The 72089-nt window shown below is 39.3% G+C and overlaps 1 protein-coding gene across 2 annotated transcripts; it reads left to right on the forward strand.

The window, feature by feature from the left end:
- Positions 1 to 1767: 1767 nt before the first annotated feature.
- On the forward strand, positions 1768 to 30964 carry GXYLT1 (glucoside xylosyltransferase 1). Of its 2 annotated transcripts, XM_066549947.1 has the most exons (8): positions 1768 to 1970; positions 9686 to 9778; positions 18377 to 18551; positions 19496 to 19621; positions 20429 to 20680; positions 25991 to 26114; positions 26432 to 26604; positions 29071 to 30964. In XM_066549947.1, exons 1-8 carry the CDS (start codon positions 1768 to 1770, stop codon positions 29230 to 29232), a joined length of 1308 nt encoding a protein of 435 aa, XP_066406044.1. In that variant the 3' UTR covers positions 29233 to 30964. The 2 variants fall into 2 exon arrangements, with proteins under 2 accessions (XP_066406044.1, XP_066406043.1); XM_066549946.1 differs by lacking the exon at positions 9686 to 9778.
- Positions 30965 to 72089: the final 41125 nt, after the last annotated feature.

A 72089-nucleotide genomic window follows, 5' to 3' on the forward strand; every position in this document is an offset into this window, starting at 1 on the left:
AGGTGATGAACAATTTTGGCATTACTTCTCTTCCAACTATCAGAGTTGCCAGCTGGCATCCTGCTTTCCCCTTCTTTCAAGCACAGCCAAGAACAGCAGTAAGCTATGGCTCAGGTTTTATGGGCATTGACATACAACATTCATCCTTAGACCACAAAAGCTATAACAGAACTGTTTTTAATAGTTTATTGGAGGACATGTTGGCGTTTTTCTTAAAATGCAGGGTCTTGAATGGGGATATTATCACTTGCTTTAAAAAAGGATGTTTCTAGTCCATAGGAAAAATGAGAGCCAATGCACTGTAAGGACAAAGAAGTAAACAGAATTATTCCAAATTTGTATTTTTTTAGTCAGTTCCAGAAGCTGAGGGAGCAGCACTGAATAATGACTTTAAAATACCTTGGCAATAGTATAGGTTAGTCAAACTGTTAGGCCTTTGCTCAGTGGTCTGGGCTAGACAGAGGATGCACTACTGTGTTGGATTCAGCTGAAACCCAACCATTACTCCCCCATCTAGCAAGATGTACAGCTATTATTTCTTCTGCCACTTCCCAGACCTACATTTTGTTGTCCAGAAGCATGACTTGGTGCGTTAAAATACCCCTATCTTTGCTAGTGACTGCAAACAAATCCTTCAGGCTCAGTTCTCCAAGCTTCTCTGGCTCAGCATCTCCCTTGCCCAGCAGCACCCATCTGTTCCTCTGGCCAGGGTGCCACGCAGCCACCTGTGGGCCAAGGCCAGAGCAGGGAAGGGGCCTGCATCCAAAGTGATTTGCATTCTCAGACTGTGTCTGTATGAGGAGAAAGGACATCTGTGTAACTTCAGCTGCCTAAGGAATGAGGGGGCATATCACAAAATGGGTAAATGTTGAAAGGGACCACAGTGGGTCATCTGGTCCAGCCTGCCTGGACCAGAGGGTCCTCCTAGAACACATTGCACAGGATTGTGTTCATATGGTTCTGGAATATCTCCAGTGAGGGAGACTCCACAACCTCTCTGGAAATCTGTTCCAGTGCTCAGTCACCTGCAGGTAAAGTAGTTCTTCTTCATATTCAGGTGGAACTTCCTGTGTACCAGTTTCTCCCATTGCCTCTTGTTCTACTGCTTGGCATCACCAAGAAGAGTTTGTCTCCTTCTTGGCACCCTCCCTTTAGATATTTATATGTACAGAATATTCTTGTGCAGAGGCAGCTGTGAAGTTTTCACACAGGAAAAGTTAGTGCAACAGAAACATTAAGGGCAAGAAAAGAGTGTCATTTTGAGGGAGCTTTGGCCCTTAATGAACACTCACACCCTCTAGCAGCTTTACGTTCTTCTTATATTGAGGCTCTCAAAACCGCACACGGGATTTCTGTCAGCAGAAATTTTAGTGGGGGCACTGTGAGGTCGCACCAGAGCTGAGCAGACCGGGACTGCCACTGTCTCTACTTTGGATACTTCGTCGCTCGACTTCTCCCAGGGACCAAGGCCAGAATGGGGCCGAGACCAGGTTAAGCACAGGGCCGCGATGAACACAAGGGTGCAGCGGGAAAAAGGAGGCGCGCCTTTTTTCACTTTTGGGGCAAATAAACAGTGGGCGTCGCTCCGGCCCCGCCCTGCGGCCCGCCCGGCCCCGCTCCGGGCCCGGTCCCGCCCCTGGCCGCCCCGCCCCGCCCCTCGCACGCCGGGGCCGCGCTGGGATCGCGCCGCTGCCGCTCCCGTCGTGCTCCCGCTGCCGCCGGAGCCGCGGGCCCGCCCGGCAGTGCCGCGCCGCGCCGGGCGGGAGGATGCGGCGCTTGGCGCGGGTGGCGCTGCTGTGCCTGGGCTGCGCCGTCTGCTCGCTGCTCTACGGCCTCAGCCAGCTGGCCCTGTCCCTGGAGCAGGAGCCCGGCGGCGGCGGCGGCCGCGAGAGGCAGGCCCGAGAGCCCGCCACGCCCGGTGCCTGGCGGCAGGCGGGGAGCGCGGGCCGAGGCGCGGCGGGGAGCGGCAGGTACGCGGGGCCGGGGCCGGGCGCAGGCGGCGGTTCCCGGCGCATTCCTGCGGGGAGGGCCGGGAGGGCGGGAGCGGCGCGCCGCTCTCCGTGCCGGCCGCGGGCGGAGCGGGGCCGGGCGGGCGGCGGCGCCGAGGCCTGGCCGCGCTTTCGGGGCAGCGGGCGGTGGTGTCTGTGCGCTCCCTCCCGGCCTCCCGCGGGCCGGGTCCTGGCGGATGGGGAAGCCTTAAACAAGCAAGGAAAAGTTTCAGCAGTGGCGCTGCCGGCGACCGAGGCCGTCCCCGTGCGCGTCCCCGCGGCGCTGAGCCCGTCCCTGGCTGCTGCTTGGTGGGACAGGGCGAGTGAAGGGCTGCGTTTCCTTCTTCCAAAAGGATAAAATTTCACGGTGCTCGTTCAGGTCTGAAACTTAGTAACTGTATGACTATCGAACATAACTTCAGTGAACCAAAACTGTTTGTTATGAGATACCTTAATAGAGCCAGTCTCACAGAAAGCAGTGAGTTCAGTTCTGTAATTAAAGGAGTGCATATCCGAGCATCTCACACTCTGCAAAGTTCTGTTGCCCTCTGTCAGCAGAAATTTTAGTGTGGCCAAGTGGTGATTGAGACTATGGAATGGAAATTACTAGTTTTCCTTTAGAGTATAGTTTCATAATCCTGTTCACCTGTGGCTACCGGAACCCTAAAGCCAGGAAAAGGGGAGTGATGAGAAATCTGTTACTGAAAATGGAGAAAAATGGAGGACCAGACCATTCTGGGCCAGTCTAGCTCTACCTCTGCTCAGATTCCACAGCAGTTTAAAGCAAAGTGAGTTTGTAGGTTTGGCGATGGTCGCTGCTTCCCGGTGCTGTACAAGCTCTGGCGCCCCCCAGTCCTTGTACTGCTTGTGCTCCTCTGAGCATACGAGTGAGTTGATCTGGTGTGGTGACCTGCTTGAAAACTACCTCGTTTTTGGCCAACTCAGCGCTCATCATGCATTGCCTCATCATGTAATTATAAAATTGTCGATGCTGTTGTAAAGGACCTACAGAGGATGGCAGGATGACAAACTCTGACTTAATAATCTTGGAATACCATGAAACAGCCTTCTGAGTCACTAGGGGTGGAGTCAGCTGAAATGTGAAACCCAGCTATCGACTGGTGTAGCTACTTAAAAGAATTTTTCCCCCGTGTTTTTGCATTAGTTCAAGTTAATTCAGATTTTAACATGAAAAAGATGTAAGGATAATCGTGCCTCACTTCTAGTTTGTGAAGAACCACTCACTTCTTGTGAGTGGTTGAAATCTACTAGTTCTAAATAAAAATACGATAAAAAAACATGTATGATATTTGTTTTACTAAAGAAAACATGCAGTTTAAATGAAGCAAACTTTTGTTGGGTAGAAGATAATGTAAATAAACGATTTATACTATTGAACACTGAAATGACTTTCAGCTGCATCATACTGCTAGTAAGCAAAAAATGAACCAAGTTTATTTTAAAAGCTGTACTGTTCTAGTATTCATACTAAAAGTGTAGTTTTTAAATTAAATATATGAGTGGAGAAGATCCTCAGCAAGGTGCAAGAAGCTTCTTGCTGCAGTTAGATGAGATATAAATCTCCCCAAATGTGTCATCAAATAGAAAAGTTTTACAAACTGACAAAGCTCTTTTCTAAAGGTCTCAAATGCCACAAAACATTCCACTGTATACAGTTTTTTGGGGGTACATCTCCTTGCAAAACCAGTGTGCGTTGTCACCTGTGTGGGAGCTCTTTACTTATAAACTGCTGTCAAGCTGAAGGCTCAGGATAAACGTCCCCTGTTGTAAGTTATTGAAACATGCTGTTTGTGCAAAGAGTGCATGTGTAAAACTTATTTGTGAGTCAGACTCTTAGAAAAGAGAAAAGGCTTTTAGGGAAAAGCTCTGTCCTGTGGCAGTTAAGAATGTCCCACTGAATGTTCCTTTAGATGCATTTGTAAATTATTCTTGAGTGTTAAACTGCATTACATTCACTATTGTGACACACACATCTTGCTGAATGTATCGGTGTTTTTCAGTTTTTATACATCAGCTACTTCTCCAGCAGAGACTGACTGAGCACTATGGCCACATATCATATGGCCACTTATGACTGTCTGGTGACCATGTAATATCCTGAAGGGTGCATAACCTTACAGAGTAAATTGCATTTAGATCACCTTCTAGTCCTTGAAGTTTAACATTTTGTATGCATTAATGGTAACTTTCATAAGTGAGTTGCTTCAGCTGTGTTCACTGATAGCTTTAAAATACAGTTCAGCAAAGTGAATCTATCATCTGAAGGCATTCATGCACTCAGCAGTGTTTTTCTGTTTTCTTTAGCCAAGAAGTGTTTTCTTTGCCTGAATAGTCCAGTTTGGTATATTCCACAAGGGCAGAAAGAGCTTGATCATGCTCTGGGATAGGGAAGGGAGACATTGAATTTTCTGTTGGTTTTTGGAAACATGCAAACATGGAAACTTCAAGCATTGAATAAGGCTTTGAAATACTACACCTGGAAGAACTTAGCAATGGTGGTGACATGTTTAAGAAGAAAATAACTTAAAAGGAAGTACCATATTGAAGCTAGAATTACGGGTTGAGGCAGGGTCCTCCAATAAACATAATAATTCACAGGAATTTATTGGATAATCAGTTTAGTAAGGAGTTGTTTGTTTCAAATACTACTTTCGCCTGAGGAACAAGAGGACTGGAGAGTGAAGGCTTGTATCTTGAGACTTGATAGAAGCAGTTGAAGAACACTTTAAGAATTTAATAGCTAAACATCTTCATAAATGCCTTGGATGCAGGACTGGAAGGAATACTAAGCAAATTTGCAGATGATACAAAACTGGGAGGAGCTGTTGACTCCCTCAAAGGCAATATTATGTCAGTATTGCCACTTCAGTTAGGCAGATAATGTTCATCTTTCAATTCAGGTCCAAAAAAGTGCTATTCTAATAATAGCAATTTTGAGATATACAGAAGGAATCAGTCTGTTGTCAGTTCTGTGAAGTTAGTGAGGTCAGTGAATTTGACCCTATTAAGATGGAACGTGTTTCCCTTACACTGTAGTTTAGCATTTTTGTGCTGCCAGCCATACCGTTCTATGTGTGGCACTGATGTTTGATTGTATCTGTCTCTTGCTCTCTAACTGTTCTGGCAGAGGGAGAGTTAAGTGGATTATAGTGCATGGAAAAGGGCAGAAAGTATATCCACAGGCTTAGCAGAGGAAGGTGGTTATAACAGGTAGCTGGATCTTTCCTTGGCCTGTACACAGCTGTTTTCATTGGTATTAGAGCTTAACCAGCAGTTTTACCAGTTTGCTTTTCAGCTATTCTTATTTTAAGAAATTGGTCCAGAACCTGTCAAAGCACTTCAAAATATGAAGTAAACTTAAAAGGATTAAACGTTCAATGATTTGAAGTTGCAACTTCATTTAAAAACTGCTGAATTTGGCAAGCATTTGACCAGCAAATATTATTTGCATAGGAATGTTGTGAAGCAATGAAACTTTATCAAGATTTTTCCAGTTTAAAAGTTGAGGTATCAGACATCTAGCATTGCATCGACTATCTCCTATCTAATAAAGCCATTGCTTCTATGACTAAATATGTCATAACAAATTTCTGCTCTTGCTGGAAAGGTTCAGAAAAGCTGTTGAGGAGAATTAGAAATTCTTAGCGCGTTTCAGAGTTGAATTAAGCATTTATCATCCCAGTTTTTTACTCCTGTGTGATTATGAGCAGGAAGGAAATGCATCCTTCCTGTTTTGCTGCACTTGTGGGCTGTGCTGTAGGAGAGACATGAGTCTGTCTATTGGTTGTTTCATGCAGTTGATAAAACTTAGGTTGTTAATGAAAGGAATTTTGACAGGAACGTAGTCATCAGGGCTGCATCCCTCACCATTTGGACCTTCTGCTAAGTTGCTGTGGAGTTACAGTAGTACAAATATGCCACATGGATTGAAAAGGGTTTCTAACAACGATGATCTCCATTAACAAAAGGAGGTTGCCACTGATTGTTGAGGGGCTTCTCATGGTTAAAACTTGACTTGCCTGAGCACGGGGCCTCAGTCTTCGTGACTGCAATTTATTCACTGCTATGTATTTCACAAACTAATTTGAAATTGTCCTTTCTTTTAAAAAGTTTTCAGGTCACAATATAGACACCTTTTCGATGTCTGCAATACTAAAATTTCTGCTACTCAGGGATGTTGAAGCTAGATTAACTGATAAAGGTGGTTAAGAAGTGGCTGGTTGCTTAAGGAAAAGATGCTTTGAATTGGCAAACAGATCATTGAGAATGCTTCTCTATGACACCAATGAATTTTGAAACTTCATATTTCTTCTTTTTTATATTTTTGACAGTGATATGTGTTAGGAATTGTCCAGCCCAGTAGTGTGATGCAGGCAAGGCTGCTGCATTTCCATGTTCCTGAGTATCTAGGCAGTAGCAAAGTGGGGCGTTTATTCCAGTGGGATTATAGGCTCTTAATGCAAACACACATGGCTGGCCGCAGAGATCAGCACACAGGAAACAGTGCTTGCACAACCACAAACAAGCGTCCTGATCCTGTTCCCTTCTCTGACTGATCAGGGTGAAAGGTTTTAATGAAAAATACATCAATGTATGTAAGGTGGATTCCTCCAGTAACTGGCCTTAGACACCTGGTCCATCCAGGAACAGGCTCCTGATCCTCTGGTCTCCACTGCTGCTGACCTGAGTATGTGGATCCTTGAGGCTTGCAGACCCAATTCAGTTTCTGCTACTCACACCCTCTTGGATGTGCAGACACCTGTACAGGTGAATGTGCTGGACCTTTCCAGTTCCTAGCCTTAGCCTTGTGGCAGCTGCCCACAGGATTGCCTCATGAAAGGGAGTCTTATGGATAGCTGCTCCTGACCACATTAGCCACTTCTCAAACACCAGGTGGCCAGCTCAGACTTGCTGGTGCTTCCAGTTGCCATGCCTCAGACCCTAATCTCTTGTGGCTATGAGAGAGGTTCTTTCAGTAGCTCAGACTCGCTGTTCCCTGCAGTCTGGCCAGTCTTAGGGCCTGTCTGACACCTGGCTCCCAGCCCTTGCCCTGCTTGCAGGCTGGTCTGGTGGCTGTGGCCATCTTCTCACCTGCAGCCACTCTGACCTCTGCGTGTGCAGATGGGATGGAGCCATTCCCACACCCAGGAAAACAGAACTCTTCACATGTGACTGGAAGCTCTTATCATCTCTCTGTTTTTTGCATTCTCCTTCCTCCCCAGCCCACCTTTGATCCCACAATGAGTCCTACACCCTTTCAGGCAGTAATCCCATTAGGCAGTTGGTAAACTGGTCTGGAGAGTCTCTCCTGTTACCTTGCCTAGGCTGGTGCATGGATCATCTGCCTGGTTCATGGGCTCTCTCTGCCCTTGTGAATTGGGGCTGTGTTGGGATGCTCCGTGTGCCTTGTTTAGTTTGTTTCACCTTACATAATTTTCTGCTTTCTATTTGTGGGGACTGGCCTTTAATCACATAACAATAATAGATGTGAGCAAAATATCCCTCCATGGTACTGAAGGTGACTATTCCTGTCTGACTAGTAACCTCTCTGAGGTAACAATGACTGTACCTGTTTGTGAACAGGTATTATGCAACTCCCTAGCTGTACAAAGCAATTGTTTGTAGTCCAAGCTTTCATCAGGTTTCATTTCAAGTAAAAAAATACTTTAATGAGTGGCATTTTAAATGATCTTAATGTGAATGACAAGAAGAAAATGTTGTCCAATTATTCCAGTATCTTAATCCTTTAAATGAAAAACCTTTGGGGAGTATGGTAGCATGTGGCCAAACTGAGGGAGATTGCTGTTGACAGGAGAATGTCTTGAGCTAACATTAGGTAAACTGCATACCTATGTATTCTAGTAACACTTTTGTTTTAAATATGCAGTTTATGAATCAAACCCAAGGCTGATAATCTTGGGCTAAATGGAATGTTTGAAAGGCCTAATGTGTCAGAGAAGTGACACAGCCATTACTTCAGATTTGCCTCTTGCCTTGGTAGTTTGGGTAGGATAATGCTCAAGACAGCTAAGAAAGCTCTTATTGACAAATGAAAGAGGAATCCCCTGTAATAATAGCGTAATAGTCTTCCAAACCACAACTCTTTTGGAGAGATTGTCTATTAATTTATCTTAAAAGTAGTGAGAAACAGTTCCTTCAAAAAGCTAGTAGTACAGATCATAAAGATTGTTCTTCACATAAGTGGAAGACCTTATGTGCCTTGGAGTTTTTATAAAACTTCCAAAGCCACAAAGAGTAATACAAAAAAGAATCTGGCAGAGAGAACTCGTGGTTTTATACTTTGGTAAGGAGCAGTGCAGATATCCCTGAAATAGAGTTGCAGTCTATATTTTTTTTTGTTTTTTTGTACCTGGGTATTTATTTGTGGAGAGCATTCTTAAGTCATGAAATAATATGAAATTGAAAATTCTTGTGAACACATTTATCTACAGAATACAAGGATTTCCTGTGATCTAGCAAAGAACTGCACCATCCCCCACAGCACTTAAATGAGGCTTTGTCAAACGCTGTGTTTAACAGGTCGTTTTTCTCAAGTGTTACAAAAAGCAGAAATTACTGATCTTGACATTCTTTGATGCTACATTCAGCTATTATTGTCTGGTATTTGCAAAACATTGGCCTTCACAGGTTTCAGATTATGCTACCAAGATGGTACTGATTAATTTCAAACTTGCAAAGCCAACTTTCAGTAGAGTTCTGAGCCATAGTCCTTAAATACTCCTGATGAAACTCAGCAGCTTTTGTGTCGGTTTTCTTGCACATGTCTTTCATTCACAGATACTAACTTTCAAAGGAGAATAAACACTACTGGCTTTGTATCACCAGGGCAGGGAGCAGAGAAGGTCACTCAAGAGAGTGCCTCTTGCTTTACAATATTCTGCTTACTCATTTCAGATCATAATTCTTGATGTTGATTTTCTTACCAGAGCCTTTGAAATACACACTTTTGTTTCTATCTAAAAATATTTCCTATATTGCTGTTGCATAAAATGTAATGATGAACTAGTAAACCCTGCTTTTTTTTAGCTGGTAATGTAGTACAAATCAATAAATTATTAGTCTTGCTTTTAGTATGTAGAAAGAAAACTTGTGAAATGTGATTATTTTTGTATTGCATTAACCATCTGTTACAAAACAATGGAATTCCTTGGTGCTGCTAAGTCCTGCTTTTTATTAAAAATCCGATTTGCACGTTTGCACTAACTAGAGTAATGGGTGAATAGGGATTGTGTTAAACGGACAATGTAACCTCAAAAATGAAAAGTTACAGTTGCTCCTCTAATTTAAGTAAACAAAGATATTGAAAAGATAAAGTTCTTTGTAGCAATAAGTGTTGCCATGCACTCCTTTGTCGTTACCTATGGGTTTAATTTAAGCCTAGAACATAGCAGGAGCCTCAAAAATCTCAGCCCCTCTGTTTTTTCTCATTCTGAAAATATATGAAGAGGAAAGGCTAAAGAATGGGACCATTCTACCTTTCAAAAATTCTGATTGGCTTCTAATACCTTCTCCTTTGTATTCAAGTTGCATTACATGGCCAGTTTTCTGCCAGCTAATTAACTGTTCAAGTTATGCTTGAGCTAGGAGACTATCCATTTAACTTTGCCATAAAATCAGTAACATTCATATAGGTTATTTTTGTCTTATTCTGTTAGGTGTAAGAATTTGTCTGTATCTTTCTGGAATTCCTATTGGATGCTGCCCTCTGATGTTTGTGGAATGAACTGCTTTTGGGAAGCTGCTTTTAGGTAGGATGTTGTTAAATAGTACTTTTTTCTTCGATTGCAGACAGATGTAGCTGATGTTTTTTGGCTCTTTAGCAAGGTGGCAAAACAAAATATCTTGATTACTTCACATGCATTTCACCTGCTTATATTGTGGTTACCTTTATCTGGGGTTTTTCATGTTACATTATGTTCTGGAATTGTAGACTCAAGTGTTACTACCAAGAGTAGATTTTTTTCAGTTATATTGCTTCGTTAAATAGAAACTTGCTAACATCTGTTAAAAGCCTGTCTGAGTGTAGTCTGAAAAGTTAATGATAAATTATTTTCCTAAAATAAAATTTGCTGCTCATGAATACCCATGATATAACTTGCAATAAAATGATATGCTTAGTAGGTACATGTGGATTTTTTTAAATTCAAGTTAAATGTTATATAGAATTTAAGGAGGGTACTTCATTGAAAAGCATTGAAGAGACAGTTTTGAATGTTCTTTAACAAAGTATGTTAAAGAATAGACTGTCTGCCTTAATGCTGCATCTTTAACAATAAGTTTAAATGTTTTGATGTGGTGGCTCAGATGTTTTAGGCTGTCACATTACACAGGTTTCTTGAAAAGAAGTAAGCTACTTGTCAGGTAGTTCTCTGGGACGGTGTTCACAGGGGTCTCAGGTTGAGGGAAGAGACGAGGATCTGATTCCATGTTTCAGAAGGCTTGATTTATTATTTTATGATATATATTATATGAAAACTATACTAAAAGAACGGAAGAAAGGATTTCATCACAAGGCTAGCTAAGAATAGAATAAGAAAGAATGATAACAAAGGCTTGTGGCTCAGACTCTCTGTCCGAGCCATCTCACTGTGATTGGCCATTAATTAGAAACAACCAACATGGGCCAATCAAATTTCCACCTGTTGCATTCCACAGCAGCAAATAACCATTGTTTAAATTTTGTTCCTGAGGCCTCTCAGCTTCTCAGGAGGAAAAATCCTAAGGAAAGGATTTTTCATAAAAGATGTCTGCGACAGTTCTCTAACCTTCATAGTTCTCATCAGTACATAACTGAAGTTGTAAGTCAATTTTTCTTACATTTAAAATTTTGCTGATTGTCCTTTGATATCTTTTATCTTGATATCTTTTCTTGTTAGCATGAAGCTTGAATATTTCTGGGAAAGCAAAGGGGAAGAAAAGCTTAGCTTCACAAGACTTACTGTTTTTTTTTGAAAATTGTGGGAAAGGCTTTAGATCCCTTGTCCCTCTCTGCTTGTGTATTGTCAGTGCTTTTTAAGCTCATTGGTTGTCAAGAAATTCCTTAAAGAAGTTACTTAGATTGATTTTTATTCTGTTAGTGAACTTCATCAGCAATTTGGAGCTGCTGAGTTTTTCTCGTAGCCATTGGTAGCAATCCACACTGTCTCTCAATCCATAGGGATGCACATGACTTTGTTAGGCAGATGTAGCTATCGGAATAGACAGAAATAACTTTCTTTTCCATATAGGTTATGTTTTGGGTATTTAGCTCTATGAAGTTTAGTGCAGTGGGATAAATGAAATGCTGTTGTGATTGAGGGTGAAGGGGCTTAGCTTATGCTAGGTGGAGGGACAGGATATGATTGTAAGCTTCATTTAATCCTTGGACATCTGGGCCAGTCTAACACTTGTAGTGTTGAGACCAGGGAGGTTCTTGCTGTCTTCTGACCCCACTAAGCCTGAAGAAGTCCATGGATACAAAGTAATGCACAAAAATAGCAGAAAACGTCCTTTCCGGATATTCTGTCAGGCTTGAGGCAAGTGGAACCTTGGAAGCAGAAATGGACAAATCCCATGCAGTTTATTTGCACATACCTTAAGCTATAACTTGTATTAATCTATTAACAATTCCATATGTGGCTATGAAGACAATTCTGTTGAAGTATGCATAGATTATGACTTCACTGGGTGAGTCCACTTTCATGATGGAACATGGTGAGCTCTAAGGTTTGCAGAATTTCATGTTTATATATTTTGAAATTGAAAGAAAAAAAGCTGCTTAAATGAGTAAAGGGTGTGTGGTATTCAGATTAAACATTTTACATTAAGCTGGATTGTTTTATCAATATCTTACTATTAAATTAATCCCCATATGCTGTGCTGACTTCAGTGCTTGTTGAAGTCCTCAGTGAGATGCTCTAATTTATCCCAGAGTTAAAATGTCTCTTTTCCATTTTCCACTAAGTTTTTAAAACATTGGGAGCTTTTGGATTTTTAAGTATTTTTGTTGAAAAAAAGCTTGTTATCTCTCTGTTTCTAACCTGTAATTCCATTTAGTTTTTTTCCTGGATATCAGGAAAATTATATTTTATATATATTACATGTTTACTCTTGAGAGAACTTGGCACAGACATTTTTGAAATGCAGCTTTCTACGTTATTTCCTTTAAGTAGCTCTAAGTGTATTAAGTGAAGACTAATGTGTAGATTTTTAAGATTCAAGTATATGTGATAGAAATGTTGGAGACATATAGAAGAATCTGGAAAATTTTTAAGAGAGAGATGTGTGTATATAGACCTCAGTATGAGTGATGCAATAGTTGAAGAGCATTTGAAATTGATGACCTCTGAACAGGTGCTGATTCTAATAAGGAATAATAAGCATCTTCAGGCTAGTCAGTGTAAGATCAATTGCTTTTGCTATATGTGGGAAGGATTTTGTAGCTATTTTGCACCCACATTTTTTCACCACCATTCTGGTTATTAACTTTATTCTGGCACAGAGTATTTGTTAGTTTTCACCTTGACAGAGGAAGCATGAGATTGCTTTTGCGTACAGTGGTGTAGATATTATCAAAATTTTTAAAATGCTGATAAAGATAACATGAGGCTCAGATTTTGCATGGTCTAGATGATGCTTTTCTTTTCTAGTACACCTTTGAAGGTGCTCAGTACTGTCTAGCTGGTATGGCTGCTTATTTCCTAATAGGACTGACTAGGAAGAAGTTCTTAGGGGTCATTACTATGGCAATCTGACCAGGCTGATTTCAGTTGTTGGATGTTGCAACTAAGTGGGTTTTAACTTGTGTTGCTTGCTAAAGTAGAAAGTTTCACTAAGTTTGTGGGTATATTGAGCTTTGTGTGGCGTGGTTATATTGAAATTAATTCTGATAGTCCTGCAAAAAGGAATTTCTCTAAATTAGCAGGCTCATTGGGACTTCTATTTTTATAGTCAGTTTAAAATTACTCGTATATTGTAACTTCAGACCTAATCTACTAATTGAGTTGGCATTGAGTAGATTACATTTGGACATCATATGCAGTGGTATCATTAGTGTACTTTTACAAAATAAGCTCTTGATTATGACATGTTTTACATGCAGTGCTGTAGTAGACCGTTAAGCTAAGTAAAAACTAGAATTTTCATCACTTTCAAATCCAGATAATGTCTGTAGTTACCTTGATCCTATTTGTAATAAGTGTGGGAGTGATTTAACAGCTGGATTTGAATCAGTGTAGCTTTGCTGCCTTCTTACTCTGCCTATTTGCTTTGTTTTTCTGGTGACTAAAGGCTGCTGGGTTAGGCTTCTTAGTGGTTGATTGATTTAGATCAAACAGGGCATTAAAAGGAAAAAGGATGCAATAAACCATCTGTATTGTACTTACATATCTACCATTTGATTCTCTGAGGTATATTGTAGTGTCAGCTTTGAAATAATACAGTTTGATTATGTGAAAATACTTTCCCTGCCCAATTTAATGAATATAATTAGTGGTTTTTATGCTAATGATGAAAACCACTTCTATTACACGAAATTAGATGGAACTATATACAGGATATTCCTGTGGTTTTGGTACCCTCTCACCTGTGCTTTCCATGTATTATGTGAGAGTAGGAGAACTTTACCTTATACAAATAAAGACGACCTCTACTGCAATTCCTTGTGTCAAGTCTAAAGGACAGAGCTAAGCTTTTTGTGGAGCTGGTGGATATTTTAGTGCCAATAAAATTTGTATTGTTTTTTTTTTCCCCAGGAAATGCAGCTGGGATGCCATGAAGGTTCTAGAAAAGTATAACTTGTCAAAACATACCTCTGTAGCCTACTATGAAATTACAGCTTAGTAGCTGTAATTGACCTAGAAATGCTAATTTAATATACAATGTGTCATGGTAAACATCTTTAAATATAAGGCAGTGTCTTGACAGACAGGCTCTGGAAAACCTTGTTACAGCAGATTCACTGAGGATATCCTATGTTCTTCTCTCAGAGGTTATTAACAGAAGAATTAATCAGCACAGAACAAAGGGCTGCACTTGGCACAGAAATACTTCAGGACAAGGCTTGTACCTGGCTTTTTGCTGCTGCTAAGTAGCATGTTTTAACATACATGTTTTTACTCACATTGGCAAAAGTGGATTGTTTTATATGTGTTTCCTAAACTCATGGAAGTATGTGTGGAGGTTTGTCTCTAGGCTTTTGTTTATTTTTACTGTCCCTACCCCTCATGTGTAATTAGTATCCTCACAAAATTTAAATTCTCTTATTTCTTCCTGAAGACTCAAATCCTGTCATGGCATCCTACGCAGTATCTTTTACTACATTACAGGTACCTTCTTTCTCTTCTATTTTAATTACCTGAGGTTTTTTTTCCCCTGCAGGAGCAAGGACTGCCACAGTATTGGATTTTTTTTTTTAGAAATTAGGTCTGTGAGGTTTTCTTTGTTAGGCTATCCAACATCCTTACTAAAATACAGTTTGTATTTCACTCGCTCTATTGTTGCTTTTTTCCAGCTTTTCCACTACGTTCTCCCACACCAAAAGATGGAGCTATTATTAATTAGAAATGTGCATATTAAAAAAATCTTTTTTTTTGTTTTTTTGCTTCTCAAGAAGTTTTTTGAAAGTATCTCCTCACTTTTGAAAGCATCTTAACCCTTTCAGAACCTGTATTTGACTTTCACTAAAGGTTCATACCAGAGCTGTGATTCCTGATACCAAACCTGTTTAGCTTCAGACAAGTTACTATTCATGTAGAATAAATTTTATTTTGCTCATTGTCAATTCAGCAACTGAACTGCTAAAAAAAAAATTGTATTGCCAAAAAATCTTGTGTCACTTGGTCATAACAGATACCAGACCAGTTATCTAAATGAGCACGGTTTTCCTTTCCCTGGCTTCTGGGGAGGGAGCTGCATGCCTAACTGCAGTGGAACAAAGATGGGGAGAAGGGTTACAGAGGTGGGAAAAGAAGGGAGCAGTTGAAGGCAGAAAATTTGGGAAAAAATCAGTGGAAAAACTGAAGCCATGTAGATATACTATTGAAGAAGGAAGTGAAAAAAAATAATGAAAAACATAATTGGCTTTGTTGGTGGAGCACATTCACATTGAAGGTGAGGCTGCAAAGCTCAAGCTGGTAAGTTCTGCTGAACAATTTGCCTCTCATGTCAGGAAGAGGAAAGAAATGAAAGGTGCTGGCAGCTGAGGGTTTCAGTAAATAGTGTTCCTGGATGAAGGTGGGGATAGGGCTTCTCTCTGGGAGTGGACAGAGGTGTGTGTATGAAGGGGAGAGGAGTAGCACTGAGGCCTGCTTGCTAAAAGGGAGGCTGTGGTTCCCCGTGGTCTGTATGCAGGGAAGTCAAATGCAGCTTATAATCACTAAAAGGGTGTTTTTTCATGGAGTCTGGAGTAAGGACCACAGTTCCAAAGTCTCTTACCTTCTGCCTTAATACAATTCTGATATCTAATGTATCTCATTCCCTTTGTAGTGGGTAGTCCACAGAGGGAATGATGGCCTGTTCTTTCCAATGGCTTCTTGCTCCATTTGCTTCAAGGATAAAACTTTTTGTTATGAATTTATGGATCTGAGTCCAGCTGTTTCCCATTTGGTATGAGCTGAAATTCAGTTTTTGCTAGCTCTTTCTAATTTTCTTTTTTGCATTTAAAGAAATAATTTTTAAGCACAGATTTAAAAACATCGAACTCAGTAAGTCTGAAAGTTACAGAAGAGATTGTGTGAGCAGAGTAACAGCATTATAACATAATCAGTTTTTTGTTGTGTGGCTTAAAAGTGTTCTTTTATTCACAGAGGTCACTAGATGTAGAAATAATAAACTACAGTCTTTGAATCTTAGTGCATTTTAGTGTTTCGTGAGCATAATTTTTGTCATACTTTATTCATGGCAAGCTGTGTGTTACATGTAGTTCAGGATTGGCTTTCAGCTATGCAGTTTGTGTAGGTTTTGCCCTTATTTATCACATGACCTTGTAATATCACTGTAGGCTCTCATGACTTCAGGGCTTAATTATTGTAATTCCCTTTTCAGTGGATTAGTGATGAGGCTAATCTGCTGCTTGCAGCTTGTTCACACTGTGGCAGTGTACTTATTTCTAGGTTTCAACTACCCTCATCATATTCAGCTTGCATTGTGTGTTTTACATTACTACCTACTACATGGTGTAATGCTTAAATTAGCTCTATGTATAAAGGTCTGAATAGGCATGTCTTGATTATATTTCAAGATTCTTTTTTTTTGTGTGTGTTAACCTGAACTAATTTTCAGATTTTGCTTCAAGATCTATAAAAGGTTTCAATCTGCAGATTAAATAATCTGAATATAGATGTCTGCATATTGGTGTCTATGTCACTTAGGTCTTAAACAGTGACTAAAATTGAAAGGGCATAGAGGATGATCCAGGTGACCAGCCACTTAGCTGCTGAGATGTGAGTGGTTGGTGTTAATCAGGAAGCACTTGGATATCCTAGACATCTTTTTAGGAGTAGTAGACACAAAATGATCTTTGAAATATTCAGTCTTTTTGGCATCTGGAGATCAAGTGGGATATTTTAGAATTTACTAAATGGCACTATACCTATGTTGAAAGTTGATTCAAGCATTAGGTGTTTACTTTGAAATAAGGTGGATTACTCTCTATACTCCATAACCTGCTCATCTCTGTTGGCTTTAATGAGACTTCAGACACAGTTGAGGTTACATCCTCATTTAGGTGCCCTCTTTTGGATCTAAATCTGACCTATGAGGTCTTTTATCCATGTGATTTTTAATAATGCTCCAGACCTTGACTAAGACTGGCTGCATAATCTAATTAAAATTTTTTTGAAAAAAAAAAGTTGTTTTATTTCTAGGGCATTAAATTCTTTCAAAACTTACAATGTTTTTTAAATGCAGTAATTATTCATGGCATTCAAATTCAGTAGTTTTACAGTGATAACTTTGCTTATATTTTGCCCTGTGGAAGTAAAAATAATGTGTGTAGCTCTTCTGTGCCTTAAAGAAAAGAGGCATATTTGAATATTATCTATTGTAAATTTAAAGGAAAACTTGTATGTATTTACTTGGTTGCATAAATTGAGCGGAGATTATGCACTAAGAATCACATCTGGTAATTTCTGTTTTGAAGTGTCTCCAACAAGTTTCTAAGAATGGGTGATTTGTCAAGCATTTCTCTATTGTTAGTAGTTTAGTCTTTTCTAACTTCAGAATTGGTTTTGTGTTCATAATTTGACATTAAACTTGTAATTTAAACCTTCAGATACTTTTGGTTCTGTTAGCACCCCCCCACCATGGTCTGTGCAAACAGCTCAAGTGCATAATATTGTTTTCCACATGGGCTTTGAATTAATGTGTGTTTAAAAGCTTTGAAAGCTTTTCTGAAAGCTTTTCTTTCTAAATCTGTGAAATCCAGGAGATTTTTGGTATACCCACTTTGTTTGCCACCAAGCTAATGGTATTTGCCCGATGACAGTTTTAGTCTATTGTACTGAAGTATTGAAATAACTTTAGAATGTGCCTGTATAATACACTCCAGGCACATGTCACGATAACTGTTGCACAGGTGTCTTCAGGAATAAAGGATTTCCCTGTCCCCACTCCTTGCAATGATTTAGCCTCAAGGCCATGGGCAGTGTGTGTGGTCAGTGTACCTGAGGGGTTTCCAGAAGCACTGGGAGCACCAGGGCATCCACAAGGCCATCTGATTAGTTTCCCCCTCATCCAGCCCACGTTGAACTCCTGCAAGATGAAAGGACAGGAGAAAGCTTTCTGTGTGTCAGTGCTTGGGTGAAGTGCTGAAGGGTGTGTTTGTCAAAAAAGGACTTACTGGAGCAGAAAATGGACAAAACCTAGATCAGTCAAAAATGTTCTTAACAGAATTTCTTGGAAGTAGATGTTATCTCACTTTTGTTGTTGAGTTCAACTCTGCTGTAATTGTCATTATTTTCCTATGTCTGTATTTAGTCCAGGGAGGGGGGGAAAAAACCCAAGTATAGACTTAATCTACTGTCAGCCTTTGACATTTTAATGTAACTTCATGTAGTCTTTCTTTTAGCATAGCTCTCTTAATGAATTTCCTTGCTAGTAATGAATTGTAAGATTGTAAACAATAAATGTTTGTATATAGATCTTCTGGACCTTTTTTTATCCCTTGTAGGCTGGGGTGGTGGGAGTGATTATGAGAATGGTTCAGGTTAAAGGTAAGCATACATATGAGCATATTCTGTAGAGTTATACTTTGCTGGTTTAAGTATGGTAAAGGGTGTTTTGTTAATTACTTACTGCAGTAAATAGTAGAGTTTTTCTTTAAGCCTGTGCTAGAAATAATGTCAAATGAAAAAATATTTTTGTATCAGATATGATTATATGAAAACACATCCTTCTGAGAAAATGCATCTAGCAGTGGTGGCCTGTGGTGAAAGACTGGAGGAGACTGTTACTATGTTGAGATCAGCCATTATTTTCAGCATCAAACCTCTCCATTTTCATATTTTTGCTGAGGACCAGTTGCATGAGAGTTTCAAAGACATAGTAAGTATTCAAAAATGTATTCAATCAAATTGTAGCACAATTTGTGGCACAATATACAGCAATTCTACATGTTTGATAGAGTGGCAGAAATGCAGGAGTCTAAGGTAATAAGGCATTTGTAGTGTTGAATGGGGATCTTTGAAATTTTTTCATGTGTAAGAATGCCGACCGCTGATACCAGAGTTTCTCCTAGAGACAGACCAAAACTTTCTGATCTGTCATCTTGAATCTGTTAAATACAAGCCTGATGTTCTGATCACAAACCAGTTACCTTGTATGAGCTTATTTAGAGTTGGCTTTACAAGAAAAAATTATAGATCTGTCCTTTTTTTTGTCTCTGTGCTTACAGCATGAGTCAGTCTTATATTGTTTAGAGAAATGGAAACACCTGTTTTTGAATGTGGTCGATACGGTTATGTGTAATTTTAGTAAATTTCAGTTAATTAAAATTACATTATGACTGGAGTAGCAGTTGTAGAAGCTGATGAAGCTATAACTGTGGAGGGTTTTACTATTTTTGTGCTTCAAATGTCATATCAGCTGTGACTTTAGTATGTTACACATGCTAATTTATATACACTGTTATGCAAACAGTAGCTGTGTCAAAAATGGAGTAAGATTAAATTTGGAAATAGTTCATTGGTATTTGTTCCATGGTAAGTTGTTAAGAGAGGAAGAGTTTTAATTATTATACTTACTTTTATAAGTAGTAATTTACTTTGCTTCCTCTTCCTTTTGCATGTGATCTGATGTGATGTGTTTTCTTCACAGTGGCTTGCAGGTGCCACTTTTTGTTCAAGTCTTTTGATTAGCTGACAAATTCTTGGATTTCTATTGTAGAAAAGAGGCATTGCACTTGTGTTCAAGTATCAATTTGAATAGCGATTTGATTTTTTTTTGTTATAGAATTGAAGTAATTTTTGTGATTTCTTATTTTCACATAGCTTGAAGAATTCCCCTATGAAGGAAAAGTTAATTACACGATATATCCAATAACATTTCCATCTGAGAGTGCAGCAGAATGGAAGAAATTGTTTAAACCATGTGCTTCACAAAGACTATTTTTGCCAGTAAGTTACTTTGTAGTAGGACAGTCCAGAAGTCTGTTTATGAAGCATCAAATGTCCTTGTTAATCTGATTTCTGTTTGGTTTTAAATGAAGAACTACCACTACTCCTTGAAGTTACTTTTTTGACATCCGAAAAAGTCCTCTGAATTTAACATTCTTCTGTGGCAGTAGTCCCCTATGGCATAAAAGTCCTTTTTCCACTTGATGCATTATGGCACAGTATCCTCAGAAAGAGGTGTAGGTCATGTCATCATCTCAGAGGTGAGATGGATTTATCACACCTCATCTCCTCATTCCATTGGAAAGTCTCCTGTATGCATGGGTCTGAGAAGTCATAGAGAAAGGGAGACAAGAAATGGGCTCTTGTTGCCAGTGTTTTGTGCATGTGCTCATCTAAGACACTTCAGAGGATGTGCTTCCTGCTTGGGGGATTAGAGCCATGGCAGCTATCTCCCAGAGGTGGGCTCTTAACACTTGATCGGCTGCATGAGCAAGCAAAGGGAGCAGGAGCCAGAGAGGAGCTCCTGTTAGGGTAACACCTGGCCTCCACCTACTCCTAAGGAGCCCTGACATATAAAATGTAGAATGAGTACTTTTGTAATGCTGTTCTATATGAAAGTTATTTCCCTCCACAGAAATTCTTTAAAATGTGAGAAAAAGGAATGATACAAATTTATTGACTGCAAGCTGTCAGTGTAAAGTGAATTTATTTGCATATGACAAAAAATTTGTTTAACTTTCTTGTGTTTTATTTAAGAGAAGTTCAATAAAACTTAAAATTTTGGTTTTAAATTTCTTTCCCTCACAGTTAATCCTCAAAAATGTGGATTCATTACTGTATGTTGATACTGACATCCTGTTTTTGAGGCCTGTTGATGATATTTGGTCTTTTCTGGGAAAATTCAACTCCACACAAATTGCTGCAATGGCACCAGAACATGAAGAGCCTCGTATTGGGTGGTATAATCGATTTGCTAGACATCCCTATTATGGAGTAACTGGAATTAATTCTGGAGTCATGCTAATGAATATGACACGTATCAGAAGAAAATATTTCAAGGTATGTGTGTTGCTACAGTTGCATTTTTGGTGAATTTCCATCTTTTAATTCTATTTCTGTTTCATATTCATATGTATTTTTCAAAATGTTTTTTTTCTGTAATTGTAATAATGCTCTGAAAGTACGCTGTGTTTAAAATAGTATCTGTTTTTTAAATGTCATTCACTATAAGACTTTTAATTTCAAGTGTGCTTGCTTGATTTATTTTTTCATAGTTCTGAGAGATCCTTTGACTTGATACAGTTTGCTGTAAGTTACTTTTGCTAATACATATGCCCACATTATTCCTTCACTACAGGCATCCCAGAAAAAGAGTTATTGTAAATTTGTAAAATGTGTGTGGTTGTATGACCAGGAGGTGGTGCTAAAACATTTAGTAAGTTGTTGAAAAGAAGATTTCCAAATTTTGATCTTTTACATTGTAGCCAGGTGATTATCACCCTAAGTATCTTTTTATTTGCTTTGAAGTCCTAGTTTTTGTAGACAAAGAAATTTTTCATGAAAGTAGCTACTACTACATGCATGGAAGCAATACACACACCAGTAGAAATGGTCACTGCTTCTCAGACTTGAAGTTTTTTCTTATGTACTTGAAACACAAGTACAGAAGCAGTGTTGTGTGATTATGCTTGGGGGAAAGTACATCTCTGTTTAAGAGAAGTTTGATAAGGGAAAAATAATCATGCAGTCAAAAGCTTCTGGAAGATGCATTCATAAGAGGAGCAATATAAACTTGCAGTAGACCTTAATTTTCCCCCATTTCCAGTGTGATAAGCAGCTTTCATCCTAGCATTCTTGCTGTGTATTTTTCTTGAAAAAAAATTCAGAGAATTTAAGAGAAATGGAGAATGGATTATCTCAGTTGTAGTTAAAAGTAGAGTTATAGTAGCTGTAGTACATGGCCGCAGTTTCTCCAAGAAAACTTATTGGAGAAGAAGTTTATATCTTAAGCTCTGGCAGTGCATTTCTGTCTAGTGATTTATTTTCAGTGTGGTAAACACTAAGATAAAGTTGGTCTTTTATTCACTCTGTGCCAGAATTCTGGTTTGGCTTCTCAGTACAACTTAGTGTATCTGAGTCTATACACAGTAGGCCTGAGAGTGTATGACTTTTGCTTGTGACTGATAGCAAAGGAACGACTATTCTCAAACCTTTGGAAAAGAAATAGACCAAATTCAGGGGTAGGGGCTGTCCTAATACCCCTTGCCAGTGACACTGCAGATGCTTTTGGACCTTACAGGTAACCAGTTCCATGTTGTGTCCCATTAACTATTCCAGTGAAATACAGTAGAACTAGAAAATGCTTCCTTGTGTTATGGGAAGGTGTGAATTTGTTTATATTCTTTCAGGAAGCTCAACAAATTCTTCAAGGAGTTCTGGGAGTTTTTTTATCTTTTTAAAAATACCCATAGACCTTTTTGCATGATACTGTAGAGGTAGAGCATTTATCTGAAGTGAAAGTTTTGGATCAGGATATTCCTCCAGTGCTATGGATTTAAAACTGTGGGTTCTTTGTCTGTTGTAGCCCAAATTACAAGCTGAGCCGCTTGAGGCCTTTAAGCATCTTTCTTCTGTTGTCACATTGATTTTTAAGAGTCAGGAAGATCCAGAAGATGGATAAATAAAAAATAGAACTAGAGACTTTAGCCTATGGTTATAATGTTCATCTGGGTAGCAATAACCTGTAGTTCCATGTACTGCTCCAGGATTAAGTAATCTTTTATCCACTTACCTATTTAAGCCTCCTCAGTCTTCTCAGGAGTGTCAGGCCATTTCAGACAAGCATCCCAGCTCCTGGGCTGTCAGTGGTGCCTAATGGATGTTGTTCCTTCTGGTCCTATCTTACTTGTCTTGTGTGTGGAGTCTCTGTACGGCACAAATGCATGCACTAAATGCACACGTGTGTATGCTTGTGTACAGCTAGAAGTGCATGCACAGATGTGCTACTGAATATTATACTGCATTGTACTGGTCATTATACTGCATAACTGCACATGACACTAGAATTCATAGTGAAGCTTCTGATGGTTAGTGCCTACATGTTGTCTCTGCTAAGCAGCAGTTAGAAAATGGGAATGTAAAGCAGTCAAGACTGTTTAGGATATTGAAGAGGTAATAGTAGGTGACTTTTTTTGTATTTGTATACATATAGATGTAGATTTTTTTTTAAAGAGATATAGCAAATGCTACAGGCATGGTGCTTTTAAGCAAAAGGACCAGTGAGGCAATGTGAATAGAGAGGAATGACTTCAATCACATTTATTGAGAAGGTTATTGATGCTTGAGATGCACGCACTCAAGGAAGGGAGCAAGCTCTTAGAAAATAAAACAAGCCCCAAATAAATGAACTTCAGATAGAGTGTGCAAAGGTTCACAGCTATGCTTTAGGAAAAAAGAAACAAAGTTCAGAGAGCTTCTATGACCTAAACCATTACAACTTTTTTTTATCATTCATTGTTGCTTAGGGCTGTAGTTTCAAGAAATATGGTAAGCCTGCAAAAAACCAAATTGCTTCTAAAAGGAAGGCTTCTGTCTCTTAGTAGCTTCTTATCCCTACTTCTCTTATTTACTTGGTTGTAGCCTTTGATTTTAGGTCGTTTCTATGATTCAATTCAATTTGCTAACAGTAAAAAAAAGAAAACCTTCTGCTGGGTTATTGAAGTATATCAGCTTACATAAACACGCAGTAAGTGTTAGCACTACATTTTTAGTGTAAGAACAGCATCATGTAAACAGAAGGCAGAGGGCTGGCTCTCCCTTGGCATTAAGGAAATTTAAATTGGTCAGCTGTTTGTGGGACACAGCTGCAGTTTGTTTAGATATTGCTGTGTGATTTGAAAACCTTTCCTCAGCTTTATATTTTCTTAGAATTTAAAAAAAGTAAAGGCTAAATGTGACAGCTTTTTTAAGTCTGACTTCAGCCTTTGCCAAGCAGAAGTTTTCTGGTACAGAAATGAGTAATGACCAAGCTAAACAAACAAAAAACCGACCCAAAATGTCAGAAAATACTTTGATGTTCCTCCATATTTTTTCTTCTTGCACATTTTCTTCTGCTCAAATAAACTAGAGTTTTGAGAGTTCTTAAGAACCTGGCTGTATCAGTGTGATGTCATCACAGAAATGCCTACTATCATTTGGGGATTTTTTCTCAAATTGCTAGCATTGTTTGCATGTTGTGGAATACTGTAGAGAAGGCTTATATTCTGGACATTTTAAAATTAATGTAATATTTTTTCTTCGAGTTTTTTTACTTGAGTAACTTCCAAAAAGTAGTTCTATCAGAATCCTACTTCTCAGGCTTTCACCTTACAATGGACTATTTTAAAGAAGGGAAACAAGTAATTATTCAAGTAGTTTCCCTTGCTCCTACACTGGTGTCATTGTATATCACTGCTGTTTTATTAATATATAGCTCTTTTCTATTTATGCAAAGGTTATGGAAATATTACAGTTTCCAGTTCTTAAATCTGACAGCACTATTTGTCAAGTAGCATTGCTTCTAGACATCTGGCTATGTGATGCACGTTCTTACCTGCTTTGCATCTTCTTGGGATATCCTCTGGATTTCTCTGCTGTTAAAACTGTGCAAGTGGAAAGAAAATTCTATTAAATAATGACTTAAACAATTTAAACTTCTATTTCTATGTGTTGCTCTAAAACTGTATTTGTCATTGTATATTTTTGTACCATCATTTGCCTGGTATGAATGAGGTAATTTAATTCTGTTTTTAATTGTTAGCATTTTGTCTAAACTTAAACCTTAGGTCAGTATTCTGGGAATTGCAAATTTCAGGTGAGGGAGTAATCTTTACTGACTGTGATTCAGTCCTATTTATTTGCTTTTTTGGAAGGGTTTAGCTTAGTAATAAAGCTTGTGTTTTATTTAATATAATCACTTTGCATTTAATCTAATGATAATTCTTACTGGCAAAGAATTTTCTTGTGCATTTCTTATGCCTGTGCTCATTGAATACTTGCAGGAAATCATAATCATAAATTTTTTAGGAGAGGAGAGACTGTAATATTCTGTTTGGCTTCTTGCATAATATAAGGTATAGATCTTTTTTTGTATTAATTCTTGTCTGAAATCTTGTAGTATTTCTTGGTTTAGTCTTCAGTTCTGAAAGCCCTTCATATTTGATGGCTGAAGTGATCTGAGGGAAGAGTAAAAGCTGAACTGCAATTTTATGCACTTTCTACTTTGTCAGTGTAAAGCACAGAGAAAGAAGTCTTTGATACTGTACATCTCAAACTGAGTATTTTGCTCCTGTCTCTTAACATGATATTCCTGTATGCAAATCTGAAACTATACTGGAGTTCTAATACAATTTTTCTTTTGGCAACTTGCTTAAAAAGCAGCAAGGTTAAATTGCTTGTACTTGTTCAGGAATTTTCTCTCTATGGGACTTACTGCTATTCCATCCCCACTCTCAAAACTGTGAAGTACAAAGTGAGCAGCCTTGTTCCTTTTCATAAATCTTAAATAAGCTGTAAAGATAAGAGATTAGCTTTAGAATATGTAACCATTTAAACTGCAGATTTGAATCCCTTTGTTAACATGGAATTCAGTGTAGGCCAATTTACTCCAAGTAGCTGCTTCTCAACCAGAACCTTAGAAGAGCTCCTTGTCTTTTGAAGTGATTCTGCTACATCAAGAATTCAGGAATTTGGTATCAGCTGTTGTTTTGGTTCTTACTGACTTTTGCTACTGAAAAGTTGTCGTGTTGATGAGGAAATTCAAGTTCAGTAACTAAAAAAATAAGTTCAACTTGATGAAAATACTTCTGAAAACCTTTGAAGGATTTCTGTATTTTTGTACACTACTTTGTAGCCAGTATTTTTTCTCTGTCTGTATTTGGACCTATTTAAGAATTAATTTTATATTGAACTGATTTGAATTTTTGCAGTTAGCGTTAGAACCTGTGTATATTATAATTCTGTGAAAAAGAGAGAAATCGCATGACGTGTGGATATTTAAATACTCCCCATCTACTTGCTGCATGACTTAAACACAGTTTTGGTGTTAGATCCTACTGCTGCATAAAAAATCCCTTGCTATTCTTAGAATTCTTGATTTGAGATGTTAGAGGAAAATTTTTCGGTAAGTTGATCATTGAGAAATAAAGCATATTGGAAATGTCTGTAAGGAATTTCTTTAGACAGGCTTCTTGGTTTAAAAGGAAGAAGTTGTCTATACATTTGAGATCTGTACCTTTGCAGTGCTAGCTACTGTGATTCTGTAAGGCATTTCCATCCCTATAGATGTAACTGTCCTGAACATGTGTGGTTTTGCTTTGTTCTGTTTAACAGAATGATATGACACCAGTCCGGTTACAATGGGGAGAAATTCTGATGCCACTACTGAAGAAATACAAGCTGAACATAACATGGGGTGATCAGGATCTATTGAACATTATGTTTTTTCACAATCCAGGTAAATCCACATTGATTTTCAGCCTAACCACTGTGAAGTTATCTTTTCCATAGAAAAAAAATCTCCAGGAAAAAAAATCCAGGAAAATATGCAATAAGCAGGCTTTTGGGTAAAAGCCTTCAAGGGACTATTCATTTACTTAGTTCTCTGAAAGCATTTGAGACAGTGCTGGAGCTTGCTAGAGTGTAATGAACTGTTAGATTTCAAAACAACTTTACAGAAATTTATAAAGCTGTCCTAAATAAATAAAGAAAATATTGGTTTATTTCCTGAAACAATTTTGATACTTAACCCAGGGCTCTCATTTTTCCACACAGAAAGTCTTTATGTCTTTCCTTGCCAATGGAATTACCGGCCTGACCACTGTATCTATGGAAGCAATTGTAAGGCAGCTGAAGAAGAAGGTATATTTATTCTTCATGGAAATAGAGGTGTTTACCACGATGATAAACAACCAACTTTTAGGGCTGTCTATGAAGCAATAAAAAATGTAAGTGATTTTGTATTGTACTTTGTATTCTTTCGTGTATGTTTATCTATAGTGGTAAATGTATTTTGTAGGCATGTTGATATTCACCTTGATTGCAACAAAGTAATTTTTTCACTTTTAAGTAACATCAAGTGTTTTACTGCTTTTTTCTCTTTTATTGATTGGATGGAGTTCCAGTAAATTCCTGTTTTGATGAACATCTTTTGATACAGAGTGTAGACTGTATCTAGGTTAGGATTTGAGAACCATGCCTGTAGTTGTCAGTGTTTATTTAAAAGGCTTTATTCTCATTTATTTAATAAATCACCTGGTGAATTGTTTCTGTGAGCTTTTGGACATCTTGGAATATCTGAATAATAGGAAGGTGCCGACAATGATCACTGAAATCCAGATACCTGGCCCTGCATGGGGCCATCCCTGAAAGTTACACCATACACCTGAGAGCATTGTTCAAAGACTTCCTGCACTGTGCCAGGCTTCATGCTGTGACCACTTCTCTGGGGAGCCTCTTCCAGTGCCCAGCCACCCTCTTTCCGAAAATCCAACCTAAACATCCCCTGACAAAACTTCGGGCCATTGCCTCAGGTCCTGCCTCTCACTGGTCACCAGAGAGCAGAGATCGGTGTCTGCCCCTTCTCTTCCCCTAAGAAGGAAAATGTAACTGCAGTGAAGTCTCCCGTCAGTCTCCTCCAGGCTGAACAGACCAAGTGACCTCAGCCACTCCTCACATGCTTTCCCCCAAGGCCTTTCACTATCTTTGGTCCTCCTTTGGACACTAATAGCTTTATATCCTTACATTGTGACCAAAACTGCACGCACTACTTAGTCAAGGTGAGGCCACACCAGTGCTGAGTAGAGAGGGACAATCTTTATCTCCATGATATCTGAATGAGCCATCACCAGAAACTTAATTTTTTTGGAGATTTTAAAGTGCAGAAAAAAAATCCCTTCTTCCCAAAGTTAGTGTGTATTTACTGCAACACTTTAATACCTAATTGTATCTAGATTTGGATTGTAAATTTTTTTTTATATACTATGTTTTGACCGTTTCCAGAAATTCAGTGTATTAATATGTTGCTGTTCCTTTAAATACTAAGCAAAATGACTTCTTTTCATTCTGCAAATAAGTCATCTAATGAGGCATTTATCACTACATCAGTATACTCACTGAAGAGCTGTAAAACTTAGCACTGATGCACATTTTAATGCAGCAGGCTACTGTGTGTGTATAACCTACAAAAATCAAGAGTATATTTTAATGTTGCTTTATAACACATTGTCATACAGGTATAAAAATGAAGAAAAGTACTTTTGGGGGTCTGAGAATACATTGCAGGGAAAGTGATTGTATTTCCATAAAAATATTATTTCTTTGTTTCCTTTGAGCATTGTCTAAAATAGAAGAAAAAATTATTTCCTTTTATTTATGATTCCATTTCATATGTGGATGCGTCAGAGAAAGTATGTAAACCACTACTGATTCAGTGGTAATAAGATGAACAAAATTATGTTACTTCAAAATGCTGTTTTAACTTAGCATTTGTTTATAAAAAACATTGCAGTGTTAAGCTAATGACAACTTTATTTCATGCCCATGTTAAACATAATATGTGTTTGACCATCATTCAATTTAATGAAACGTCAGTACCACTTTTTATACTGCTGTTTCATTATAGTTTGATAAGACTTGTATTACTTAAAGGTTATGTGTCATTTGAGAAAGTCACCATACAACAAAAAAAAATATCCAGAAATCATTTTAGAGTTGTAAATTTTTAATTGAGTGTGACTGTGTTCACAGGGGTTCTTGGATGAGGGAAGAGATGAGAATGTTGACTCCATGTTCAGAAGGCTTGATTTATTATTTTATGATATATATATATTACATTATAACTATACTAAAAAAAAAAAGGACAGGTTTTCTCAGATGCTAACTAAGCTAAGAATAGAAAAGAAAAGAAAAGAATGATAACAGAGGCTCGGACTCTGTCCGAGATAGCTCAGTCCTTGATTGGCCATTAATTATAAACATCCAAGATGGGCCAATCACAGGTGGACCTGTTGCATTCCACAGCAGCAGATAACCATTGTTTACATTCTGTCTCTGAGGCCTCTTAGCTTCTCAGAAGGAAAAATCCTAAAGAAAGGATTTTTAGTGAAAAGATGTCTGCGACAATTGGGTAAGGTATTTTTAAAAATTTCCTCCTTGCCTGTCTGAATACGTTCATTTGCCTAGCATAAAAGAAATCTTTCTTCTTAGGTTTATTGAAAGCATGAGATTGTACTTTTGTAATTTAGAGTTGTTTTTAAATTATTGCATTCAGAAACACTCCTGAGTTCTTGAAAACATTTAATAAACCTATAGACAGCAAATGTGATGCTGAAAATAATTTTTATAAAACTCTAATACCTCTGAGTAATGACACTCTTCCATATTAACCTTAAATTTTCTTAACCTCTTTTCAGTATTCATTTGGAGATGACCTGGTTCATTCGCTGCTGCAGCCCCTAGAGCGGGAGTTACAGAAAACCACGCACACATACTGTGGAAGAGTATACAATGTATTCATAAAGCAGCTAACAAAAAGTGTAAGAGACTTGTATGCCAGAAGATCAAAGGGAAGGTGATTTTTGACTCCTAGCTGTTACATCAAGAGACTGAATTAACATAGCTGGTCAAAAGGTGCAAGAATTCTATTACAGCTTGAATGGGCTCTTAATGTGCCCAGAAAAAAAGTTTACTAGCATACATAAAAATGAAGAAAATATTCATGTAATGAAGAGCAAGAATTTTTTTCTGCAACAATGACTTTCTAGTTTTCTGAAGTTCAGTCAGTGCTAATGTTCGTCTCATATCTGATGATTTGGGTGTTACTGGCTCCAATGGTCAGTAATTTTAGTCTGCATAATTCAATTATCTAATGATAAATGAACAAGGAAGAAATGAAGATGACTCTGTTTGGGAGTGTACCTCATATATTGTCTAGAATTCTATTAAACTGTGAATGTAGCAATAACTGAGTCAGCAGCACTAACCTCACTTTAAAGGTGTGAGCCTTTATGTAAACAAAGCTGTTTACAAGTGCAGAAAATATTCTCTTGTCAAAGAAATGTGTTGTAATCATTGACAATCTGTATGTGCCTTTATATGTTCATCTCTTACATGTTGAAGTACTGTTTTGACAATCTTGTTTCGTTTATCTCAGATGTAAACTGCACACTATAAATATGATTTTCTGAGAAATTGAGGATTAGTATGTGATACTAGTTTTCTCTGTAGTAAATACAGAGACTTTATATTAAAAAAAATTTGTTTCAACATTATAGAGCCATTAGCACCAAAAGGTAGAGCAGAACTGAGGGGGTTTTAAGTAAAAATCCAGTTTGAAGTTGCTTGTCTTACAATACTTTAAAAAATTTCATGGTTTTGCAGCTTTATTGGGCATTTTGGAAGTAGAAAAAAAGCCCAGTAGTGGAAAGCTGTTGCTGTTGTATTTCCATACTAGGAATTATTACCTGATGATTGTTATAGAGTATGTAGTACCTAAAAGTGAAGAGCTGTAGTACGAGTTCTCATGCTTCATCAGACTGTGTATTAGATGGGGTTTTTTTAGAGAATATATCCTGTTATAATATTTTTTTAATACATGGCTTTAAGATACTTTTGGGGCAGACCCTCAACTACATGAATGCATTACTGTTGATAGGGTGATAGTGATTTGCAACAGGAAAGGATTAGATTTCCTCCAATTATCTTAGTGAAAAAATAAAACCTTCTGTTTAAGTAATAAAAACTTTTTCTCCTGAGAAAACTATGAAGAAAAGGGCTGAATTCTAGTGTTACAGTTAAATATTTAAACTTGCATGGTATGAAATGTATTTGTAAAGTATATATGAACTTAGATAACCTGTCTAAGTGAGATGAAGTCTTCATAAAGTGAGCTTTTGGATTCCAGGACAGTTCCTGTGTGTTGAACATGGAGGATCCACTCACTGACTTGCACCTTCATCCCAACCCCATTTTAGAAGCTTAATTTTTGTAGCTGTTTCCTGGTAAAAGATCGACTGGCTCTGACTTCCAGATCCATGTGAGCTGGACAAATGCTTTAGCAGTACAAGAACACACTCCACTGTCAGCAGAGTTTGTATCCTGCTTCTAATTTCCCTGCAGGCTCAGGGTATAAATTTTTGGGATGGAATCTAGGAAGCAGTCTGCCTCTCGCGTAGATCTCTTCTTGCTGTGTAACCTTTTGAAGTCTGAAAATGTAGAAATCTCTGTGAAGGTGAATACTGTAACTGACTGATTTTACAATATGCAGTGCATTATTTTTTTACATAAATACTGATTTTTTTGTATCAATTTGTCTTCAGCTTTTCTTTTTACTTGTACTCTGTGTTTGTATTTAAAAAAATCTTTTGACTTTTTGTGCTTGTCTTTGCAGAAACTTTCAGTTTTGAATTTATTTTAAGTATGTTGAAGACATGTCAAGATACTCTTAAAACCTAATGGACCATTTAAGAATAAAAGGGGAATGTGGACCTTAGCAGCAACATTTCCACTTAAATTTCAAATTTTATGGTGGAGTAGAACAAAAAGAATTAATATTGATGCTTATTGTAGCACAAAGATTCTTACTTTGTGCTTATAACTAGAAATGTTTACTTACCATATTACAAATAGCAGAATGGTCTTGTGCCATAGGTTTTGACTAATTTTTTTAATAGAAATGAAAACAGCTCATCTCAGTTCACCTCCAGGTAACACTCGTGAACACTTTAGAAAAGTTTTAAAAAATGCAAAAAGCTTCCATTAAGTAATTCTGCAGAGTATTTGTCTGTTTCAAGTACATTTTTAGTTCTCTAATCCTTGTGTTTTAAATTTAGAACCTACTTTTACAAACAAAAACCCAAATCTGGCTTAAAGGGAAACATTTAGAGACACTAAAAAGACTGGGAATCCAGAGAATGTGATAGAAACCAGTTATGCTCCAAAACATTTGGATACCTGATTTGTAAGTTTAGATGCTTAGAAGTGTAGAGCTTACATCCAGCTTGGGAATTCTTGTCTCTCTAGTTTTACAAGCATTGCTTCTTCTACATAGTAAGTACTAACAAATTACAGACCTTTAGGAATCAAATTTTTAATGATTTATTTGTTATAAAGTTATTATAAAGTGTAAAGTTTGATAGAAAAATATCATTATCAGGAAATACACATTCAGGTTAACTGAAGATAAATCTGTCTTCCTCATGCTTGGTTAGTCTCTATATCATGGTACCTTATTCTGTCTCTTCCAAAGGGATCACAGTCTCATGGCAAAGAGATCTCTGTGAAGATGTTAATATCTTATTTGGATGAACTTCTGTCACTCATTGTAGACAATATGAAAAGCAAGCTGTCCCTTCATGGGACTGAAATACCCTTGTGTGTGGTGCTTGTGCCACTGCCAGTTACTAAGGCTGCATAAGCTTTATGAAAATGTCTGTCCAGTTATTTGTAGTTTTGCTGAAATTTAGACTGTGGTGACCTTTAATGCCAGTTGAATTGGTTTTGGAAAGCTTTTGGTTTAAGCTTAGAATGATAAAGAAAGCAGATTGGGGGAGGGGGGAAATATTTTTTGTTATCCTTATTTTAAACATATTTCAAAAGAGAATGGAGTTGCCTTATGCTGGTTTTGACCTAAATTTGGTCAAGCTGTAAACTTCTGGCAAAATGCTGATTGGAAAACTGAGCTGTCATCGTATTTCTTGATTTGTATCAGATTTCTCTCCATACCAGACATACTCCAACCATTCAGGCTTTCCACACTTCCATCTGTACATTTTACATAACAGGATGATTAGAAGCCAGCTCTCTTCCTTTTCCTCCTCCCAAATTATACTTCTATCTACACAGCATGGAAAAGAAAGTAGCTGCAATCTAGTGGTGGGAGTAGGATATGGTCTGGGTCTGCTTGGAAGGTTTAGGAGCAGAACATGCCAGAGGTATAGCTGAAGGTGTAATGTGTTAGCTGTATGTGCATTCTTGGGCTCTTTTTTGCAGTGGAAATACAATTAATTACTGCTGCTTATTAACTCACATTTATCGCTGTCATGGTGTTTGTGGCAGATTAAATGGGGTGAAACTCAGCACTAACTTCAGCTTATCTGTAGGAAAACACTGTCTGTAGGAAAACACTAGACTTCTGGTTTCTTCTGCCTGGTTTATAAAGGTGTCTCCAAATGTATAGACATATGTAGAACTTCCACTCCTCAGAAAGCTTAAGTTATTTTTCATTGTCTGTTTTCTGGTTCAAATTGAAGGATTTTCAACTAGCAAACAGGTTTAACAATATCTATTTACTGGCAGTATGATTTATTTTTCTACTTGACTAAGTGGAATATTCATGTGTAATTAAAATGAATGTATAGGCTTTTTGTCAAGATTTTTAAAGTAAATTATCATTTTTTTGAGTAGTTACTCTTTTAACCCTCTCTTTCGTGGTAGCTAATGTGATTATGATAGTTATTGTGGCTTTCCTGCCCACTTTCCTACTTTGTGAATAGATGGCAGTTGAAACAGCTCCAGCGATTTTTTGTGTTAAAATAAGTTGCAGAGAACTGTAATGTGAATGTGTGACTTCTATTAGCAGAAAGTGGATTCTTCTGCAGCAGGGACAGTAGAAGTAGGAAGTAGTGGGAAGGTACTTCTCATCACCATGGATCTTGTGAAAGATCTTGTATCTGTCTTATGGCATTCTTGCTGTCAGTCTGAGCATTTTTCTATGCACAGGAACTTAGAAGTGACTTTACTGTTTTATTTCTAATCTCGTTGAATATTTTCTGTTTCTTTTTTGGAAGTTCAGCTGCATTTTTCTGTACATTTGAGAAGAATAACTGAAATTCGTACAGAGTTTTGCACAAATAGCAGCCAAGTTATTTGCTCAAGTTGTCCAAATGGGCAAAGCATGAACCCAGTGAGTAAAAAATAACTAAGGTTCCCTTGGGAAAACAAAAAATGTTTGATCTTTCTAACACTACAGAGAAACATTTGACAGCTTGCTTTCTGTATTCAACTGCCAAATCTTAAATAATGCAGGATAATTTCCTATAGAAATGCAGGTTGCCTCACAGTTGCACTGTAGTCCTAGTAGAGTATTCAAAACTATTACTCAGGTTTCAAAACAGAAGATGTTTACAGAGGTAATAGTGAATTTTCCACTTCAGGAAGTGAGGAGGAAATCTCATTTTAAAGTAGTTCTCAAAATCTCTCTCTTGTAACCATTTAGTAGATCTATACAAGAACAGCTTGTCCTGCAAAGTTGTCATGAAATTTAAGATATGTTTGTCTCCTGTGCCTTTCCAAGCCTTCGTGGGCCTATTAAAATTTTAAGTTTCTTGAAGGGATATTGAGTAATTGGAAATTCTTGTGTTAAAATTCAGTTGTGTCTCTTCAGTTTTGTGGTTGCTTTTTGCACAGCTGCAGTCAATTCTTGAGAGAGTCCTCATTTAAACTTATGAATGTGCATCTTCCTGTATATTTGCTTGCAAATTTGTGCAGGGCTTCTTTATGCTCCCTTCTGCCTTTTCCCTGCACTGCTTTTAAAAGATAATCACTAAGCTCTTCTTTCATTTGAATGCTTATAAAAGTTGCAGGAGGTATTATTACAGGTCTCTTTGCAGAAACCTGTAATTAAAGAAGGACCTGTATCCCTGCTGTGGTTAGGTTTTATTTTTTCTTTTTCTTCAGACTGCTATTTGATGATGTTCAGGTAGGAGGAAGTTTGCAGCGATCAGTAAAGTCATTATGTTCCTTGAGTGATCATCTGGTAGTTTCTTCCCTGAATATCTGTTCTCTTAGGGTAGATGCATGGCTGGTGCCTGCCTACTCCATCCATATGATTTCAAGTTTCTTTAAGCAATGACCATCAGTTCTGTTAGATCTGGATTTTAAATGCTTCTCCTAAATCTGGGTGCCACCTTAGTTGTACAACCCAAGGACCCAGTCTATTTCCACTTACAGATCATACAATCACAGAATGGTTTGGGTTGGAAGGGACCTTAAAGCTCATCTAGTTCCAACCCCTTCTCCTGGGCAGGGACACCTCCCACTAGACCAACTTGTTCAAAGCCCCATCCAACCTGCCATGAACATTTCCAGTGATGGGGCATCTACAACTGCTTTGGGCAACGTGTTCCAGCATCTCACCATCTTCATAGTAAAGAATTCTTTCCCTGATACCTAATCTAAACCTTCCCTCTTCCAGTTTAAAGCCGTTCCCTAATCCTGTCACTAAAGCTTTTGTAAAAAGTCCCTGTCCAGCTCTCTTGTAGGCCCCCTTCAGGTACCAGAAGGCTGCTCCAAGGTGTCCATCTTTTATTTAATTTCCTTGTTTTAGTTTCTGTGGAGGGATAGAATGTAAGAAAATAAAGATAGTGCAGAAGGTAGTCTCACACCTGAGGAGTTGCAGCTGTACTAATCACCAAAGATTAGGAACAGGCCTGCCCTTAACAGGCCACAGCTGTGTCCAATAAGGATGAGTGCTACAAAAGAGTGGGTTAGCTGGGTGAGGAGAGAGATGGAGTTTGTTGGTTGTGCTGCGAAGAGAGTTGGAGTTTGTTGGCTGTGCTGGGAGGAGCTGCCCATGAGAAATTACCGAGAAGGTATGGGAGCTCTGCAATAAGATGACAACAAGTTTCGAGGTAATCCATAGGAATAAAATAGAGAGATAACAAGGAATGCACAGTTTTTCACAACAGGAGCTAGATAATTACAGATTTCTGAGATACAGTTAACAATTTTGAAATAGTTCTCTATCCTTGAATCTAATTTCTGATTTGATGGATGTAAGGGTTAGTGTCCTTTGTTCATCAAATGATTTGACTTTTCCCTGTGTCAGCCCCTTATGTGGAGGGATGGGCAGATAATTCTTAAAAGACTGATTCCTTGTTTACTGTGAATTTCAAGGAAAAGAACTGTAACTTGTCACTGTAGATCCTTAGTATCACCCTATCTAAACTCTCTGAAACTAGGAATAACTTCCCCCTTGCTGCTGTATTGTTGTACTGGTTTTATTGTTTTTCAATGGTCATGCTGAAAGGGGAGGGGAAATAATGCAGTTATTTGTATCTCCTTGTTAGTTCCTGACCTGTTGTTTTTGAATTCCCATGACTCTTGAAAACCAACAACTAAACCTAATTTCAGAGTCTGGGTCAAAGCCAGAGATTTGCAGTTTAACACCCTCATTTAGGAACATGGGTCATAGGCCATACTCATAGATTAGACATCAGGACAGTTTCCATGTTCTCTTTTACCAAAACAAGTCTACAAAAGCAGGACTTCTCAAGTCTGATACAGTTTGTTGCTGTTTTAAGAATGCTAAACTTCAAAAATACAGGCATGTTATATTCTGAAAGCATATTAGAAGCTTTTAAGCATATAATATAACCCTAGAGTCTGTAAGTGTTATGACTACTTTTCAAGGTACCTGTTGAACTAATAGTCACACTCAAATTCCCCTTCCCTCTTTTCCACAGATAATTTATTGATTTGTCTCCTTAGAGCAAAGCAAACATTTGGGATTTTGCTTTAATAAATGTTCACCTGAAACCAAGCTGAATTTTGCAACGGGAGAAAAGAGAGTGTGAAGTTTGTTTGCTAGGAGTTGATTCTGCACTTCAGACCTCTCTAAGGCCACAGAGTGCAAACTTGGGGCTTACCTGTGGCTTTCTCACCACTTGGAGAAGTGCTGCTAGATTGTGCTGTCTTTAATTTTCTCATTACTGGCATAGAACACTGATAGCTAAAAATGCTTTTTGTGCCTTCCTAAGTGGCCTTTCTACTTTCTGCAGCTTGTATTAAATTATTAAACTGAGATGGGCAATTTATTATCATTTTCTAATACCTTCATATTCTGGGAGGTCGCTTTCCCTCCTGTTCTTCCTTTGGGTCATTTAATATCATGCCCTCATTTTCAGAATTATAATCTGGGTACAAAGATCCATTTCTTCGTCTATGTCTTATGAATGTTAATGTTCTGCCAGTCATTTCTGTACACATTTTACTAGAGTAATTCACATTAAATCAGTATGTGATATTTATAAGAATAGCTTTGGAATACAAAAGTAGATGTAGAAGTTATCCTAAAATGCAAATCTTTGTGGTTGAATTTATGAGTATTTAGGGCATGATTTTTAGGCTTCCAAGAAAATTAAAGCAATATAATCCGTTTCAACTAATGATTTAAGACTAGGAAATCAAATTTAGTTAAAGCTGATGTTTTAGCCTTATAATGCTGACCTGACCTATTGTGTCTCACTGGGCAGCTGGTGTCTAAGAAACTCTGCTTCCCTATTGGATTTCATGAAACTTCTTTAAGTATTCAATGCAGCTCTGACCAGTCACTGGTACTGCTATTTTTTAAATTAAAAAAAAAAGAATTTGTAACATTCTTTTGTTTTACATTTTTATGCCATGAATATTCAAGGTGAATTTTGATTGCAGATCTAAGCCCAAGAAATAAAAACCCCCCATTTTGCTACCCAAAGTGTGTTATGTATGTTTGTTTTTTGATTTGATATTATTCATCAGTCTTGTGGGTACAATTGATGTATTGGGGGTTTACTTCCTGTCATCCTTTCTGCTTGTTCTTCCTGGTTTGTGTCCTTTCTTCACTACCCTCCAGTCTACTTGCTGCTTGTCTTCTCTAGGAGCTGGTGTCACTGTACCTCTCTGACCTTTCTGGATCTCCCTGGCAGTTGAATGTGTTCTGCCACCAGGATGCAGAACTGTGCTTTCAGGACTGTTTTCTGTGCCAAGGTGACTGTACAAGTTCAAGCCAGAAGGGCTCCCTGGAGCAGGCATGCTGCTTTCTCCACAGAGCTACTGCATGAGCACCGTGTCTGGTGCACAGAGCTACTGCATGAGCACCATGTCTGGGCACCTAAGCCTGTTCTTGACCCAGTGTAGTGCAGAAGCAGTGCTGTGTGTTTGTTCATTGGAACTTGGGGAATAAATTGAGTTTCCTATTGAGATAAGATCCCAATATTACCGGGTGGAACGTGCCTGGGCTCGTCTGGCCCTTGCTGCTTGACCAGGGGCAGCAACTGAGATAGTTTTCACCTCAGAGACACCCCTGGCTGGCTGGATGTTGCAGCTGGCACTTGGAACAAGTCCAGGCATGCAGGAATTCAGTTTTACCTCTGGGGGAAAGGCTTCAGACGATGGTGAAGGGAAAAAGGAGACGGATTCTGCTGGAGGTTTAATCCAGAGTTTTATCCCGTGGTCACAGATCTCTGAATCTTGTAACAGCTCCAACAGAATCCCAACTGCATGGTCCTGTCTCTTTTAAGCCCAGGGAGAGGGGGAAGGGAAGGGGTAGGTGTGCCACCAACCAGGTAGGAGAGGGGAAGGCTCAGGGGACAATGACACTTGGATGGCCCAATTGTCCCCAGGGCCGAGAGGCATCTTTTGCACTTTGCCAATCAGACAATGGCCTTGCTGGCCTACTGAGATTGACGGACAGCTCTCAGCAGGAGGCAAGGGGAGGGGAAGGGAGAAGGTATTGGCACACCTGAGGGAGGAACTGGTATAGCTAAAACAGGATATTGCATCACACTGCAACAGTTTCCCCTTCAGCTTTGTATTGACTATTACAAAATTGTAGCCATATTTATTTTGCTGTAGAGATAAAGGCTTTTTACCAGAGGTGTGCTTTCAGGAAGAAAGCTTGGCTGTTGAGGCCATTACAATTGAAAGGAGGTGATCTGAGCCATTCTGCTTGCCTGAGGCAGGCAGGCTCAGCTGGGCTTCTGAGAGCAGCTGAGCACCTGGCTGCCAGGGCACCTGGTGTCAGAGGAGGGCTTGGTCTGTGCCCTGCTCCTGTACATGCTGCATGACCTCCAAGGAAGAGGCAATCTTCAATCAACTCTTCTTTCTGTGAAGGTACAAGGAGAGGAAATTGATTTATGACTTCAAAAGGCCCAAACAAAGTTTTAGAGGGATTGCTGAATGCAATAGAGTGTGCAGTGTATAAAATGTTTCTGGCTGAAAAATTAACAGCTGCAAATAGCCCATTGAAGCACACAGGATTTTGAGACGTACCTTCTTCACTGGTCCATAAAAACAATGAATAAACTGAGCAAAAGTTAGTGATGGTAGGATACTGCTTAAAAACTAGATCAATATCTTATTTTTGCAGTAATCCTATTTTGCCTATTTTGATTATTCTTTGCCCAGAAGGATAGGGTGTAATTAATGAAAATTGATTTAACTTGAAGAATAAAGCATTAACAGTTTTCTATTGTAAGAAAAATGAAGCAGCTAGCAAAGTCATAGGTTTTTTTAATGTGCTAGACCTCAAGCAGTTTCTAAATTAATTAGACTTATTAATTATTATTTAAATTAATTAGACTCACTTTATTAGCATACATTTGTCAAATAATGCATCAAGAATTTTTATTTATTTGCACAAAATAAACTTAAGTATTTCTATAAATTTTAGAGTCCAAGTGCAATTAATACCTTTTTGCAAATATATGTATTTTGAGAACACCACATCCTCCACCATAACTTTATACCTCTTAGAAGTGAAAGTACTTGTTCTCTGCATAGAATAGTTTTGTGTCTCTGAAAAGGTGTAATTTTTAGAGGAGCATGTTTATGTGTTGCCTTGTGTTTACCAGCACTCTTCAATTTCATCTAAATTATGACTTTCTGATGATGCAAATTTATTTTTTGTGTCAGTAAAGCAAGTGTCCATTACCCTAAACAGCACTGGAAAATGCAGAGAGTTTTGTCATGACATCCACTGGCACCCTGGCAGGCATTAGAGAAAACAAACTGAACTGAGTTTCCTAAACAGAACCATTTAGCAGTACTGTGCCTGACTGAAATTACTGGCTCAAAATATGCTTTAAAATATCCCATAAGCACAAAGGACATACAATAATACAGTCTTCAACAAGAAGGATAAATACAGACCTTCTGACCTCTTCAGAAATCCTCCCCTAATTAGTTTTAGTCCTGAAAGTAGATGTGTCAGAAGCTCCTTGAAGTCCATTAAGCATTTTGCTATTGATTTAGTATGAAAGTGTTCAGATACCCTAGCAATGGATGGCAGCATAAAGCACTGATAAATCAATTAATAAAGTTTGGCCATGGCGGGGAGGATGATGGTTCATCTAATCTCATCAGTCATATATCACAGGCCATCAAATTTCTCCCTGTTACAGCTGTAATGAACCCAGTAATTTATTTGACCAAAGGATAACGTGTGTCCAGCTAGCCCATGCCTTTCTGAGAAATGTCCAGTCCTGGTCTGGGTGCATAAAGAAAGAAGATGCTTCTCTTTGCCTGTTTGTTGCAACGGTTCATTGCTCTCACAGTGATGAATGTGTTCCTCATGTCTCATTTGAATTTTTTCTGGTATTAGGTTTCAGCCATGGATCCTTTTTATGCATCTCCCCACTGGGGTAAAGAGATTCTTAATATGCTGCAGTTTCTCCTTGTGGTGATACTTAAACGCAGCAATCAAATAACTTCTCAGTTTCATTTTGGATAACTCAAACAAATTGAGTTCATGAACTTTTACTCAAACACATCTCTTAGGTTTTGTGGCTTGTTGTTTTGTGTCTGTATAAGTTGGACTGTTCTGTTCCCCCTATCATGTAATGCTTCTGCCCTGGTTCTCCCCTCCCTCCCTTGTGCTGCCAGTCATCCCAACTCCTCCCCAGTTGCCTTGGAGACTAATGTACCCTTTCTCAAATCCCTCCCTGGTGCCCTGTCTGTCACTCAGCGCTCCCACCCTTCTCTCTAGAAACTTCCAGCCAGAGCATCGAGTGATTGGTTCAGGGGCTGGGGCCCCACCCCCAAGTTATCCCCATTGGTGTTCTCCCTGAGTCAATCTTTTGTATCCCACTCCCCTCTGAAACCCTATTCATCCAAGGACTGACTCCTCCCCTGTCTCCCTCCCTCCTTATAAACTGCTGCAACCCCTCTCTCTTTCCTTTCGGTTGTCGGTTTCCCCTGGGGCCCAATAAATCTCGATTCACCACAGCTGGAGAGTGCTCTCTTTTTTTGCTGACTGTAGCCATAAGCCAAGCCACGTCCTACCACAAGGTCACGCTGCTGTCATAGCACAGAGCGTTTGCCTCAGGTGCTGTCCTGAACCACGGAGATTGGGACAGTGCCCCCGTACTGCTAGCAGTGCTGGATAGCCAGCCGGGACCTCTGAGAATGACAATCCTTCTCCAGCTGGACCGCTTCAGTGGCTCTTTTTAATACCTTCATCAGTTTTCCAGAAGCCTCCTTAAAATATGGGCACAGCATAAAATATAGTATACAGGAATTCAGTATAGTATACAGTATAGTTAAGGATTTGGTAATTTTAATACATGGGAAAAATTTTCCTAGTACTTTCTAAATTTGTACATTGAGTGCTCGTGTTAGCATACTGTCCATTCCTGTGCTTGGATCTTCATTCCTTGCCATGGGGGCGTTTGTCTTTGTTAGAGTGAGCTCAGCCTAATGCTGTTTCATCACAGTAATGCAGATTCAGCTGTGGAATTGCTGCTGTTATCATTGTTTATCATCTTACCAGGTGTTGTCATCTGCAAACTTCATCAGCTGTGATTTTATATTTCCTTCCAAATTACCAGTGGAAGCTTTTAATGATGTTGTCCTTCATAACTTCACTGGAAACAGCTCTTTGATAAAGATTTTCTATTAAAGATTATTTGTTGAGAGTGGCCAGTTAATCTTGCATGTTTTTTGTGTTTCTGGTTTTTGTCTGCATAGCATAATTTCAGCTTCATAGAACAACAGAATATATTCAGGAATAAATATCATACTTGTTTGACAAGCTTTATTTTCCTGGAAAGCACATTGATTACTTCTGATTGTAGTATTTTAATTTCTTTCCAGATAACTGTGTTGCAACTTCTGTAATATTTTTTGTGTGTGTGTGACAATAGTATCATAGCAGTCTTAACTAAAAGTTACTCAGTATTTTAAATAATACTAAAATTATTTAGATTGTTTTGTGGAGTTTTCTGGGAATTCTAAGATTTGTTGAACCTATAAACAGCAGTGTTCTTCCAGAAATTCTTTCATGATTTCCTACTGTAAATTGTCTAGATCTGCTGAATTTGAAATGTTTATACTTAGTCAATGTTTGCTTAACTTTCTTCTGGTTTGCTAATGGACACTAAAGTATTTCAACACTGATATGTGATGCAAACATATTTTATTGCTGAATTCAGAAGACTTACTTGAATGCCTTCACATTATCAACATTAATTAGTAATGAACGCAGTTTTAATATCTTATGTTCTTAATTTATTCCCAAAAGTACAGCATTGTATCCCGCTTAATTGGGAAGGGAGGTGGTGGGAAGAAGTGTTGCTTTTCAAATTAATTCATTGGCAAGCACAAATACCATAATATCATTTTAGAGCTGGTGTCTTGGAGATGTGTTGGAGTGATGTCTTGCTAAGAAAAAGGAGATATCCTAGTCATTTGTTTGCTTTGGGATCATGCTACAAGGTTCAGAGAGGCTGTGACACAGTATTGAGTCAAAAAAAATCAATACCCTTATCCCTATCTTTCCTTCCTTCCCTCTCTCTCTCTCTTTTTCTTTGTTTTGTGCACAAAGTTGCCTGTACATGTACAGTACAGAGACACAGGGAAGAACATTCACCCCCCCACCTTCTAGATTTTTTAATATCCAGATTGAACATAGGAATAGAAAAGTAATGAATGATGGATGTTGCATTCACTTTTCATGGATGTTAAACAGCTGGTAAACTGGATAAGAGTACATTTTAGAGCATTAGCAGCAGAACCCAAATACAAAGTGGTTTCTAGAACTCCTAGAAACATCTTAGAATCACAGGATTGAGGTTGGAAGGAACCTTCAGCCCCACTGCCTAGGCAGAGCTACATAGAGCTGTTTGCCCAGGACAGTGTCCAGTTGGCTTCTGAATATCTCCAAGGACTCCACAACCTGCAAGAGTAACCTTTGCTAGAGCTTGGTCACCCTCACCATAACTAAGTAAAAAAAAAAGTTTCCTGATGTTCAGAGGGAACCTTCTGCATGTCAGTTTGTGCTTGTTGTTAAAATTATTGAAAATCAGACTCCTCAGGGAATGTACACAATGCCCATTCTCTTCAGACAGCAACAACATGTTTTGCAGGTGAGGCCAGTACCCACTTCAGAACAGAGTTTGTGTCTTGCAGTGTATTTTCTCCTTAAAGTTAACAGTCTACTTGTATCACCTCAGCAAATTACTAGGAAATAAACAGATGACGAACTTTGAAGAAATGGAGATGTTTTTCCATGAAAACATTTCTGCTACTAATAGTACATTTGGTTTATTTCCATCAGAGTGTTTTACCTTTTGTGTCTGGCGTCCTTGAACGGGCCTGTAATTTACTTTTTGTATGGCAATTTGAGTTGCAAACTTGAATTGATACAAAACTATTATTATATTGTAATTATTGTTAATGGTCTCATGTATAGTTATATTGGCTAACAGTTCTGAAGTAGTTATTTCTATTGCATTCATGTAAAATTTAGGTGCAACTCAGTTCTTTTTATTGCTGTAATAATATTGAACCTCATAACTTTGTAATGGAAGAGAAGGATTTTTGACTGTTGTTTATACAATATACCAGGTACTACTTTTCAAATATTCTTTGGTGCTACCTGCTAGGACCCACCCCTGAGGCAGATTAGAGCACAGCATCCTGCTGCTTTTGCAAGTGGCCAATTGTTTGAGCCATTAACCTTTAACATTTCAGTCTTTCACACTGCCTTAATGAGGGACTCATGCATCAGGAAATTTATAGCTCCTTTACTGAAAACATATATTGGATTCATAACACCAAATTCTCTGAATTAAGGGTTCTAGACCACCATTTCAAGGAAATTCTGCAGCTTGATTCATCTCGTCCTAAGGTAGACATATAATGTAAATCAAATAAATTTTACTCTAAATGCAGGTTTTTTCCTCCTGCTGATAGAGATTAGGAAATGAGCTTAGAACCAAGTGCCAAAATGCAGGTTCCTAATGTGAGCTAAGGTGCATCCCAGCCAAAGCTGGGATCCATTAAGGTTTATTTCTTGCTATTCCAAGTATTTGTGACTATGTCCAGGAAAGAATTTTTCTTCCTAAAACATTTTTGAAATTATTTAAATGCTAAGTGTTGGTCTGTGGTTAAAGAGAAATCAGTAAGTGATACGTGTTCCGCTTCCTGGCAGGATAACATCCTGCATTAGGGTTCCTCATGCAATTACAAATGTAATTTTTTTTCCCCCTAGCTACTATATCTGAAAAATCCACTCTGTGTTACTCTTGTCAGTTACTCTTGTTAGTAACCTCTAAGGTGATCTAACAATGATCAGTGAAGTTCAGATTGGGTGTTAGAAAAAGGTTCTTCATTGAGAGGATGGTCAGTCACTGGAACAGGCTCCCAGAGAAGTGGTCACAGCCCAAGCCTGCCAGAGCTCAAGGAACATTTGGACAATGCTCTTGGCCTTTTGGTTTAGTTAGTCCTGTGAGGAGGAGAGAGTTGAGCACAATGATCCTTATGGGTCTTTTACAGCTTGAGATATTCAGCCATTCTAGAGAAAATTAGCTTCAGGTCAACTGACTGTTGCAGCATCTACCCATTACATCTGTAGACTATTGCTGATCTGAGAGTTTTGGCTGATATAGGAATTATGGTAATCTCTGCGTCTGCTCCTCAGTCAGCATTTCTAATTCCAGCTGCTGGTTTGTTTCCCAAAGTCCTTTTGATCACAAAAGAAGGCCTTTGTGTAGGTAATGCATAATTAAAATCAAAAATACTGAACTTCAGAGACTGATAGAAGACCCTTCTGCCTTTCATTTCTGGGAAGTAATCCATCTCTGCCAACAAAGCCAATTAGGAAGTTTCCACAAGTTACTGTCTTTTCATTTGTGCTCTGTGTATGCTCATAAGTAGTGGCTAGACAGCAGCTTGAACAAGTCTCTGCCAAATACTCACATTTGAGATCTGGATTCATTTTCAGCATTTTCAGCATGGAAACCATATTCACTACCTCCCACCTACTGTGGTATGGGGTTGAGTAGACATAGAAGGCCAAGTAACTAAATTTCTGGGCAAAGGTGACTGCTGAGGTATCTCCAGGGAGCTACAAGCCTTCAGCCTGACCTCGATGCCAGGGAAGGGCATGGAGCAGAGCATCTTGAGAGCTGTCATGCAACATGTACAGGACAACCAGGGAATCAGGCCCAGCCATCAGTGGTTAAGGAAAGAAGGTCCTGCTTGAGCAACCTGAGCACATTTTGTGACAAGGTGATCCACTTGATGGGGGGGGAAAGACTGTGGATGTAATTTCCCTGGACTTCAGTAAAGCCTTTGAAACTGCCTCCCATGGTGTTCTCCTGAAGAAACTGGCTTCCCATGGCTTGGACAGCTGCAGTGTTGACTGGGTTAAAACTGGCTGGATGGCCAGGCCCAGAGAGTGGTGAATGGAGTTACATCCAGTTGGCAACTGGCACCAGTGGGGTTCTCCAGGGCTCAGTATTGGGGCCAGTTCTGTTTAATATCTTCAGTGATTTGGACAAGAGGATTGATTGCACCCTCAGTAAGTTTTCAGATGACACCAAGTTGTGAGGGAATGCTGTTCTGCAGAGGGATCTGGATTAATTGGCTGAATTTGACAGTATTGAAGTTCAATAAGGCCCAGGGCTCCACATGGGTCACACAATGCTGAAGATTGAGGAAAGAGTGGCTGGAAGAGGACTGGGGGTACTGGTCGACAGCTGACTGAACATGAGCCAGCTGTGCCCAGGTGTCCAAGAAGGCCAATGGCACCTGGCCTGTATCAGGAACAGTGTGGCCAGCAGGACTAGGGCAGTGATTGTCCCCCTGTACTCAGCACTGGTGAAGCTGCACCTTGAGCGCTGTGTCCAGCTCCCCCTGAGCAGGAAGGAGCAGCAGAGACGTGTGAGGAACTGACTGCAGCCCCCATTCTTCATCCCTCTGTGCAGGGCAGAGGAAAGGGGAATTGACCTTGAGCCTGGGAAGAAGGCAGGGGTTGGGGGAAGGTGCTTTTTAAGATTTGCCCTATTCTGCCCTACTCTGATTTTGTTGGTAAGGAATTAAGTTTTCCCCAGGTTGAGGCTGTTTGCCCATGACAGTAACTGAGTCAGTGATCTCTCCCTGTCCTTATCCTGACCTACAAGCCTTATGTGCTATTTTCTCTCCTGTGTCCAACAGAGGAGTGATGTGGCTTTTGGTGGGTACCTGCTGTCCAGCCAGGGTCATTCTACCACACAAGGTTTGGTGACAGTAGCCCTTCCTCACTATTTCTAGCCCTAAGTTTTATAAGGAGATTTTGAGAGTGGTTTATGAGTGGATTAAATACTTTGATACTGTCAGGCATTTTTCCTGGGGCTGGCTCCACTGAATTCAGGGCTTCCCCTGCCTCATGACCATGGCTCTCTGTGGCAGCCCAGCACACCCAGCACACCTTGTGCCCCACTCCTCTCCCCATTAATGTGGGAACCTGCAGCATTCCCCAGCTCACCTGGCTCTGACGAGTGCCCAGTGTGGCTGCAGTCATGCTGCAGTGAGGCAGGCTGTCAGCTCCAGCCCTGGATTAGGGGTTGGTGTGAAACCCCTGCGAGTCATGGCCGTGGGTACTGAGGCTCTCTGGCCCCTAGAAACCTCAGGAGGAGGCAGGAATGCCCACCAGGTTCCTTCTCGTGGCCCTGTTAATCTGGTCCATCATTTGCTGTTCCTTTTTCATCTGGAGATTGCAATACAACACTGAGGATTTATATTTTTTTTTGCCTCTGGAAGATGTGGCATTTACTGCAACAGTCATTACCAATGCCTATTTGGTCTCTCACTGCTTGTCTGTTGGGTGTCAAACCAGCTTGCTTTTTAACAGCTTTTACATTGGTATCTTGCTGCTTTGAATTGCAGGATTAATTTGCTTTGCATTTCAATAATGAAGTAGCTGAAAGTCACCTTTAGTGTAGTCCTTAAAAGTAACTAATCTTTTGATATCCTAGGGCTTTGAATCAAGGGTTTTAAATCAATATTTTAGCTATAAAGTTACTGTTTTTCTTCATCCTGCACCCTATGGACTGAAAATTGGTGGGGTACCTTTGGGAATTGTAGAGAACATGGGGTAAGTGAAGAATTAGGTGTTGTGTTCTTTTGGGAAATGCATGAAATTAAAAAAATTAAGTAGCACTCATCTCAATAAAACCTCTAGTGTTATCATTGTTTTCATGCAGTTTTGTTCCTAAATATCTCTTGGGCACTAATTGAAAAGGAAACAGAATTTTATTTTTCAGGAGGCAGTGAAATCTCAAACAGCAATTAAAACACAGAATGGTTTGGCAGTCTGTAATGTAATTGGTTCTGTGGACAGGAAGAGCTCACAAACTGCTTTGCTTTTCCTTCACATTTGGTCTTAGTTTTAAGAGACCATTACTGCTTACAGTCATCTGGGAGCCCTAGATTCAGCAGAATCTCAGGGGGAAGGGAGCACAGCAGTGCAACTTTAATAGCATCAGATGTATGTTTATCTCAATCTTTTTAGTTTGCTTTCTAAATCTGTTATATGAGGAGTGCTACTACAAGCTGTGTTCTTTAAACTTCTTCATATGGATATTTTTGAGAGAAGTTACTTGGTGCAAACCTGAGTTCTCTAAGAAAACACATTAATTTAAACATAAAATTAGTTTCAGGTTTTTTTGTGTCTGAGTTCAAAACTTTTCTGTGGTCTGGAGTAAAACAGAAAGAATGTGGCCATGTTTTTGATGCCCAAAGCCTTCGTTTTGTTGAAGAAGGTTTTCATGATGGGTTGTTTTTTGAAAAGAGATGCTGTAGATTTTCAACTGGTCACTCACTCCAGTGAAGTGATGTAAAGCCAGAAAAATGTAAAAACACACATAATTCAATAGCTACGAGAAATAAGATGTTTCTAAATCTCTTTAGCCTCTATAATTGCAGAATAAACTGGATGATACAATTTTGATTTTGTTACTTCAGCAGATGGGGAAAAAAAAAAATCATCCAGATGTTTTCATCCCAGACTAGTGTGAAGGATCACAGTGCTGCATTTCTCCAAGAAAGGAGAATGACTTTTCCAGTATTCTCTCTTGGACTTCCTGAACCCTGTGAAAGTGCTCAGTGAAGGGGGAGAGGCAGAGGAGTGCTGATATTTATATACTGGGGTCTCACTTAGGGTGAAATCTGCCTACTTTTGGTGGTGTTCTTTTAGTCTAGTTGTTTTCACTAGTCACTGACAGCTTAACTGTTAAAGTAAAATCCAATTGGTAGTCTCCCTTTGACTGTTACTCTTTTTAATCTCCCCTCTGGATTTATTCCCTTGTTCCCCTCACTGATGGGGAACTGCTGGCTGGACCACTTCCACAGCAGGCTGCTCTGCTTGGGGCTTGTGGTGCTTCCCTGCCAGCATCCACAGCTTGCTCCCCCTGCCTCACACCTTCACCCTACACCTGTGTGTCCCCCTGTGGTCTGTCCATGGCCTCCAGAGTCACCATCCCATCCTTAGGGTCACCTGGATGGGAATGTTCCCACTGTTACTCAGCCTGTTTGCTCAGCCCACAGTGTGGGAGGCTGTGATGGAGGCTGCAAACCCACCTGTCCTCTCCTCTCTGCTTCTCATTTGTTTCAACCTCTCCTCATGTGCTGCCATCAGCCTAATTCACCAGTTCATGGCAAGAGACAGCTCTTTACTGCTTTTTACAATTTCAGCTGCTAGGCATCAATTCTGAGATAAACCAACCATCACATAAATGGTATCTTGACACAGCAGCAGCCCACAAAGTCCAACTGAAATGGGAATGACAAAAGCAGCTCTGTCCAAATTAGGATGATGATGGCAGCTCCATCCAGTTAAGGATTCCCTACAGACCAGACCCTGACCACCCTTTCATTCTGGGGTCTTATCCAGGTGCTTTTGTAAACTGGACCAAACCATGGATTGTAGATCTCTGCAGGCTATTAATAGAGCTCTCTGACTTCGTAATGATTGATAGGAAGTAAGTTATGCAAGGAACTCTAATTTCTTATTTACACAGGCCTGTAGAAGGGCAGTGACAGTGGCAAAGTACAGCTTTTCCTTTAAGAGAAGGAGTCAGAAATGGCTTGTGTTTCTTCTGGCTTGTTGATTCAATAAAATATCCTTACGCATCATGGACATAATTTAGAGCTCAGGGGAAACAATCAAAACATTTCTACTGCTCTTAAAAGTAGGGAAGGGTTGAATCAACCTTTTTTCTAATAGGTTCCACTGAAACTGTGCTAAGTGAGTGACATGGCTGAAGCGAACAGGACATTGCCAGCCTTTTCCAGCAGGTCACACAGATGTTTGGTCACTCTGCTTCTGGGTTTGCATTCATTGGTATCTATCCACCTGAAAAGCTGCTTAGAAAGTCCTCTTCATTTTAGCTCCTCTTGTGAGGCTATAATAAATATGTAGCCCCTCTCTATTTATATGACACTGTTAGGTTGGTGTTGGTTTGGGGATTTCTTGTGAAGGTTTTGTGCAGCTCTCACTTTGTTTCCCTTCTTTGGACATGTGCCAGTACCTCAATGTCCTTCTTGTAATGAGCAGCCCAAAATTAAATACAGGATTCAAGGTGTGGCCTCACCAGTGCTGAGTACAGAGGAGCAATCATTGCCCTGGTCCTGCTGGCCACACTATTGCTGATAGAAGCCAGGATGCCACTGGCCTTCTTGGCCACCTGAGCAGACACTGGATCATGTTCAGCTGCTGTTGGGCCACACCCCAGGTCCTTTTCTGGTGAGCAGGTTTCAGCCACTCTTTCCCCCAGCCTGTAGTGCTGTCTGGGGTTGTTGTGACCCAAGGGCAGGACCTGGTACTTGGCCTTGTTGAGCCTCATGCAATTGGCCTTGGCCCATCGATCCAGCCTGTCCAGATCCCTCTTCAGGGCCTTCCTGCGCTCCAGCAGATCAACACCCACACAGCTTGGTGTTGCCTGCAAACTCACCGTGTTTGCAGGCAACACCAAGGGTGCACTTGATCCCCTTGTCCAGATCATCAGTAGAGATACTGAGCTGAAGGACTCCCCCAGTTCCCTGGATCCTCCTTCCAGCCCCTCTTGTAGATGGGCATCACATTTGCAAACTTTCAGTCACCCTGGGATCTCCACATCAGCCATGACTCCTGCTAAATGATGGAAAGTGACTTGGTGGGCAATTCCACCAGCTCCCTCAGTACCCTTGGGTGGGTCCCATCTGGTGTCGCAGACCTGTGTGTGCCCAAGGGGTGTAGCATCTGCTACAATATTTCTTTTCTGTTCACAGGACAGAAATCAACCACTTTCCATCACTCTTGAGCTGATCAATGGTTCATATTGGATGTGTTGAAGACAGGTTACCCTCAGGCTTCCTGGGCACTTCAGGAGTCACTGGCAACACTTTTCCTAACTCTCAGATCCTCTGCAGCCTGTGATGTGCATGCCTAAGCCTAATCTGCTTTTTGAGATTCCCCCAAAGAACTTTGGCAAATAAGAGCTCATTAAAAGGCTCATCTTCAAGTGGCTACTGACCATGAGCAGGATTTGCACAGAGATGTGGGAACTGAGCATATTAATTTTCCTTTTGCTGAGGTGTAGGCATACTAACACAACCTCTGAGTGGTTTATCATAGCAGTGTTTTAGCCTGAGCTAGCGGGTCTGCCAGATGCCATGTCAATATAGTAGCACATAGATATACATATATAGGCTGTCAAATTCTGTACTTTTAAAAACCACAGCCATGCTAGTCCCTCCAAAGAAACAAAACTCTATGCTTTGCTTTCTCCTTGTAGCTTTTGACAACTTACTGTGAACCTGGATCTTCATATGTCTCTCTAATTTTGGACTCTCTCTCATGGTCATGCATTGTTGGATGACAATGACCTTCCATATATCCTAACTATTTGCAAAACTTAAAGTAGATGGTTTTCTTGCAGCTTTTGTTCTGAAACATTTGCAGGGCTGTACAGCAGGTGGTGCTCTGTTTCCCTTTCTGCTAGAGGTTGTTGTCATTCACTAAACTTTTAAAACTGAAATTAATAATGTTTTCAGTACTGGCTGAGAAATTGGAGCCACATATTTTCAGGGATGGTTTACTTAGCCATGCACCGCTTTTGTTTTAAGGAGCAAGAGAGCATAAAGTCTGTTTGTGGGTTAATTTATAACACTAATCTATCTTCCCAGTGCAGTTAGAGCAGAGAAGTGACTTACGTTTATTAAGGTATTCTTTTCATGTTTGCAAAACCAGTACTTGTTTTAAATGGGTAATTATTCACTAAAATGAATGAATCACAAAGGAAAGTACAGGTTGAATTTAAACATTGAATCACTAAAACTATCAGAATCCCTAAATCCAGCAAGGAATTTCACAGCTTAATTAACCAAAATGTTTATCCAGGTACCTGAAGTTGGGTGAAATAAAAATGTGTTCTTTGTTTTTATGCTGAATAGTTGAATTCCTGATCTTTCCGCACAGTAAATTCTGTTTTTTGGCACTTGGCACAGTTGGCCCAGGCTTTCAGGGGCTTGTTTCACAAGTGATAGCTCTTAGATGACTAGAAGTGGTGTGGAAAGTCAAATCCTTTTTGAGGATTTGGTGAGATACAGCTCCATAAGCTTTGAAATATTGCAGACCGCAGTAATACCATAGTAATCTTCAACAGCATTAACAGCTTAAACAGACAAGCCTATATAAATTGGTTTAAATTCAATCAGGTAGAGAACTTCACTAATTCAAATTAATAACTCTATGGGCTGTACTGTGAATTATCAGATTTTGCAAATTAGAAAGTAAAAGCATGATGCAAGGCTCATGGAAATCAAAGGAAATACTTCCATTAGCATGACTGTGCTGACATTATCCCCTTACCTGGATTTCCGTAACAAAGAACCAAGAATACTGAAGCACAATAGGTGACTTGCTCATAGGGACAGTTTTGCTCTATTTGCTATCATTTTATGATATTACCTATTTCATTCTGTGACAATGTACTTGATACAAAATGTATTGCTCTTTATGTGGTGTCAGAGCTGGGAACATCAGTCACTCACCTGAGCCAATGGCAGCTGCTGTGCAAACATGAACTGGAAGGACAGTGCCTGACCTCACTGCCCAGCATTTTGCCACTGGAGGCTGCCTTGTGAACAGCCTATCAATAAGACATCTTTCTCTGAACTTCTGTGATTCTATATATAGTATTTCACACAGGGATCTCTACATTTGTAATTCAATCAGAAAGAACAGCCTTATAAATTTATTATTTGTCTTCTTCATTCAGAATCTTGGAGTCAGTCCACCTATGAAAAGATAAACAAAATTCCATTTCTGTTAGTTGATATTTACTCATTAGCAGAGTATATATCTCTTAAATAGATCCAAAGTTTCTGTTTCTCATAGATTTTATTTTCTAAAAAAAATTTATGAGTTTTTTTTCTTTTAAGATATGAGGAAGGGTGGTATGAACATCATCAATGAGAAATGAATCAAAATCTGTATCTGTCTTTTCAAGAAAATAAAAAAAAATTGATTTTTTTTTTTCTGACTTGGAGAGCATTTCCCCAAGCTGTTCCCTAAGAAATGTGTCTTCAGATGAATGGAAAGTGAACTATTAAATATAAATGTGGTTTGTCCCTGACTTAGAGATACGAGGAACAAGACATACAGAACAAAAATAAAAAGAGGAGATAAATTTCTTCTCCATTTTAACATGGTTCCATGTAGACTTATAATTATCAGGTGATGTGTTACACCAGTGTATAATTTCCACATGGAGAGCCAGGACAGCTGACTTAGACGACTCAGATTAAGGTAAAATCAATCCAGACTGGCAACAGATGGAACACGGGGAAAGAAACGTGGCATTTCAGAGTGCAGGAGGTGGCAGAAATTACTCAGGTATCGAGTTCATTGCATAGGGCTTATGACTGGGACCAAAGGGGCCTGAATTTTCCCTGATGCTTGGCCTTCATTGAAACCAGCTGAAATAGAGTAAAAGTGGCATATCTCATATACAACCTGTACCATGGCCTTCAAAAAAAGGACTGAATGGATAGATTGCCTCTGTCATCCACAAAGGAAATCTTGTGGACAATGAGAAGGGAAATCTGATTCCCTTTGAGGCCCCTTGAATTCAATGCCAATATGTTTTAATCCAGCAGAAAATGGTGATAACTATATTCCTCCTTCCTCAGTTGATTTGATGAAAATTAACTTTCAACATCCACATCTGATCAAATCACAGGCTAAAATTATGTGCAAGCATGAAAAAGATGACAGCTTATTCCATAAATACACACTTGGTTGTAACTTTCAAATTATGTTAGCAGAGTTCACACAGTATTAGTCAAATCCCTGTCATTAAGAAATGGTATTTCATAAGAAAGCTGATAATAGGATAAAAAGATCCTAAAATTATTAGATGATGACTTGCTTATGGGAATTCCTTTTTGTCATAACCAATGATTTTCAGTTTACTCTCTTTGATGTGAGATGGTAGTATAATAAAAATCTGGAAATTGTTTAAAGAAAAGAAACTAAAGATTGAATAATGGATTCAATGATTTTGTGGAACTAGGATGAGATCATTTTCAAAGACATTGTTGGGGAAAATAAGGTAATTCTACGGCAGAGCCTATGCCACTGCACAATGCATATCTGTCAAAGCCCACCTCCTACTCTTTTCTCCTGTGGGCATGCAGTATCTCCCTTTCAAAGCAGCACTAAAATCCAAAGAAGGCTCTGTACAGGAAGGCTCTTGCTCCAGGCTCTGCCCCCTCTGGAGCAAGAGCTCTGGCTGGCAGTCTGACCACACTTCAGGCAATGGCAAAGGTCTCAGAGAAAGGTCTCTTACAATTGATGAGAAAACTTTATTACAGTTATTAAACTTTATTAGTATTACAATTTTTTCCAGGGATTGAAGGAGCATTTTCCACCAAGTCTAATTATTTGAGCTGACCGATATATCAGCATACCTCTCTCATCAACATTTTAATTTTAGCTTTGTAATTATAGGTCAGAATTTCTGGGTCTTCCCTTTCTTTGTTTTGGGTATACTACATTAACTAAATATCAAGAGGTCAGGTTTTACTGACAGTATTTGTGCACTGGTAGCATAACATGATGTTTGTGAGGACAAAAGAAATGCACCTTCAGATTGCCACAGGAATGCTCCCCACTTTGATGTCCTAGCAGCACCAGCTGAGGCTCAGGCTATGGGTTAAGGAAGGGCTTTTCCTTTGCAGCCTGCACACACAAACAGCATTGGTACATCTGTCTTCCTCCATGGGACTCACCTGCCCTCCTTTCATTAATTGGCTTTAATGGAGGAGAAGGAATGTCATCTAAATGATTGTGGCTCCTGGCTGAAAACCTGTATGATTTTTGAAAGAAAAACACCGCAGTCACTGAATGTCAAAGCAGTGATTAAAAAGCAAAAAGCTGACATGCTGACATGGATACCACTGTAATAGGGTATGTCTCAGTGGGAACCCACTGCCACCATCAGCTTTTCACGGTTTTTGTATTGCTAATATGAAATGAAATGCACCACTAGGAATACTGTTGCATATCAGACTACCTTATTTCATAAATTATTACTATATTACCCTTTAAATGTCCCAGTGAGCATAGCAGCATCAAAATATGATGTAAAAACAATAAAACCAAGCAAACAGCTATTATTGAAGTGTTAGGTATGTACAATAGTTTTTTAATTCCTTTCTCTTTGTTTTTATCCTGAATAAATTAACAGTTTGCCACAGATAGGGTCATTCAACCACCTCTGTGGTACCCTTGTTTCTGAATTGGAACAGGGTGGGTAATTACTACTGGGAATGTGTTGTGGCAGGCTTTAAGAGTGGGTAAACTGGAGAATGACTTTTGATATTCAAATTTCCTCTCGTTTCCATATTCTGCTGCTGGCACTTACAAAGGAAGATGTATGATGTGTCTCATCATGCACTTGGAAGGGCTGAGAACTCACACATCTTCTCCCTTCTCAGCTCTCCATCTAGGAGCCAGTTGGAACAAACTTTAGGCAAGAAAGATGAAAAAAAAGTATATATGAAAAGTCATATTTTCTCATTTTCAGGAAATCATGAAGGATAGTTATTCATAAGCCATAACCTCTGTGGGAAGAAGGTTGATCAGTCAGTGGCCTCGTAAAACCTGCCTATTCTATTTCATGGGAAGCTCTGCAATTTGAAACAAATTCCTAATCAGAGCAAATATGTCAAAATAAAAATTATGGATAATTTATTTTTGACTTGTTTCTTATATAATTTTACTTCATGCTGGGTTATTAAGTCAAATAAGTTTTCAAATATTTAAATATTTGAAAAGAAGTTCATTTAAAAAAAAAAGTTCTCTTCCAAAAGATTGAATTTTTTCTGTTACTCCTTATCAGAAAGTATTTCCAAGGGAAATTAGAGTCAGGTATTGTTGAAATAATCAATTAGACCATTCACCAGTCAGCATTTTCCTGTGGAGAAATACTGTATCATAAGATCTATGAGTGTATCATTCATTCAGAATAATTTCAATAAAAACAGGAAGGTTAAGATTTATATGATTTATCTGAAGATGAGAAGTTTTATTTAAAACTGTGTCAAAGGTCATTTGGAAGATACTGTCTGATCTTTACAGATAGACCAGAATATAAATAATGTCCTGGCAAACAGTATTAATAATGTCTTTGACAGAGATACCATTAATAATCATAGTTTAAATGGCTACAACTCCAAAATAAAAGGTTATCATGGTGCAATAAACCAAAGAAGTACACTCAGCTGGTTTGTGGCTTCATTAAAGTGGTAAGCTATAATTGCTACCTCGCAATCAGCAAATGCAAATGCTCTATTTGTAGTGCAGTCAGCTTTATTTAATGTGTAACTTTCTCTTCAGAGAAGGGAAACTTAACATACTTTTCTTAGATTTCAGTACACTGAAAGTTTATTCTTTGGCAATATACTAATAACCCAGAAATGGAATTGGGATTATGAAGTATCTGATGCCCTTTTTGTACATTTATGATATGCCTCAAGCAAGAGCACTGCTTGTAAAATACAAAAGGGCTAAAAAGAATGTAGTTGTCATGACAGTATATGTGTCCAGATTGCAAGCCAGAAAACTGTCACTGATAGTTGGGATATAATTGACCACAGTATATGATAAGCACATTACTGATTGATTAATGTGACCTGGTTGTATTTGAAATGTCAAAGAGGAAAATTGAGTTGTCATTTTATATCATGTTCTTTTTCAAGTAGTAGATAAATACTATAATTAATGACTTTTCACTAAGATTATCTAAAAAATTTAGGGAATATTAAACACCACATTATTCACAGTCACCATAGGTGAATATATTATTGATGAATATTGATAAATCTTTGCTTATGTGAAACAGGCATCAGAAGAAGTTAATGTACTTTAATACTGCTTTTTAATAAGATATCTTTTCTGATTGCATTTTTTCAATCATTTAACTGGGTGAATTGACTCAATTTACCAAATTACTTTTACAGTTTAGTAAGGTTTATTTGTCTGTGGCAAACTGGAATGTTGAACTTGAAGGTTTAAGTTCCTTCTGTTGAAATCCATTGTGAAACTCCTGTTGTCTAGAAAAGGATTGAGGGTTGACACATGCCTTGATACCCTTTTTCCCTATTTACACAAAAGAGCCCTGAATTTTCTCAGGTATTTGAAAAAATGTGCTTTTGCAAATGAATTGCCAAAAAGCTTTCTCAGCCTTGCAGTAGGTCTCAGAGTCCTCCAATCTGTTATGGATAAAACAAAGCCAAAAAGCATCTGCAGCAAAACACTGAAATGTTGTCACTCACCATTTGCCTAAAGTATACCTGTAAAGGGAACTCTGTGTCAATAGGGGACTTTTTTGCCAGAAAATGCAAAGTCTCCAGCATTTTGAAGGAAAAAAAAAAAAAAAAAAAAGAAGAGTCAGAAGTTTAACTGAATTGCTTCAACCTTCATATTTAGTTTTGGCAAATTTGGACTTCTGTCATGTCTTTCAGGTCAGGTATTGTTTGGACTCAGAGTAAGATAATAAATTCAGTTGATGGTGATATCTTATGATGTGCTATGAAGTCCCTGAGTGCCCAAAGTTCTTTCAGTGTTTTGACTTCTTTCTATCAGTTCAGTTGTGTAAATTCAGGATTCTTGTGCGACTTCAAGTGCCCCCGCCATGGACGTGACACTTGTGGCAGTTGTGACACGTGGACCCTGGGAGATATGTACCCTCCAGGATCAGCACCCAAAAGGCAGCTGGGATCCCCCAGGGCTCTCAGGTAGCTCTGGGCACCTGCATTCAGGTACAGAGCTGAGCCCTAATGTGGCTATAGAAAAGTGGGCTTAATCCTGCTTTTCTCATGTGGGTTATTGACTGAAACTGCAGAGATGAAATGGAAGCTTGGCCACCTAGTTCACATGTAAATATGTATTTATAGGCATGCAGATTCTCGTGTTTTAATCTGGGGCTGAATTCTAATCTTTGTTACGAGGGCAACCATGTTTCAGACTTATATGAATCACTGGAAGAGTGTTCTGTTTTTTCTGGGATAATTTAAAAAAATATTGGGCTTGTTTCCTTTGGCAGTATCCTTGGGAAAGTGGGCTTAATCAGAAGAGTTAGTGCATTAGAGAATAAGCCAAATTTACCACAATACATTTTAAATTTTCTTAGATTATCCATTTTCCAAAGCAAAAAATAGCAGGTAGAGGCCTGCTAAATTGTTCTTTCAAAAACAAAGCCCAATCAGTCTGCCTTCTCAAATCCTTTCAGAATTTTGACCTGGCAGGTCACACTCTATCCTCAAGTCCAGTATTACACAGTCAACATAGTTTTGAGTTGTGCATCTGGGAGAAACTTCATTTTTCACCTGAGTTAAAATGAAGAAAGACTGAGCAAAACTTCAGCCTGTCTCAACCAGTGCAGCAAACATGGCATGCAGGTGCCAGGCAGTAAACAGGAATCAGTTCACATTGAAACAATTGCTGTTCTTATCTGCTATGACCCACCAGGCTAGGACACAAATACAGAAGGCATCATCATGGCCCAGGAGTTACACTGTCTGGTAGGAGAAGGCCATTCCTTATCAAAGTGATGCCTAAAGTGTAGCCTAGCCTACAGCTTATGGTGAAGATTGTGAGGATCGCAGATACTGCTGCACTGGAGTAGAGGTGCCACTGACAGAAGCCAGGGAAAAGCACAAGGGTCAGGTCAGCACCTCGTCATCACCCCATAATCATCTGCAACTAAGTCAAAGGGCTTGCCCCAGGATATTCTCCAAAACAGCTGATTGCATTTTTACTTCTCTGTTTTTCCAGTAGTGGGATGTTTGCGTGCAAGCACGTGTGCAGGAGTGGTCAGCAAATGGAGCACAGGACCCCTTGGGTGGGAAGGAGCATCAGAGGGACACCTCACACAGCCTCCTCCCAGGTGAGCTGGTGAAAAGACTGGTGAGAGCAGACAAGTGCTTATTCTACCTCTGAACTCCACCATCAGGAGCCAACCTGCCATAAAGCTCCTTAATCTTCCAAAGAGTTGGAAAACAAAATCATATCTTTCTAAAGGACAACCAGTTGTTTGACACAGTTATATACTCTGGGTAATGTTTTGAGCAAATGTTTAATTACAAAAGGATGGTACCTAAATTGCCATAATTATTCTGAACCTGTGCTAGAGTTCACAGCAGCCAAGACTTTTTACACTGCTGAATCACTCTCATTGAAATACTCAGTCCTTAAATAGCAGGAAAAGCTGCTATTAGAAATCTCTGTAATAGCTTTTATGAAAGCTATGGCTAATTTAGAGCCCAATTAAACCCAGAAATCCAATTATTTCTGAATAACGTAATTGCAAAAATGTAACTAGCACTGTAAGTATGCACTAGCTATTATGGAAGATGCTTTAATAAAAGAAAATCAGCTCTGAGCCACTGAAAAGATATGTTCTTATCATAAGGATGGTCTGCAAATTTCAAAATTCTTCTATTTCCACTGCTTTGCATTGAGGGTATGTAAACCTTGGTGCTGGGTAACTGCTATTACATGCATTTTATGGGTCCAGTTGGAGAGCAGATAAAAGATGCTAGAGCAGAGCCATTCATACAGGTGCTTGAGCAACCTCTGTTGAATGAGACAGTAATTATTAATTAGCTGTGGATGTGATTGTGAGCCTGGCCACCTACACGCACAGAAAGGTTAGAGAAAACAAGGCAGAGCAAGCTCCTACCACACTCTGACAGTTTTGCTCCTGCTGGGAAGGAGGATCACTCTTGGGCTGCCCATGGCTTTGCTGCTGTCCTGGAGGGCAGTGGTGGAGCCCAGCACTGAGCTGCTCCCCTGGAGCCCGTGGCTGCAGCTGCTGAGCTCACAGGCCGCTGGCCACACGTGCCCCAGCCCTGCAGTGCCCTGGCGAGGGTGGCACTGTACCACCCTGCTGCTCCTCAAAAGCCATCACAGGCAGGCAGCACACAGAACTTGTGTTTTCTCAGCATTGTGGGAGGCACTGCCTGCAGTTCTGTGCACTCAGGACTGGGCATGGATTGCAGGCATGGACAAGTGAGGACGAGTTATGATGGCACTGGAAAATACTTCATAAACTCAGGGACAGACTTTTCCTTTGACATTTCCATGGAGGCAAGTGAAGCAGAGGTTCACTTCACCTAACCTAGCTATTTGCACTAACTGTACGCTTTTTTACCCCCAGAGCAACAGTTCAAATTTCAATTATTATTTAGGAGAAATTTCCTTCTTGAATCAACTGATGTCTTGCTGGAGTGAATATTTTCCTTGTTAAAATTTAGCTTATTGATTTCATTGCAATCTGTGTTGTGAAAGACAACATGAATGAAGCCCTGACCCTAAAGGAAGGCAGAAGCAGGAGAAAGAAAGGCTTGCTGAAGGAGTAAGGATTTTCAAGTTGCTTATATATGTTAATCATCTCATCTGCTCAGTCATATGCAAGGAAAATAATATTTCATTAAATGATTGAGTTCTATTACAGAAATACTTGCTAAAAAACCAAATAACTTCAAATGAGTAGAGGGCTGGTGCAACAAGATTATCAGCTCAACACTGTACATAAGGCTTTACACACCATACCTCCTAATTTGATGGAGTTCAAGGTCATTCAAGATAAAATAGGTTTTTTTTAAGGCATCTGAGTCATGAGCATTTAAAAAAGCTATCTGAACAGAACTGACAGAAGGAATTTATTATTTCAGTTCTGGAAACACAATAAAATAAACTCTAACTCCAGAGTATAAGGTAAGAAAAGAAAGTGCTCATTTTCCATATAAACTCCCATCAATTTTGCATGCTTAGAAACAGTGACTTTGTTTAATATGTGTTGGAAAATAACTGCCTTAAAGGGAATCAGCTATATAAAATGTAAGGCACTAGTTTTACATTTTGATTTTAGAAGGTTAGTAGATGTTTAGTATTGACGAAAATAACTTACTGTGTACTATTAAAGAACAGAGCTCCTTATCCCAATTTGAGGCCATTTTGGTGCTAGAAAAATACATTTTTCTTAATGATGCTTTTAGCATGAGGGAAACTTCGAAAGCTGCATTTGCAAATATCATGGTTAGATGAAGGATTTCTTCAAAAATTGTTAAATCAGTGATCATGCAAAGATTGCACAAATAGAGTGCATTAGCATTTTTGCCTTGAAAATCAACTAAAGAAATAATCTCAGAGAAATGGAATGATTCTGCTACTGCAAAACATAATGATTTGTGTGGTTGGAGGAACTCAGCCAGAATCCAGTTTGAGTGAATTATAGGTCTTTATAACCAAGTACTTAGTTGAATTTTTTTTAATTTGGTTTTGCCATCATGTCAAATTTACATGTTTGAGGTATAATTAGCCAGTCTGATTACAAAAAAAAAAAAAAACCACTATAATTTTAAAATATAAATTAACATAAAATGACAAGCATTAAAGTTAATATCAACTCGACATTCAATCTCTTGCATTCAAATGAGTCTTATTAAGTTATTATGTCCATCTAAATATCAGTATAATTTTCAAGTAATACACAATGTGTTTCATAATCTGCCTCTCTCCCTAGCCCTCCATTAGCTCTATTGCTTCTCTACTGTTTGTTACTCCAAGAAACCATTTTAGAATTACATTGTTTCATTTTTTACATAAAGTGCCTAACTTGAGCTTAGAAATACAATTTTGATGTGCCCAAGACCTTTAGTGACCATGTGTTGACTCTAAATATACTGGTGGAGGCAATGGCCTTTTTTTAAAATGCACATAAAGAAGCAATAACTGAATTTTAACAAGCAAATCAACCCAATTGGTTTAGAATTATGATGCTTGGCTTTCTAATGCATATTCAGAGTGGTAGAAAAGAAAGTATGAAATTTAATTGTACCATAAAACTGTCATAAGAAAATATATACTGAATATCAAGCAGGATTACATTTCTTCAGTAGTGATCATCTGTGGAAAACTACTTAAAGAACTGCTGCATTTCTAATGCTGCATTTCTGGTCAGAGAACAGTTCTAAGAGCTACATCACTGAAAAAACAGACAAAATATGATTCATTTGGTTCAGCCTCTAGAGTTTAATGTTTCTGCACAAACTGTGGTACTAATGTCTGTTTGGTACAAAAGGCAGAATAGTGAAAAAAGTCAAGCAGCTCCTATCGTGTTTTCTGGTTTTACATCACTAGCACAAGACCAATAGCAGTCTAAAAGCTACAAAACCAGAGAAGTATTGCCTGATATCTATCTGCAAGGGCCCTTTGAACAATTTGTATAATTTTTTTTACCAGACATCGTAATAATAAAATTTATACTGTCCCTCGTTACGTGTGGAAACACACCTTATCATAATTTCTATTACACTGCAAGCAATTAATTTTATGCACATACATGAATTCAGCCATTGAAACTGTTTTTTATCCTCACACCTCTTTAAGAAAGTAAAATGAAAGGCTGATACACACAAAATAGAATTATTGTATGCAACATGGCATGAGTATGCACCAAGATATCTCTGAAAAATGAGGTTTCATATTTTAATAAAGTGTTTTTACATCTGTCAATGGACATGCTGCATGAAACTGTCTCAAATGTCTTGGAGTCCAAGGAAACAATCCTGAGCTAACTTGGATGGCCTTTAAACTGAGTCCTGCCTGCTGCTACTGATTTCACCAAGATGAAGATAGAGATGAGCCCATTAGGGAACCAGTAAATTAAATTTACTGATCATACTTTCTCCTATGCATATTTAAGTGCATAACTAGTTAGTGCAATCTACTATGATGATAACTAATGATCCAAAACCATTAAAGAAAAATACTATTAATGATATTGTGCCTTGTCACTGCACCAGGAGTAAGTTTAAAGAAAAGAAGATACTGTTCTTATTTTTTCCCTAGTTTTTTTTTTTTTTTATCAAGCAAGAAACTCTGTTGTGGAGTCAGTATTTGTAGCCTACTTGTTTCTTTAACTTTCTTTTCTTAAGAGATAGATATCATTCCTGTACTATTTTATGTATGACAGTATTGAAAAGATGTTCTTCACTGCCAGTACCTTAATCTCAAAAGCACAGGACCCAGTTTGGAAATCTTCCAGAATAACCTTTTGTTAAGTGATGCATTCTCCTCTTCCCAATATGGAGACATGGCAGTGGAGAAGTTGTGTTGTGCCCAACTCTGCTTCCAGACCCAATTGAAAACAGGAGCTGTGGGGGTACATAAAAGCATTCTCTGTGCTGTTCACAAAGTGAAATCTGAATTGAAGTCTTTGGTCCAGCTGGTGCTGACACAGTAAAGTTTTCATTGGGCAGAAAAAAAAATCCATCATGAAAGAAATTATGTGAATTTGCAGGAGGACACTTATGAGTAATTCTGTCACATGTGTCCAGCTGAGAAGTCTTCTCATCACCTGCCAGTGGCCTTGTCAATGACCCCCGTGAGCTGTGGAAGATATAGTGACTATCCTGACAAGCAAAAATGGCTGGCCAATAAAAAAAGAACAATTTAGTCAGTGATGATCTTAACCTCACAGACAGAGATCAGTGTGTTCATAATAAGTGACTTAACTAGCTGGCATCACTTTCTCCTTGCAGTGATTTGCATTACTTGAACTTGAGTGCTGGCTGTGCCTAATCAAGTGCCTTGGGTCTTTGGACCCCGGTGGGATTTGTCCATTGGTGAAACTTCTCATACAGTCTTTGCTTTTCAGTATGCCAGACCAGAGCACAGTCACCTGTCAAAGCAATGAAGAATAATACCTAACACTAGGACACATGGGTGCTTCTACCCTCAGGCCACTGCTTAAAATCCAGCACAGTGTCCAATCCTATTCTGCTCCAAAGACTGTTACCAAGAGACAGGTGTCTGGTAGCCTGGTTTCCCTGAGAAAGTTGTATTGGCCTTTTTCTAGGAAAAATGTTCTTACGTGGCTGCTGACATGCCCTTCTCACAGCAGAAATAGGGATTACCTGAGGGACTCCAGAGAGTAAATTGCCATTTCAACCCTGAAGCTAGTTCTTCCACAGCATGTTTTGTTGGAGGCACAGGCCTGTGTGCTCCAATCTTGGTTGTCTTATGTCTTTTCTGAAGGACAATAGGACTCCTTCCATTTTTTCCAACACATAGCAAGGAAATGATATCATATCTATGATACCTATGAAATTCACCATTTATATTTCTAATATCCTTTTGTCAATATGCAGTCTCAGGGGTTTTGAGAAGACCTGTGGTCTCCTCCAAGCAGTTGAGAATCTTAGAGAAACAAGAGGCACCGTGAGAGAGCTGAGGAGATCTGGGAGCTGGGGCAAGACCAAGTGAAATAATCCACTTGTGGTAATCTGTGTTTTGACCACATGTCCTGTTTCCTACTGTGCACAAGGTTTTGGGGTTTTTTCTTAAACATACAGACCATTAGCAGAGCTCCTCTCATCTGACAGGTGGAGGCTGAACCAAGGAGACTGGGGAAGGGGATATATAGAAAAAAGGTCACAATTCCATTGTGTGATGTAGTAACATACAGAGCACGTGTGCTAACAGAGGTGTGCGAGAACTTCCTTAGTACTGCCCCAAAGAAGTCAATTCCCACACACTACTTTCAGACATTCCTTCACTCCCCATGTCTGTGGGAGACAACACACACAAATACTCATTTTTCTTCCCATGGTTGGAGTTGGATGCCTTTTTTTTGAGCAAGTCTTCAGGAGTTTGAGCAGACTCAGGACAATGTGGTGTGCTAGTGAGCCAGCACCCTTGTTGGCTGGGAAAAGGGTCCCCTCAATCTTCCTTAAGAGCAAGCTACAGACCATCACCTGCACAACAGAGCTACAGAAACTGCCTTACTTGTTAAAAGTGTGGTGGTGTGCTTGATTACATTTACATTCATAGTTAATTGCTGGCACTGCTGAACATATGAAAAGATAATTATGACAATGGTGCTGGTTATTTTTAAATGGCTATATGAATATACATTTTTAAAATGACAGTGTTAAGCACTTCTTTATAAAATGAAAAATGTATGTCTGCTATTCATTCATTAGTGAAAAATTTGCATCCCCAGTAAAATATTTAGCTTTGACTAAAAGAAGGTTCATTACTTTTCTGAAGCAGAAGCACAGAATGGAGTGGAAATAATTCCTAAATTTTTGTTGGCAGTGTGCTAGCACAGTGAGCAACACAGCTGGGAATTCTAGAACAGTGACCAAGACACTAGGAATCCCCAAAGATTCCTAGTGCCTATGACCCAGATGTTGTTCTTGCCTCTGCTACTCCATCAGCAGAAGGTAAATGTGTTTGTGTAATGAAAGGGCAAACAGACCACTCTGTGTGTATTGAATTTTTAAAAATATATTATTGAAAATATACACTGAGAGCTGTTTCAAAGCATACTAGCAGGACACTGGAAGCTATGTTCTGAGGCTCTCTTTAGCTCCTTACTTCCTAATCTGCTGTCACAAAGATTGCTGACTGTCCTTTTGGGGCAATGCAAGAGTTAGAGGATTGAGTGATAAGACTCCTGATCTCTCTCTCACAGATACAGACTTTGACCCAAAGGTGAAAGGTGTGTGAGTACTTAGCTTAGGAAAAGAACTTCATTGTCCAGCAAAAAGAAATGAAGAAATCTGTGAATATGCATGTTTCAAAGAGTGTCATTGAATATTTGTGACTCTCAGGCAGGCAAATTAGCAAAATAGGGGAGATGAGCAATGAGTGTGTAGCGTGGGGGAACATCATGCTGGAAGACATGATGGAAAGGATCTCCAGCAGTGTGATCTTTATTTGCAATGCTAATTTCCTACTCTGGAGACTCTGAGCAGCAGTAACTTAAAAAATGTTCTTCAAAAATCTCTTTCTTCTTGTACACTGAATGGACATGGGGCAGGGAAAGTGAAAAATGGTTGCCCTTTTATAGTTACTGCCAGCATGCAATGCACTAGCACTATTATCCAAGAACAAATGCCCTTCAAACCTTCAGTTATTTCTTGGTTTTGAGTAATTCTATGAAAAATTGTATGCTGGGGGAACTTTTGGCAAATTCCAATTAAATATTTTTCTTTGTGATTTCTTTCTCCAGACAGTCCTATGATGTACTTGGTGAGGCAGCAAGGCCCCAACACTGAAAATGTGGGTTTAATTAGTAACAGTGAACTTCTCCTACATGCTGTCACTAAGCTCTCTCTGTGGTGTTTTATTGGTGGTAGGACTGCTTTTATCACCACAAGGATATGTGCAAAGCCCATTGAAGTCAGGGCATATTAACAGGCATGGTGAAGGCAAAAATGACATCCCTTGAAATGGGAGCTAGTAAGACACTTCTGAAGCTGTCATTCTGTGTTATTTGCTGAAAGCTGGAACTTCTTCAGACTAGGTGACAGTCCAGAGGGAACACATCTTTTTCAAAAAGTTCTTAAAAATTCATTTCTGTATCATGTAATGATAACAACAATAACCTTTCAGTGTGTTATGGCTAACAAGTCACTTGCAGTTTTACTAGTGAAATTCAGTGGCAATTGGATCAGCCTCACAGTGAAGGAAACCTTACAACAGCAGCTAAGGGAAATAAGAAGAATGAACTCTTCTGGTCCCTAAAGACTTTAAATCTTCCAAGCATTTGCTTTATCCTTGTTCTCTCTTGGAGGTGAGTGGAATTCATCCTCGTTCCTGGACTTGCAGTAGAGCTCTGCTGCCTGGGTGATTGCATGAGGGATTTGGAGATCAGTCAGGGTCCAAACCAAGCCTCAGCATCTCAGTTCCTTTCTGCAGTAAGTGCTTCTTTTATATGAAAAGACAGAAAGCTATACTGTTGAAATCAATGACAAAGCTCCTGCTGCTGTCATAGAGGATCATTTTCACTCTAAAAAGTGATGGTACGTTTAGTGCTACTAAACAAAAAGTTTCGGTAGGAATCCCCTCATAAATGACATGTTGATTGATCCTGACACAATCTTGAATAAAAACTTATTTCATGATTCAGATTGCAATGAAAATCAGGTGAGCTTAAAGATCCTAGGAACTTTAAAAGTAAATAAATACATGCCTTAGAGGCAGTCATCTTCTGGCACTGGAGCTCTTCAGACTCACATAGTTACCTGCTGAGAATGCACCCCTCACTCAAGAGAACTATAAACTTGCTTATCCTACAGAAATAAGGAATTTACTTTCCAGCAACAGCATGAAGAACTAACACTTTTAAACGAGTGATAAAATTGTGATGGCTGGCAGGTCACAAAACCACAGGTAACTAATTTAGCTTAATGTGCTTTCAGTTGTGTTCCTGGGCACAGGAAGGGGAGTAGGAGGATTGTTTCTCCGCTCCCAGAGCTGATGCCTGGCTCTGGGGAGGAGGAGGACTGTGGACTGGGATGGTGGGAACCAGGTCCCCCATGGGGAGCAGGTCCTGGAACAAGGTACCTGGACAAGTGGGATGTGCGCATGAGATCCTGAAGGACAAGGATAACAGCGAATAAGTGTAAGCCAGGGCCTGTGGATATTAGCAGGACAATGGGCTTGTGAGGGTGTTGGAAAGCAGGACCTGAAAATAGATGGGACCCAAGGCCCTGCTCTGAGTATTACAAGATAATGAACACACAGATGCCAAACCCATCAGTTAAAGCAAGAAAGCTTAGAGATGAAGATAAAGATGTTTAATAAGTGAAAAAACCCGGGCAAAACCAAGTGATGCAAAGGCAATAATCACTCATCACCTCCCACCAGCAGACCTGTGCCTAGCCAGCCTCAGCAACCTCAGCCTTGGAAGCCAAAGCCCCTGCACCTCTTTTTTACTCCAGCCCATTGCTGAGCATGATCTTATATGGCATGGAGCATCCCTTTGGGGTAAGCTGTCACAGCCACATCCCTTCCCAAATTCTTCACCCTACCCACTGCAGGGTAATGAGAGGGCAGAGCAGGAAAGAGAGAAGGCCTTGATGCTGTGCAAGCACTCCTCAATAATAGTCTAAACATTGGTGAGTTCTGGACACTTTTTGGCTACAAATCCAAAGGTTAGTACCATACAGGCTAAGAAGAAAGGTAACTTCCCTTGGGGCAGACCTGTGGCAGTATGACATGATGTTTAATTGTATTATGCTGGGAGAGTGAAAAGCCTTACTGAAGCCTTATTAATTCAGGGGGGAAAAGAAAAAAAAAAAGATCCCTTCCTTTGTGGAATAAATAGAGGAGACAAAACTGTTGTACCCCAGAGCTCAATGCTACCTTCAAATCTGGCAAACATTGAGCCAGAGCATCTCAAATGTGGCTGCTCTGTGTCTGAGGGATTTCATGGACTAAATCTGTGCATGGTTACTCTGATACTTTCAGTTCACATCATACTTACTGTATGTACATGAACCATCTGTGTACCACACATGTCATTAATTTGGTAGACCCTGGGGCTGCCAGATTTCTGGCTAGTCAGATGAAGCTACTGTGTGGGTATCCCATAAGTTGCCTTATACCTGGAAGTCCAGCAAATGCAACAATCTCTTTCCTTCCTCAAATTCTTCCCAGCTTAAATTTTCAGAAAATAACCAAATACAGCTGATTTATACAATACACTCTGGTACCACACTTGCAGGAGCATTTTCTGTTTTACAGTTTACTATTTCAGGGGAAGGGATTTATGAAAGACAGGTGAAAAGAATATGTGTGCTTTATACATAGAAACAGTGTTTACTCCAGTGGTTTTTAGTTGATGTGCCCAGTATTCTCAACAGAAATGTTTGTAGTAGATTTTGGTGAATGTTGAGAGTGCATAATGAAGGCTTGAGAGAACAATACAGTACAAAATAAGAACAGGACAGATTGCTCACTGCAAAGATAAAACTAAGAAAAGGAAACTAATTATGTGCTATGTGTTCAAAACCAGAAAAAAATGGCAACAATGTTGTGTTTAGCCTTCCAATTTTCTCTTGTGTGCTGCTTTGCAGGTGTTCTATGGTTGTCTTTGTAAGCTTGAATAACTAGTGAAATCTTTCTTATCAGCTACTGCCTGGACACACCAGAGCACAGCAGCTCTGTTGCACATTTATCTTACTTGGGGGTCAATATGAAAGATCTGTTTCATTCAGTTTTAGCATAAAGAAGAGTGAGAGCACACAATTGTACAAAAAATTCCCATCACACATTTCACCAGCTTGAACACATGGGCACTGGGAATTTTTCCTTTTCTCTTATGTACTGCTTTTACTGCCTGGGTTCCCTTGTGGCTGTCTGAGTAGCTTTGGGGACAGCTGGGAAGCCCTGCAGAGAACTGGTGTGGAGATGTAATGTACTTCCAGCTCCTGTGGGCTGCAGTCAGAGTTGTCCCTGCTCAGTGCCAGGGACAAGGCAGCACCAGGAATAGGAATGGATGGACCCCACTATGCCCAGCTTAAGGAATGCCCCCACAAAGGAAAAAAAAAGACAAGTTATAGTCAGCCAGTAAAACACTACATGACTCTGGTTTAAAATTAGCAGTGATATTTAGGGAACACATTGCAGAGTGGAAAGCAGGCTGGAATATATATTTGATCATGCATAAGACAAAATAGGACAAACGTATTTTTTCTTTCTTGTTAGAGACACTTAGGCAAATATCTTTCCCCCTCTAATTTCTTCTGCTCCCAAGAGAAACAATCCACCAAACCCTTGAAAACTTGCTAACAGCTTAGGCTAACAATGACACAGTCAGAGACAGGGCTTTTTTCCAGAAGGCCCTGAGTCCATGCAGTGCAGAGGATAATAGTGAATCAAGGCAAGAAAGAATATACATTTTGCCTGAAAGGGCTGTGGCTCATTTGTTAGTCTGGTCATGCTAGACATCCTGTAAGGCAGGTATGATCCTTACTGTCAGCTTCAACACCTTGTCTGCACTCGCTGGTTGATTGATCTGTAAAACTTCTTTTGGCTTCCAGGAGCTGGAAAAAATCATAGAACGAGGTCTTGCAATTGAAGCTTGCAGCATGAAACACAGGCAGGAGCAAGGATAAACTGAGGTTGCACAGAAGTATCATAAATCTCTTGTTTTCTAATTTCTACAATTTTTTTTGTTAACATTTTTGTAATGCTTTAACACCACTAAGGGAATGGCAGAGAAGGGGAGAAATGATAGACTAAGAGTATCCAAAAGTTTGGAAAGGTCATTTAAGAAAATTTTACAGAGTTTAACATCACTGGGAGCAGGTTGAAGGCCAGCAGTTGACAGCACTTTTTTTTTTTTTTTGTGGGTGGAAGTCCATAAACACTGCTCATATAGCAAACCAGTGCTTTACTAGATGTCTTTGTTTGTTTCCATGTATTTTTCATACTGCTCATGAAAGTTCCATTTGAAACCAGCTTTCAAAAGGATTAAATTTCATGCCCATGGATTACTACTGTTTCATACCCAGTGAGACAGTGTTATTGATTCATAAAATTAGGGCTTTTGATTTCATTGAATGTGAATGTGTGTTGATTAATATTTACACACTCCTCTGAGGTGCATGGTGCTGTGCAGACTGTAGAGATTACAAGATCCCTGCCCTGGGATGCTTACAAAACAGACAACACAATGAATTACATTGACTAAGAAGAGTCACAGCAGGGGTGAAAGAGGAAAGGAAACAGAAAGCAAAAGAAAGGGAATTTGTTTCATGAAATACTCATTATTTACAAAGCCTGACCATCAGGTAATTTGATTCCATTTGGCTTTTATTTTGGATTTGTTTTTCACTTTGTTTTATTAGGTTTAATGATCAGGCATGGGTGAGATAGCATATAACACTAGAGATGAGATTAATGATGAAAGGCCAAGAGAAAGCTGTGGCTCTTGAGGAGGGATTTCAGAAAGAAAAGCATTTGGTTTTGCACTCATTAGAAGCAGGCAGGCTCAGGCACAGAAGAGTTTCACACTTGCGTGAAACTTTAAATTAACCACATGTGTAAGTCTTTGTGGGAATAGGGGACTAATTGGGTAGATTAGAATACAATTAACTGTGAAGTCTGGCTAGCACTAACTGACACTGTTCAAAGAGTGGAAAAGCTGGTAAAATCCTGCCTAGTTAAAAAAATAGCTATGAAGATATTTGGAGAGGGAAGAAGACCCTTTGCCATTACAGGATGAGTGCCAGCAACAGAAGTACAGATGAACTTGGTGCTCTCTACTGTTGCTGTAGCCTTACTCAGCTACACTGATTTTTCTTCCAACATCCATTTCGATTATCTCATGTCAACTAAGCCCACTGCTGACCTATAGAAACCTTCAGCATCCTCAGTCTTCACAAACAGGAAGATACTGTGCTGCCCCAGAGCTGGCAGGGTTGGGATGGCTCATAAGCACCTCCTCCAGAATCTAGCACCACTTCATCACAATGTCTCCTGAAAGGCACTAAATTCTTTTAACTACCACTTTAGGACATGATTACAATTATCCAAGTGTTAAAACTTTGTGGGTATTTTTCCTGAGCATTCAGTCATCTAATAAAATATAGATAAAAAGTCCTGCCAGAACTTTCTAAGAGACACCAGGTAGTTTATTTGATTCATACATAAAATTTAGTAATACATTAAAAAGGAGTCTCTCTCCAAGGTACTCATATTCCACCTGTCAAAGATGTAAAAACCATTCTTCATAGTTTTGAATTGTCTCAAATTTTATGAATTCTTAAATGAAAGGCTGACTTTCCTAAGGTCATCCATCAGATAATATGATTTATAAATACAGTTTATATGCCAGGTATCTGCAGAAACCTGGACTTCATGCTGTTAAGTCTTAAATAATTTGAAAAACACTTGAAAAAAGTGTTTAAACATTTTATCTTTTGGAAGATAGCATGGAAGAGTTGGACCCTGTATTTGAATCTGTTCAACCTTCAGTGCTAAATTGCCCTTCACAATGCAGTGTCTGAAGCCCTTTGTCTCTAAATGGGATCTCTGACTGAAGGAGTGTGTTGGCTTTGCTTAGCCAGGTTTCGACGTGTGTGTGGGCTATGGGGTGGCTTCTATGAGAAGCTGCCAGAATCTTCCCCCATGTCAGACAGAGCCAATGGCAGTCAGCTCCAAATGGATCCACTGATGACCATGACTGAGCCCACCAGCCATGGTGGTAGTGCCACTGGGATAACGGGTTAGGAAGGGGAGAAAGTTCCTGCACAAGAGTAGCTGCACCCAATGAGAGTACTGAGAATATTTCAGAGAAAAAAATGTGCAGACACCAAGGTCAGTGGAGAAGGAGGGGGAGGAGATGCTCCAGGCATCAGAGCAGAGATTCCCCTGCAGCCCAAGGAGAAGACCATGGTGAGTCAGGCTGTCCTTCTGCAGCCCATAGCAGAGTAGTGATCCACCTGCAGCCCCTGGGGGCCCCACACAGAGCAGTTGGGTGCCCAGCAGAGGCTGTGACCCCATGGGAAGCCCACACCGGAGCAGGCTCCTGGCAGGACCTCTGGCTATGTGGAGAGAGGAACCTATGCTGAAGCAGGTTTCTGGCAGGATTTGTGATCCAGTGGGGGACCCATGCTGGAGCAGCCTGTTCCTGGAGGACTGCACTCCATAGAAGGGACCCACAATGGAGTAATTAATGAAGAACTGCAGACTGTAGGAAGGATTCATGTTGGAAAAGTTTGTTGGAAGGCTGTCTCCTGTGAGGGGGACCGCATTCTAAAGCAGGGAGTGTGAGGAGTAAAGGAGCAGCAGAAACAATGAGTGATGAACTGATCTCAGCCCTCATTCCCTGTCGCCTTATGCCATTGAGGAGAGAAGAGAGAGCATTTGGGAGTGAAGATGACCCCAAGAAGAAGGGATTCGTGTGGGGGAGATATTTTAAGATTTGGTTTTATTTCTCGTTATTCTACTCTGATTTGATGGGCAATAAATTGAATTGATTTCCCAAAGTTAATGTAATGCCAGTTGCTGAGTGATTCCCCCCATTTCCTTATCCTGACCCACAAACCTTTCATTCTGTTTTCT

The sequence above is a fragment of the Molothrus aeneus genome, chromosome 5 (genome assembly GCF_037042795.1).
Source record: "Molothrus aeneus isolate 106 chromosome 5, BPBGC_Maene_1.0, whole genome shotgun sequence".
Lineage (NCBI taxonomy): Eukaryota > Metazoa > Chordata > Aves > Passeriformes > Icteridae > Molothrus > Molothrus aeneus.

Bases quoted from the DNA above. Each gene is read 5' to 3' on its own strand.
- GXYLT1 (XM_066549947.1), top strand. From the start codon at position 1,768: ATGCGGCGCTTGGCGCGGGTGGCGCTGCTGTGCCTGGGCTGCGCCGTC. The intron at 9,779-18,376 runs GTAGGATGTTGT...TTTTTGTATCAG, and splicing joins TTTTGGGAAGCTGCTTTTAG to ATATGATTATATGAAAACAC. The intron at 18,552-19,495 runs GTAAGTATTCAA...ATTTTCACATAG, and splicing joins ATGAGAGTTTCAAAGACATA to CTTGAAGAATTCCCCTATGA.